This window comes from Rutidosis leptorrhynchoides, chromosome 3 (genome assembly GCF_046630445.1).
Source record: "Rutidosis leptorrhynchoides isolate AG116_Rl617_1_P2 chromosome 3, CSIRO_AGI_Rlap_v1, whole genome shotgun sequence".
NCBI classification, from domain to species: domain Eukaryota; kingdom Viridiplantae; phylum Streptophyta; class Magnoliopsida; order Asterales; family Asteraceae; genus Rutidosis; species Rutidosis leptorrhynchoides.
Genome location: NC_092335.1, coordinates 119,558,758 through 119,630,846, shown reverse-complemented (window position 1 = coordinate 119,630,846; position 72,089 = coordinate 119,558,758).

The window sequence follows — 72,089 nt, the reverse complement described above, 5'->3', positions numbered from 1 at the left end:
ATTTCAATTAATCAAGTCTTAACAAGTTTGATTGCTTAACATGTTGGAAACATTTAATCATGTAAATATCAATCTCAATTAATATATATAAACATGGAAAAGTTCGGGTCACTACAGTACCTACCCGTTAAATAAATTTCGTCCCGAAATTTTAAGCTGTTGAAGGTGTTGACGAATCTTCTAGAAATAGATGCGGGTATTTCTTCTTCATCTGATCTTCACGCTCCCAGGTGAACTCGGGTCCTCTACGAGCATTCCATCGAACCTTAACAATTGGTATCTTGTTTTGCTTAAGTCTTTTAACCTCACGATCCATTATTTCGACGGGTTCTTCGATGAATTGAAGTTTTTCGTTGATTTAGATTTCATCTAACGGAATAGTGAGATCTTCTTTAGCAAAACATTTCTTCAAATTTGAGACGTGGAAAATGTTATGTACAGCCGCGAGTTGTTGAGGTAACTCAAGTCGGTAAGCTACTGGTCCGACACGATCAATAATCTTGAATGGTCCAATATACCTTCGATTTAATTTCCCTCGTTTACCAAATCGAACAATGCCTTTCCAAGGTGCAACTTTAAGCATGACCATCTCTCCAATTTAAAATTCTATATCTTTTCTTTTAATGGCAGCGTAGCTCTTTTGTCGACTTTGGGCGGTTTTCAACCGTTGTTGAATTTGGATGATCTTCTCGGTAGTTTCTTGTATAATCTCCGGACTCGTAATCTGTCTATCCCCCACTTCACTCCAACAAATCGGAGACCTGCACTTTCTACCATAAAGTGCTTCAAACGGCGCCATCTCAATGCTTGAATGGTAGTTGTTGTTGTAGGAAAATTCTACTAACGGTAGATGTCGATCCCAATTGTTTCCGAAATCAATAACACATGCTCGTAGCATGTCTTCAAGCGTTTGTATCGTCCTTTCGCTCTGCCCATCAGTTTGTGGATGATAGGCAGTACTCATGTCTAGACGAGTTCCTAATGCTTGCTGTAATGTCTGCCAGAATCTTGAAATAAATCTGCCATCCCTATCAGAGATAATAGAGATTGGTATTCCATGTCTGGAGACGACTTCCTTCAAATACAGTCGTGCTAACTTCTCCATCTTATCATCTTCTCTTATTGGCAGGAAGTGTGCTGATTTGGTGAGATGATCAACTATTACCCAAATAGTATCAAAACCACTTGCAGTCCTTGGCAATTTAGTGATGAAATCCATGGTAATGTTTTCCCATTTCCATTCCGGGATTTCGGGTTGTTGAAGTCGACCTGATGGTTTCTGATGCTCAGCTTTGACCTTAGAACACGTCAAACATTCTCCTACGTATTTAGCAACATCGGCTTTCATACCCGGCCACCAAAAATGTTTCTTGAGATCCTTGTACATCTTCCCCGTTCCAGGATGTATTGAGTATCTGGTTTTATGAGCTTCTCTAAGTACCATTTCTCTCATATCTCCAAATTTTGGTACCCAAATCCTTTCAGCCCTATACCGGGTTCCGTCTTCCCGAATATTAAGATGCTTCTCCGATCCTTTGGGTATTTCATCCTTTAAATTTCCCTCTTTTAAAACTCCGTGTTGCGCCTCCTTTATTTGAGTAGTAAGGTTATTATGAATCATTATATTCATAGATTTTACTCGAATGGGTTCTCTATCCTTCCTGCTCAAGGCATCGGCTACCACATTTGCCTTCCCCGGGTGGTAACGAATCTCAAAATCGTAATCATTCAATAATTCAATCCACCTACGCTGACTCATATTCAGTTGTTTCTGATTAAATATGTGTTGAAGACTTTTGTGGTCGGTATATATAATACTTTTGACCCCAGATAAGTAGTGCCTCCAAGTCTTTAATGCAAAAACAACAGCGCCTAATTCCAAATCATGCGTCGTATAATTTTGTTCGTGAATCTTCAATTGTCTAGACGCATAAGCAATCACCTTCGTTCGTTGCATTAATACACAACCAAGACCTTGCTTTGATGCGTCACAATAAATCACAAAATCATCATTCCCTTCAGGCAATGACAATATAGGTGCCGTAGTTAGCTTTTTCTTCAATAACTGAAACGCTTTCTCTTGTTCATCATTCCATTCAAATTTCTTCCCTTTATGCGTTAATGCAGTCAAGGGTTTTGCTATTCTGGAAAAGTCTTGGATGAACCTTCTGTAGTAACCAGCTAGTCCTAAAAACTGGCGTATGTGTTTCGGAGTTTTCGGGGTTTCCCACTTTTCAACAGTTTCTATCTTTGCCGGATCCACCTTAATACCTTCTTTGTTCACTATGTGACCGAGGAATTGAACTTCTTCCAACCAAAATGCACACTTTGAAAACTTAGCGTACAATTCTTCCTTCCTCAATACTTCTAACACCTTTCTCAAATATTCACCGTGTTCTTGGTCATTCTTTGAGTAAATAAGTATGTCATCAATAAAAACAATGACAAACTTGTCAAGGTATGGTCCACACACTCGGTTCATATGGTCCATGAACACAGCTGGTGCATTAGTTAAACCAAACGGCATGACCATAAACTCGTAATGACCGTAACGTGTTCTGAAAGCAGTCTTTGGAATATCATCTTCTTTCACCCGCATTTGATGATACCCGGAACGTAAGTCAATCTTTGAATAAACAGACAAGCCTTGTAGTTGATCAAATAAGTCGTCGATTCTCGGTAGTGGGTAGCGGTTCTTGATGGTAAGTTTGTTCAACTCTCGGTAGTCGATACACAACCTGAATGTACCATCTTTCTTCTTGACAAACAAAACAGGAGCTCCCCACGGTGATGTGCTTGGTCGAATGAAACCACGCTCTAAAAGTTCTTGTAATTGGCTTTGCAGTTCTTTCATCTCGCTGGGTGCGAGTCTGTAAGGAGCACGAGCTATTGGTGCAGCTCCTGGTACAAGATCTATTTGAAATTCAACTGATCGATGTGGGGGTAATCCCGGTAATTCTTTCGGAAATACATCGGGAAATTCTTTTGCAATGGGAACATCATTGATGCTCTTTTCTTCAGTTTGTACTTTCTCGACGTGTGCTAGAACAGCATAGCAACCTTTTCTTATTAGTTTTTGTGCCTTCAAATTACTAATAAGATGTAGCTTCGTGTTGCCCTTTTCTCCGTACACCATTAAGGGTTTTCCTTTTTCTCGTATAATGCGAATTGCATTTTTGTAACAAACGATCTCTGCTTTCACTTCTTTCAACTAGTCCATACCGATTATCACATCAAAACTCCCTAACTCTACTAGTATCAAATCAATCTTAAATGTTTCGCTAACCAGTTTAATTTCTCGATTCCGACATATATTATCTGCTGAAATTAATTTACCATTTGCTAATTCGAGTAAAAATTTACTATCCAAAGGCGTCAATGGACAACTTAATTTAGCACAAAAATCTCTACTCATATAGCTTCTATCCGCACCCGAATCAAATAAAACGTAAGCAGATTTATTGTCAATAAGAAACGTACCCGTAACAAGCTCCGGGTCTTCTTGTGCCTCTGCCGCATTAATATTGAAAACTCTTCCGCGGCCTTGTCCATTCGTGTTCTCCTGGTTCGGGCAATTTCTAATAATGTGGCCCGGTTTTCCACATTTATAACAAACTACATTGGCATAACTTGCTCCGACACTACTTGCTCCGCCATTACTCGTTCTGACACCATTTGTTCCTTTCGTTCTATTAACCCCTGGTCTGTAGACCTCACACTTCGCCGCGCTATGACCATTTCTTTTACACTTGTTGCAAAATTTGGTGCAGAACCCCGAGTGATACTTTTCACACCTTTGGCATAGCTGCTTCTGATTGTTGTTGTTGTTGCAGTTATTATTGTTGTTGGGATGATTGTTGTAGTTGCTGTTGTTGTTGTTGTTGTTGTTGTTGTTGTTGTTGTTGTTGTTGTATTGGTGATTCTTATCACCGTTTTCCTCCCACTTTCTTTTCACTTGCTTCACATTGGCCTCTTCAGCAGTCTGTTCTTTAATTCTTTCTTCAATCTGGTTCACTAGTTTGTGAGCCATTCTACATGCCTGTTGTATGGAGGCGAGCTCGTGTGAACTTATATCTTCTTGGATTCTTTCCGGTAATCCTTTCACAAACGCGTCGATCTTCTCTTCCTCATCTTCGAATGCTCTCGGACACAATAGGCACAATTCTGTGAATCATCTTTCGTACGTGGTAATATCAAATCCTTGGGTTCGTAACCCTCTAAGTTCTGTCTTGAGCTTATTGACCTCGGTTCTGGGACGGTACTTCTCGTTCATCAAGTGCTTGAATGCTGACCACGATAGTGCGTACGCATCATCTTGTCCCACTTGCTCTAGATAGGTATTCCACCATGTTAACGCAGAACCTGTGAAGGTATGCGTAGCGTACTTCACTTTGTCCTCTTCAGTACACTTACTTATGGCAAACACCGATTCGACCTTCTCGGTCCACCGTTTCAATCCGATCGGTCCTTCGGTTCCATCAAATTGCAAAGGTTTGCAGGCAGTAAATTCTTTGTAGGTGCATCCTACACGATTTCCTGTACTGCTAGATCCAAGGCTATTGTTGGTATGTAGCGCAGCCTGTACTGCGGCTATGTTTGAAGCTAGAAAAGTACAGAATTCCTCTTCATTCATATTCACGGTGTGTCTAGTAGTCAGTGCCATTTCCTTCAAAATAGTCAAATGGAACAAGTTAATCATACAGAATATTAAGAGTAGTTAATAGTATTTCGTAGCATAATATGAACTCATTTATAAAAGCTTTTTCTTCATATTAGCGTTTTATAAGTTTAAATTCGGGTAGTACCTACCCGTTAAGTTCATACTTAGTAGCTAATATACAATTCAACTACTACAATTCTATATGAAAAACTGATTATAATAATATTTCGCGTTCAAACTTTTATACAATATTTTACAAACTTACAATACCGCTTATTTTACATATAGCATGAAATATAGCACACAATAAATTTGATACAAGATGGTTGTGAAGATAATTCTAGCTAGTACACAAGTCGTTCAGCAAAGGCAATAAAGACACGTAATTCATACGTCCAGAAACAAGTCATGCATTCTGGTTTTACTAGGATTACTTCCCATCCTTGGTCTTGTGGAACATAACCGTTATGGCCGTTGATAAGACAGCGTGTTGTAACATCGTCAAAGGGGCGAGGGTTACGTAATGTCCAACAGTCCCGTAACAATCTAAAAACCTCATTTCTTACCCCAATTACCGACTCCGTCACTTGTGGGAACGTTTTGTTTAATAGTTGTAGCCCGATGTTCTTGTTCTCACTTTGGTGAGAAGCGAACATTACTAATCCGTAAGCATAACATGCTTCTTTATGTTGCATGTTAGCCGCTTTTTCTAAATCACGAAGTCCAATATTCGGATATATTGAGTCAAAATAATTTCTTAACCCATTGCGTAAAATAGTATTTGGGTTCCCCGCAATATATGCGTCAAAGTAAACACATCGTAACTTATGGATTTCCCAATGTGATATCCCCCATCTTTCGAACGAAAGCCTTTTATAAACCAAGGCATTCTTGGAACGTTCTTCGAATGTCTTACAAACTGATCTCGCCTTAAATAGTTGTGTCGAAGAATTCTGACCGACTCTAGACAAGATTTCATCAATCATGTCTCCGGGTAGGTCTCTTAAAATATTGGGTTGTCTATCCATTTTGTGTTTTTATACTGTAAAATAGACAAGAGTTAGATTCATAAAAAAAATACTTATTAATACAAGCAATTTTTACATATATCATAAAGCATAAGCACACTATATTACATATATTACACCACACGAATACAACTATCTTATTCCGACTCGCTTGTTTCTTCTTCTTCGGTTTTGGTTCGTTTTGCCAAGTTTCTAGGGATATATGATGTTCCCCTAATACGAGCCGTAATTTTCCACATTGGTTTAGAAAAACCTGGTGGTTTAGAGGTTCCCGGGTCATTGTTACAACTTAAGGACTTCGGGGGTTGACGATACATATAAAGTTCATCGGGGTTGGAATTAGATTTCTCTATTTTTATGCCCTTTCCCTTATTATTTTCTTTTGCCTTTTTAAATTCAGTTGGGGTAATTTCTATAACATCATCGGAATTCTCGTCGGAATCCGATTCATCGGAGAATTGGTAATCCTCCCAATATTTTGCTTCCTTGGCGGAAACACCATTGACCATAATTAACCTTGGTCGGTTGGTTGAGGATTTTCTTTTACTTAACCGCTTTATTATTTCCCCCACCGGTTCTATTTCTTCATCCGGTTCCTCCTCTTCCGGTTCTGATTCTTCTTCCGGTTCCGACTCTTCTTCCTGTTCCTCTTCGGGAACTTGTGAATCAGTCCACGAATCATTCCAATTTACATTTGACTCTTCATTATTATTAGGTGAGTCAATGGGACTTGTTCTAGAGGTAGACATCTATCACATAATATCAAACGCGTTAAGAGATTAATATATCACATAATATTCACATGTTAAAAATATATAGTTTCCAACAAAATTTGTTAAGCAATCATTTTTCAAGTAAACACGGTCGAAGTCCAGACTCACTAATGCATCCTAACAAACTCGATAAGACACACTAATGCAAATTTTCTGGTTCTCTAAGACCAACGCTCTGATACCAACTGAAATGTCCCGTTCTTATTGATTAAAAACGTTCCATATTAATTGATTTCGTTGCGAGGTTTTGACCTCTATATGAGACGTTTTTCAAAGACTGCATTCATTTTAAAACAAACCATAACCTTTATTTCATCAATAAAGGTTTAAAAAGCTTTACGTAGATTATCAAATAATGATAATCTAAAATATCCTGTTTACACACGACCATTATATAATGGTTTACAATACAAATATGTTACAACAAAATAAGTTTCTTGAATGCAGTTTTTACACAATATCATACAAGCATGGACTCCAAATCTCGTCCTTATTTAAGTATGTGACAGCGGAAGCTCTTAATAATCACCTGAGAATAAACATGCTTAAAACGTCAACAAAAATGTTGGTGAGTTATAGGTTTAACCTATATATATCAAATCATAATAATAGACCACAAGATTTCATATTTCAATACACATCCCATACATAGAGATAAAAATCATTCATATGGTGAATACCTGGTAACCAACATTAACAAGATGCATATATAAGAATATCCCCATCATTCCGGGACACCTTTCGGATATGATATAAATTTCGAAGTACTAAAGCATCCGGTACTTTGGATGGGGCTTGTTGGGCCCGATAGATCTATCTTTAGGATTCGCGTCAATTAGGGTGTCTGTTCCCTAATTCTTATATTACCAGACTTAATAAAAAGGGGCATATTCGATTTCGATAATTCAACCATAGAATGTAGTTTCACGTACTTGTGTCTATTTTGTAAATCATTTATAAAACCTGCATGTATTCTCATCCCAAAAATATTAGATTTTAAAAGTGAGACTATAACTCACTTTCACATATTTTTACTTCGTCGGGAAGTAAGACTTGGCCACTGGTTGATTCACGAACCTATAACAATATATACATATATATCAAAGTATGTTCAAAATATATTTACAACACTTTTAATATATTTTGATGTTTTAAGTTGATTAAGTCAGCTGTCCTCGTTAGTAACCTACAACTAGTTGTCCACAGTTAGATGTACAGAAATAAATCGATAAATATTATCTTGAATCAATCCACGACCCAGTGTATACGTATCTCAGTATTGATCACAACTCAAACTATATATATTTTGGAATCAACCTCAACCCTGTATAGCTAACTCCAATATTCACATATAGAGTGTCTATGGTTGTTCCGAAATATATATAGATGTGTTGACATGATAGGTCGAAACATTGTATACGTGTCTATGGTATCTCAAGATTACATAATATACAATATAAGTTGATTAAGTTATGGTTGGAATAGATTTGTTACCAATTTTCACGTAGCTAAAATGAGAAAAATTATCCAATCTTGTTTTACCCATAACTTCTTCATTTTAAATCCGTTTTGAGTGAATCAAATTGCTATGGTTTCATATTGAACCCTATTTTATGAATATAAACAGAAAAGGTATAGGTTTATAGTCGGAAAAATAAGTTACAAGTCGTTTTTGTAAAGGTAGTCATTTCAGTCGAAAGAACGACGTCTAGATGACCATTTTAGAAAACATACTTCCACTTTGAGTTTAACCATAATTTTTGGATATAGTTTCATGTTCATAATAAAAATCATTTTCTCAGAATAACAACTTTTAAATCAAATTTTATCATAGTTTTTAATTAACTAACCCAAAACAGCCCGCGGTGTTACTACGACGGCGTAAATCCGGTTTTACGGTGTTTTTCGTGTTTCCAGGTTTTAAATCATTAAGTTAGCATATCATATAGATATAGAACATGTTTTTAGTTTATTTTAAAAGTCAAGTTAGAAGGATTAACTTTTGTTTGCGAACAAGTTTAGAATTAACTAAACTATGTTCTAGTGATTACAAGTTTAAAACTTCGAATAAGATAGCTTTATATGTATGAATCGAATGATGTTATGAACATCATTACTACCTTAAGTTCCTTGGATAAACCTACTGGAAAAGAAAAAAATGGATCTAGCTTCAATGGATCCTTGGATGGCTCGAAGTTCTTGAAGCAGAATCATGACACGAAAACAAGTTCAAGTAAGATCATCACTTGAAATAAGATTGTTATAGTTATAGAAATTGAACCAAAGTTTGAATATGATTATTACCTTGTATTAGAATGATAACCTACTGTAAGAAACAAAGATTTCTTGAGGTTGGATGATCACCTTACAAGATTGGAAGTGAGCTAGCAAACTTGAAAGTATTCTTGATTTTATGAAACTAGAACTTTTGGAATTTATGAAGAACACTTAGAACTTGAAGATAGAACTTGAGAGAGATCAATTAGATGAAGAAAATTGAAGAATGAAAGTGTTTGTAGGTGTTTTTGGTCGTTGGTGTATGGATTAGATATAAAGGATATGTTATTTTGTTTTCATGTAAATAAGTCATGAATGATTACTCATATTTTTGTAATTTTATGAGATATTTCATGCTAGTTGCCAAATGATGGTTCCAACATGTGTTAGGTGACTCACATGGGCTGCTAAGAGCTGATAATTGGAGTGTATATACCAATAGTACATACATCTAAAAGGTGTGTATTGTACGAGTACGAATACGGGTGCATACGAGTAGAATTGTTGATGAAACTGAACGAGGATGTAATTGTAAGCATTTTTGTTAAGTAGAAGTATTTTGATAAGTGTCTTGAAGTCTTTCAAAAGTGTATGAATACATATTAAAACACTACATGTATATACATTTTAATTGAGTCGTTAAGTCATCGTTAGTCGTTACATGTAAATGTTGTTTTGAAACCTTTAGGTTAACGATCTTGTTAAATGTTGTTAACCCAATGTTTATAATATCAAAAGAGAGTTTAAATTATTATATTATCATGATATTATGATGTACGAATATCTCTTAATATGATATATATACATTAAATGTCGTTACAACGATAATCGTTACATATATGTCTCGTTTCAAAATCATTAAGTTAGTAGTCTTGTTTTTACATATGTAGTTCATTGTTAATATAATTAATGATATGTTTACTTATCATAATATCATGTTAACTATATATATAACCATATATATGTCATCATATAGTTTTTACAAGTTTTAACGTTCGTGAATCACCGGTCAACTTGGGTGGTCAATTGTCTATATGAAACCTATTTCAATTAATCAAGTCTTAACAAGTTTGATTGCTTAACATGTTGGAAACATTTAATCATGTAAATATCAATCTCAATTAATATATATAAACATGGAAAAGTTCGGGTCACTACAAATGGCATGATAAAAGAATCAGAAGTTCAAAAGAATTTAAAGAAGGAGACAGAGTTCTTCTTTTCAATTCACGATTCAAGCTCTTTCCTGGAAAATTGAAATCAAGATGGTCTGGACCATTCATAGTCAAAAGAGTTTTCCCATACGGAACGATAGAATTAATAAATTCAAATGGGATTGAATTTAAAGTTAATGGTCACAGAGTTAAACATTACATACATGGTCCGATGGAAATCGACAACGAAGTTAATCACAATTTCGACACAACAGCTAACTAAGTGTGGGGAGAATCAAGTCTTTAAAGGATAATATGTATTTCTGTTAGAGTTAGATTGTCTGTTTTCGTGTAGTTCTCGAAAATGGAACCCGAATGGTCTTTCCCTAGCAGACCCTAAAGAACTAGTCTTCTCCCCCCATTCTGAATTTTTATTTTTTTAGGTTTTTACAAAATGAAGACTGCCTGTGAACTAAACCATGGTCTAATGCTACACGCTTTGATCACTAAAAGAAATAATGACATACTACCAAGTGAAATAGTATCAGTAATCAGAGAAAGAATGGACGGAGTTAGAAAAGAATCCAGATGCGAAGATAATAAGTTACAATTTGGTAAAGGAAAATCAAAATCCGCAGCGAAAAGAAGAGCACGACACCTAGAAAGATGTCACAAATGCGGAAAATGGTCACATGGAGGTAAATGTTCAAATAATCAAACCTATTCAAATACCGAATTTGTTACTTTATGCAGAGACAGACCGTTCATATGTTTAGAAGAAAAGACACTGAATGCTCGAGGTTACGCCTATGTAGCCATGGAAAACCAATTAAACCGACTATCTTATGAATGGGATAGATCATATAACTAAGAAATCTATTTCACAGGTATGTCTGTACAGTTTTTATTTTTATTTTTATTTTTAACCTTTTGATAATAAACGCTAATTTGTTCGCTAAAAAGTATTAAATTGGTATTGAATAAAATTAGGTTTGGCGACCGAAATTATTGATATCATTCAAAAATTTATTACATCACTGCGAAATTTAACGTTTATTCTTAAGGTATAAATATCTTTAATCAATCAACCCAAAATATTTCAAAAATTCGTCATGAGTTAAATTAGGTCTTGGAACCGAAATTACTTTACCGAAAAGAGGGGCGCATATTTTTGATAATATTTGATTGATTAAAGTGGGATAAAAAGCCAAAAAGATTTTTAATTTTATTTTTACCATGTTTTTAAAATTAATATTTAAATCTTAAATTAATATTGTAAACTTTGTAAAAACAATATATTTAAAATTGTAAATATTTGAAAAATTAATATAAGTTTGGTATGAATTTATAATATGAATTTTTAAATTAAGATTGGTGTGAATTTTTTTTTTATTTTTAAAATATGAATTTTTAATTTTATGCATTTCAAATTTTAAGTTTGGTGTGAATTTTTAATATTAATTTTGAATTTTATATTTAAGTTGTGTGAATTTAAAAACAAAAATTTACTTTATCTCATTAAGTTAAAAATATGATTTTTAAAATTCGTCGTAAGTTGAAGACTAGGTCTTTGAACCGAAATTGCTTTACCCAAGGGAGGGACGAGAACTTTTATTATCATTATTTTTAATCTTATTGAATTAAAGTATGCCAAAAACATTAAAAAACCCAAAAATCTTAGCTTTTAAAACAATCGCTACAAAAAGACAAATTTTAAAATTTTGTCGAGGGACGGACTAGGACATCGATCCGAAACAACCTCGTCCTAAATAACAAGGGAAACAAAATTTTAAAAATTAAGTACTTAATTGTTTTATAAGTTAATGATTATAAAAAAAAAAAAAAAATTAGCAAACTCCGCGACTCGCGGAGTTTGAAGGGTATTTCACCGCGAGTCGCGGAGGGACCAAAACCCAGAAAAAAAATAAAACGTAAAAAAACAGATCAGTTCACTCCCCACAAAAACATACTGCGAAGAACAGCTGCGAAAACACACGAAAAAACCCGAGAAAAAACCCTCAAAATCACAATTTTTAACCGTTAATCACCAAATCTTTTACTAAAATCATGTTGAGAAGGATGCTATCTAGGAATTACTCAAGAAAAACGGTAAATTTCTACACCTAAACACCATTTAATCCGAAATTTGGTGTTCTTGAGCCATTTTTTTCCCAATTTGATTTTGATGCTTTTTAGTGTAATTAGGCTTAAATTGTTTATGTATTATGCTTGTATAACCTAGATTGATGCTGTTTAACATGATTAGAAGCCTTAAACTTCAAATTTTGAGTAATCTAGGGTTTGTGTTCTTGAGCAAATTTGGGGCTTTTTTATATAAACAGGTTATGGCCGATTTTTGTCATGAATTGTTGCTAAATTAAGTAGTGTAACATGTTTAGGTAGTTAAATGATCCAAACTTTGAGCCTAAACATGATTTTGAGAATTAAAGTGGACTTTTTCAAAGTCTAAAATTCATGAACTTGATTTTTGAAAGATAATGCCATTTGAAACTTGTTTAATTGCTAGTAATGATTATTTTGACATGTTATTTGAGTTGAATGCTTATGAACTTGGCGAACATTTTCGTATATGCTTATTTGAAAAAGTGTAGATTTGATGAAAATATGAAAATAAGCTTAAGTTTGATATAAATTGATCATGTCATTATAATTATTTTGATTGATGATTTTGCTGACACTAATGCATATTTGGATGCACAAAAATTGTGTTTGATGTGTTTTGCAGACTGAAAGGGGTGAATCTTCATCCCAAGCCCGCAATGCTCCTGCTGAGAATGCGGAACAACAGGAGGTGGATAACTACTACAAGCAGGATATACCTCATCCAGTCATGACCTTTTCTGATATGCACTTGGAAGAGTTGCACCCGAACCTGAGATTTGACAGACTTTGGATAGATTATCCAAAATATCAAAGGGGTTTGCATACTCTTCATTCCAAGGTTGTTGAGGTACCGAGGGTCATAGAATGGGGACCCTTAGAAGCTGTAGAATTGACCGGGCCAATAAGGGAATTACTTGTACAGAGGTATGGTAATTCTTCTTTTAATGAATGGGTACGTTTATTCACCATGCGTAGACCTGTATATAAAGTATGGTGTGAAGAATTGTTATGTAGTATAGAGTTGAATGATCGGGTAGCTAGTTTAACCGATCGTTCTTTTATTAGATTTTTGTTAGGCGGTTCGATGCGCCACATGTCTTTACTGGACATGGCTCAGGCTTTACGTATATATACGCCTGAGGAGTTAGCATCTGCCGATTGTAGAGGGTTGATACTAAACGGTAGAAAGATAGATGAAAATTTTGATACACACGGTGTGTGGAGTCAAATGACAAGCCATCACCGTTTCAAAAGGGGGAAATTACTCTTATTTGGATATAGATAGAGCCGAATTAAGAGTGATTCATAGGTTTTTAGCTAATTCGATTACACAAAGGGGTAAGAACAAGGAAAAAGTAAATGAACAGGATTTGTTTTACCATATGTGTATACGAGACCCACAAGGCGCTGTAAGTATACCATATTGTGTGGGTTATTATTTATCAGCTATGGTTCAGGGGATGCGACCGCATAGCATAATAGGAGGTGGTATTTTTATTACTTTGATTGGTGAATATCTCGGTGTGGATATAAGTCGGGGGGGATTATTAGTAGAAGAACCAGAACCCCGCGATACTATAGGTTTAAATGTATACCATGGTGCGAAAGTTTTGAAGAGGCGAAATAACGCCGCAGTACCATACCATGGTAGACATCCACAGGTTGAGAGAAACCAACAGCAAGGTAATGTAGGAGGTGGGAATGAGATGCAAGAAATGCAAAGGTTTATAGCTTCTCAGGAATACGAAAATGCTAGACAGAGAGCATTTGAAGATTGGCAAGTTCATCAGAATCAAATCATAGCTCATTGCCAACATATAGGTAGAAACTATATTCCTACACCGAAACCCATCTTCCCTCCCTGGTCTATAGAGATGCAGCCACCATATCCTACGTATAACCCTGCCGAAGCATTCTATAGCACCTATGGTTATGCCTGGAACCCCTATTGGTACCAGTATCATCCCTAGTATATTTTTTTTTTTTTTGTAATTTGTAATTATTGATACGTTTAATACTTTTGTTAATATTGTAATCATTTTTATAATTATCTAACTTTTATTCTTAGATTTTAATAATTTTTGAATGTGGGGTAATATACCAAACTTCAAAAATATGTATATATGTTTGCAGTTGATCTTATGTACACAACAGGGTAAAACAACGCATTTTCAAAGACTGGCATTAAGTTCAGCAAAAGCAACTAATTTTGACGACAAGATGCAAAATATATGTGAAATAACAACAAGACGGAATGAATAAATGATGTGCACCATTTATCATTCAGCAAACAAACGCCAATATATTTGGAAACTTTGGTAAAAATTTAATCATTTTCACACTAATCACCCTCAATAATTTAAATTGTTACTGATTTCTTGCAAATGAGGGCATTGCAAGATCTTAAGTGTGGGAAGGGGTTAAATTCTTTCGGATTTTAAAATTTTTATCTTAAACACTTGGTTACCATTAAAAATACTAGTAAAGCAGTAGTTGTATTAGAATCTAGTGCTCTCTAATAAAAAAAGAACAGCCCTAGTCTTATATACTAACTACCCAATTCTAGTAAAATTTTTCAAAATTTTCAATTAAATGAACTCAAAATCATGTTTATACATATTTATGAACAATAAAACTAGGTTTTAACACCGAAATTATTGTTACCTCAGAAAGGACATAAATTGAGAAACAAACTAAAATGTTAAAATTCATTTAAAATGGAATAGAGGACGATAAAAAGGAAAATAAAAGCCAAGTGTGGGAAAATTTACCAAGTTATCTTAAACATATGTCACATATATCTGTAACAAATAACTGAAAATACTTTTGCTTTGGACTAAACTAAACTGTTTTACCCGATGAAAGAAAAGAAGAGATGGATCTACACGATGAATCAATTCCATCATTAAAAGGAAGTAAAGTCTTCCGAAAAAGAAATGCGCTTCTTGATTTAGGTCATGAAGTTGTCGTCCAGACCAGCTGTAGGTTGACGAAAAATCTAGAAAAGTCATCTCTAAAATCAGCAGGAAATCCACGGACCTCAGCATCAAACAGGGTCGCCAAGTGGTCAGATTTATCCTAACCATGAGAAGGATTTATCTCGTACAATGGGGGGCACCGTGCAAATTAGCTTGATAAGACTAATGAATCAGATCCCCAGAAAGGATAATCTCCTTAAAGATTAAAAATCAGCTTTTAAGACTGATATTACTCAATCCTTGAGATTGACCTTAAAGATTGAGAATTCAAACTCATGGAATTCAATGATATCTAAACTCGAGCTTGAACGAGAAAATATTTTGATCAAAATTACAAACCGATTTGTTTTCTGAAAACCCATTTTTAATGCGTTCATTACCATTGAACGTAAAATCCTAGGAATTCACCTGGAATTCATTAGGTCACCTGAACCAAATCGGGTGTCAACCGTAAGAACGGTGGTTGCATAGTGGTCAAAGACAGGACCTTGTGCCATACCGAAAAATTATAAGGGTGAGCTTTACTATTGCTCCTACCAAGGATAGTAATTGCGTCCGACACGTTATAGACCATAATTAAAAGCATGTCAGGGGACATTGCCTTAACAGTTGCTTGTTCAACGCTTTCCTTTACAACCGGACGGTAGTTTTCCGAAAGGTAATATACGGGACAAGTGAACTGGACGTGTTGCTTTCCAAATACAAGGTTAGCAAGTGGGTGACACAAAACCATAAGTTTTGAGCTAAAATTTTCAAAACTGAAACCCACCAAACCCACAAAAATATTTTGCAAACACCGGTAAAGGGTTATCCCGGAAAACTTATCTAGGGTAAAAACTAGATTTAATTTTCAAAAGATCAAATGCTTTCATAAAGATCCAATTTCCTTAATGGATCTAAATTTTTATAGTCATGTGGGACTGTAAACCATATCGTTACTACCATTGTTTATACCGCCATATAGAAAATCACTGATGTACAAAGTGTGAAGAATAAAGAAGTGATTCTAGTATTTCAAGACGATATTGCTTGAGGACAAGCAACGCTCAAGTGTGGGAATATTTGATAATGCTAAAAACGAACATATAATTCATAGCATTATTCCTCAAGAAAGACAAGCTTTTAGTTGCAATTGTTCTATTTACAAGTGATATTCGTTTAAATAATAAAAGGTGAAGACAAAAGACAGATTCGACGAATTGAAGACGCAAACGACAAAAAAGCTCTAAAGTACAAAAGACAATCAAAGAGGTTCCAATTATTGATAAGAAACGTCTCGAAATTACAAGAGTACAAGATTCAAAACGCAAAGTGCAAAATATAAAATTGTACGCAAGGACGTTCGAAAATCCGGAACCGGGACCAGAGTCAACTCTCAACGCTCGACGCAACGGACTAAAAATTACAAGTTAACTATGTATATAAATATAATATAATATATAATTAATTATATTAATTATATATATATTATATTTATAAATAAAAACCGTCGGCAGAGAAAGACTCCAAAGTTGTGAGCTGTAATTTCAATCTCCGCGACTCGCGGAGTTTGAAGGCAAAAATACCGCGAGTCACGGAGCCCCAATTTCAGAAAATCCCTATAAAGCTCGCGCATTCTGATCGTAATCATCATCTTTTTCTTCTTCTCCTCATACGTAAAATATATATATATATATATATATATTTATAATTTATATTTTAATTTTAATTATAATTCTAATAATAAGGGTATGTTAGCGAATGTTGTAAGGGTGTAAGTCGAAATTCTGTCCGTGTAACGCTACGCTATTTTTAATCATTGTAAGTTATGTTCAACCTTTTTACATTAATGTCTCGTAGCTAAGTTATTATTATGCTTATTTAAAACGAAGTAATCATGATGTTGGGCTAATTACTAAAATTGGGTAATTGGGCTTTGTACCATAATTGGGGTTTGGACAAAAGAACGACACTTGTGGAAATTAGACTATGGGCTATTAATGGGCTTTATATTTGTTTAACTAAATGATAGTTTGTTAATGTTAATATAAAGATTTACAATTGGGCGTCCCTATAAATTACCATATACACTCAATCGGACACGATGGGCGGGGTATTTATATGTACGAATAATCGTTCATTTAACCGGACACGGGAATGGATTAATAGCCACTAGAATAATTAAAACATGGGTGAAATTATGTACAAAGGACACTTGGTATAATTGATAACAAAATATTAAAACCTTGGGTTACACTCAGTCGACATCCTGGTGTAATTATTAAACAAAGTATTAAAATCTTGTTACAGTTTAAATCCCCAATTAGTTGGAATATTTAACTTCGGGTATAAGGATAATTTGACGAGGACACTCGCACTTTATATTTATGACTGATGGACTGTTATGGACAAAAACCAGACGGACATATTAAATAATCCAGGACAAAGGACAATTAACCCATGGGCATAAAACTAAAATCAACACGTCAAACATCATGATTACGGAAGTTTAAATAAGCATAATTCTTTTATTTCATATTTAATTTCCTTTATTTTATATTTAATTGCACTTCTAATTATCGCATTTTTATTTATTGTTATTGTATTTAATTGCACTTTTAATTATCGTACTTTTTAATTATCGCAAGTTTATTTTATCGCACTTTTATTATTCGCAATTTCATTATCGTTATTTACTTTATGCTTTAATTTAAGTCTTGTATTTATTTTTAATATTTTACATTTGGTTTTAACTGCGACTAAAGTTTTAAAATCGACAAACCGGTCATTAAACGGTAAACCCCCCCCCCCTTTATAATAATAATATTACTTATATATATATTTGTATTTTTATAAAAGTAAACTAATATAGCGTTGAGCTTTGTTTAAAAAAAAAGATTCCCTGTGGAACGAACCGGACTTACTAAAAACTACACTACTGTACGATTAGGTACACTGCCTATAAGTGTTGTAGCAAGGTTTAAGTATATCCGTTCTCTAAATAAATAAATATCTTGTGTAAAATTGTATCGTATTTAATAGTATATCCTGCTAAAATTTAATAACTATTTTATATACCCCTCGCGAAACATCACATTTGAATTAAGTATGTAAAATAAGATACCAAATAATTAAGTGTAATTTAAAATAAGCCTATATATAAATATATATGATTTTTATATAATTGATAAGGATATATATGTTGTAATTTATTAAAATGTATAAAATTTAGTATTCAATAAGTTATTATAGAATATATAATATATAACCATAAACAATAGAATTTGATATTATATTATAAGTTAAAATATAGTTGTTATATCAATACTATTATTACTTTCAATATTATTGTTAATATCAGAATGTACATTAATATCAGTATTAGTAACATTACTATTTTTAATATATATAATAAATAAATATGAAATCAGGTACATTTAATCTGTTATAATATTATTATTACTAGTGTTATTGTTATCATTATTAATATCATTAAATTTCATGATTATTGAAAAATTATTTTTATTGTAATTACTTTATTATTAGTATTATTGAAATTTTTATTATTATTATTTCTATTATTATTATTAGCTATTATTCATAACAAAAATTAAAAGTGTTATTATTAATATTAATAATTAATTTCAATTAGTACAGAATATATATAGATCAGGATAGATCCCACTTTAAGATTTTTTTTTTCTTTTCCTTTTCTTCATTTACCCTTCACCATTTTTGTTCTTGTCAAGATCGATATAAATATAAATAAATATGGATATTCATATAATATACAGTTAAATATTTATTTAGATATACATATATATATAACAACAATTATAATATGAATACATATATAAAAAGACACAAAAAATTTGCATCCTGTTGTCCATCGCTGTCCAGCTATATGTGAATTGATTTTCTATCTTCAATCACGATATCAAACACTAATTAACATCCAAATTCTGTTAGGGGTCAGCCTCACTTTTTATTTTTATTTTTATCTTCGTATGAATCGAATATCTAGTGTCGAGAAATCCCAGCTACAAAACAAGAGATTAGCTTGATGATATTGTTTAAATCGTTCATTCCTTCACTATCGTTATCAATTGTAACATATTACCACTCGTCACACCTCATTGCTACTACAACCGACACCAAAACACCACTACTAGTTGAACACCACCACTTAACTCCCATCATGAACCATTATGTGCTGCTACTATTTCCTTTACACTATCAATCAAAATCCACCATCACAACCCTTGTTTTGTCAATTGTTGTCACGCCATGATCGAAAGGTTCGGCCAAGGACACCATCATCTCAAACCCAAACCACCACTAGACCCTCACTACTTTACACGATCACCCTCAAACCGCTAAACAACCCTCACCTCTTGAAACCCATATTTTTTCTGTCATGGTTTCATGTTGCTGCTACACTAAAACATCATGTTTCCTTCGATTACCACGCCCACACCCGTCACCATAAACCTCCATTAAGCTACGATTGTTACGCTGTTTTGCTATTAAATTGCTACAACTGCAGCTGTTTTTCTGTTGCAAAGATCATCATGAACTACCTCCTGCAATACCATTCATGTCTCTGTATAAACGGGCTGCAAACAACCCTTCCTGCTGCAGCACGTTTTCGTCTATATTTTGTGTTAGCAACGATATCAATATAATGTGGAAAATGGTAAATAGTCTATAATATATAAGAAATGGTCAGAAGAAGATTTCCAACGTATGCAAGTGGGTCGAACATGTTGATAGTTTAAAACTCTGCCAACTTGGAGATAATTAAAGAAAAAGAACGCGGTTTATATAATTCAAGTGGGAAAATTAGATGCAAGTGGTGGCCGACCAAAAGTAATTTTAGGGACATTCTTTCATGTTATTTTATAAGGTAAACATGATGGTATGGGGACTAGTCGATGACACAAGCATTTCTTTGTATTTTTCTGTATTGATCGAAAGGAGATGATAATAATTTTTATACGAGTATGTTAGATGATACAAAATAACGATGAGCATGGTATAATGATATAGTTGCTTCGGTAAACAAACATTTGAAACTAGATAGATTGGTTATTTTTCTTTTTGGCCCTGATGAATAATGTTAAAAGCATGATAATATCGTTGATGATCATAATGAAGAGATGATGTTATTATATGATGATGATTATGAAAACAATTAAGTATGGATATGATGATGATATGAATTATAAGATTTTAATTCGGTATTAAAAGAGAAAATAGTAAATGGAGCAGATGGTTAAGGGTGTGGGTGTTAAGCGATCGTCACGGGTTCGAGTCCGGTGCATGGCAATTCCTTTTAAAAGCTTATTTTGAAGGTAGTTTTATTATTATTATTATTATTATTATTATTATTATTATTATTATTATTATTATTATTATTATTATTATTATTATTATTATTATTATTATTATTATTATTATTATTATTATTATTATAAGTATCATTATTATTAATATTATACCTATTATTAATATTATAACAAATAAATATTAATTATATAAAAATATATACTATATATAACATAACTATATTAGTATTTTTATAATAAATAATAATTTATCTAAAGTAAATATATCTGACTAAATTATTAATGAAACCTATAAATTATTAAATTTAAATACAATAATTATATCACTAAGAATAATACATAAATTTGTTCGATTTCAATTATATGTGTTAATGTGTAAATAAATGATATAGGTTCGTGAATCCGAGGTCAACCCTGCATTGTTCTGTATCGTCGTATGAATATTTTTACTACAAAATATCGTAATGTGAGTTTCATTTGCCTTTTTACCCTTTATATTTTTGGGCTGAGAATACATGCGCAATTTTTATAAATGTTTTACGAAATAGACACAAGTAATCGAAACTACATTATATGGTTGAATGATCGAAGCCGAATATGCCCCTTTTTGCTTGGTAATCTAAGAATTAGGGAACATCACTAATTTTGAGAATTAGTGCACGCCTAATTGACGCGAATCCTAAAGATAGATCTATTGGGCCTAACGAACCCCATCCAAAGTACCGGATGCTTTAGTACTTCGATGTTGTTTATATCATGTCTGAAAGATTTACTGGAATGATAGGGGATATTCTTATATGCATCTTGTTAATGTCGGTTACCAGGTGTTCACCATATAAATGATTATTTTGTCTCTATGCATGGGACGTATTTTTATGAGAAATGGAAATGAAAATCTTGTGGTCTATTAAAATGATGAAAATGATGATAAATTAATGAACTCACCAACCTTTTGGTTGACACTTTAAAGCATGTTTATTCTCAGGTATGAAAGAAATCTTCCGCTGTGCATTTGCTCATTTTAGAGATATTACTTGGAGTCATTCATGACATATTTCAAAAGACGTTGCATTCGAGTCATCGAGTTCATCAAGATTATTACAAATCAATTATAGTTGTATATATTATGGAATAGTATGCATGTCGTCAACTTTCGATGTAATGAAAGTTTGTCTTTTAAAAACGAATGCAATGTTTGTAAAATGTATCATATAGAGGTCAAGTACCTCGCGATGTACCCAAATGTAATGTATTCGTCCAGATGGATTAGGACGGGTCATTTTAGTTGGTATCAGAGTGGTGGTCTTAGCGAACCAGGTCTTGCATTTGTGTGTCTAACTGATAGTTGTTTAGATACATTAGTGAGTCTGGACTTCGACCGTGTCTGCATGTCAAATGTTTTGCTTATCATTTAGTGTCGAAAATTATTTGCTTATCATCCTTAAAGTCTAGACACGTCTTACTGCCTCTATTGCATAGACAGTGTATAGATATATTCATATCTTAGCGTATCTGTTATTGTTACCTTTGCCTGACAGCTTCCGTAGATTCCTCCGTAACTTATGGGATTTTAGTATTATATATGTATATGTAAATTATGTATTTCAGGGTACTAATCTACATCCTATAATCTATTTCTTATCAAAAATCCTTCATGTGATCGTACGAGATGAATCCCTCAACCAGTTCGAGTCCCTCGAATTCCGATAGCTATTCCGACAGTTATTCCGACAGCTATTCCGACATGGAATTCCACTCGAACTCTAAAAGCAGTGTGACTGAAATGAATCAACCAATCAGCCATCATCAATTCATTTTATGGGTTCGTAGTCGACTTAATCAATGGAGACGCGCAGAAGGCGATCTCTTCCACTAACCGAATTCACCTCTTGATGAAGAACCTGAAGCACTTACCGGCGAACATGTTTGTAACACCATTTTCACCCTCATTTCCCAAATATATCGCCACGACTATATCATAACTCAGATTCTAAACCTTATTCATTTTCCCGTTCTTACCGACAATCATCTCGAGGTAATAAGTCAACGAACTATGCGCCCGAGTTGTAGCCTTGAAAAATATGGTGCAAAACGTACTAGCTTCAGCAACATCAACGGCACCAACAGTACCACCAACATCAATACCAGTACCACCAACAACCCAACTTTAACATCTCACATCTCAACATCTCATTCTGTACCTCGCGTATAATCATCATTCTACATGACGTTCTACATCATTTATCTTCGTTCGACATGGAGATCATGTAATCTCTAATGTTTTAGAGATTATATATTCTTGTCTTAACGGTAAATCAGATGAGTTAATATCATATTAACTCATTAAATCCATGATTACATCTGAGGAAAATATATATGTAAGTATATTTTCATAAAGATTGTAACTAAAAATTCTTTTGTACAAACTATTAATGGTGAAAATATTTTAACGGGTAGGTAATACCTGAGGAATATTTAGATTTCACATTAATAAGTTACACTGTACATTCTTCGAATCTGATTCAATAGTCATTTACTATCGTACTTACAACCACAGAAGTACGAATCCGCACATCACAGAATAACCATTTTCATTCAATTTCATATTTGGATATTAACCGATCAGTATCCAACAAGTGGCATAATGAAGAAAATATTGGACAAAATAAAATTTGTTAGAAACAAACAAATTAACTATGAAAAAAAAATTTGTTAAGAATCCACGCTAACTGTTCCTAGCTAACTGATTACATTTTTATTTATTGCAATTTATTTATCGCAATTTATATTCTCGCAATTTTATTTATCGTCATTTAATTTCTATTATTTATTTTACGCATTTTAAATATCGGTACACGTATACAAGGTTTTGACATATCATATCGACGTATCTATATATATTATTTGGAATAACCATAGACACTCTATATGCTGTAATGATCGAGTTCGCTATACAGGGTTGAGGTTGATTCTACAATAATATATATACTTTGAGTTGTGATCGAGTCTGAGACATGTACTGTGAAGACCGGTCCTAATCCATCCAGACGAAATCCATATCGATTATAAACGATTCACAACGGTTGATTACATCGCGAGGTACTTGACCTCTATATGATACATTTTACAAACATTACATTCGTTTTGAAAAGACAATCTTTCATTACATCTAAAGTTGACGACATGTATACCATTTCATAACATATCTTACTATAATTGATTTAATAATAATCTTGATGAACTCAACGACTCGAATGCAACCTCTTTTGAAATATGTCATGAATGACTCCAATTAATATCTCTAAAATGAGCAAAAGCACAGCAGAAGATTTCTTTCGTACCTGAGAATAAACATGCTTTAAAGTGTCAACCAAAAGGTTGGTGAGTTCATTAGTTTAACATAAATAATCCTTTCATAATTTTAATAGACCACAAGATTTCATATTTCCATTTCTCATAAACATACGTCCCATGCATAGAGACAAAAATATCATTCATATGGATTGAACACCTGGTAACCGACATTCACAATTTGTATATAAGAATATCCCCATCATTCCGGGATCCTCCTTCGGACATGATATAAATTTCGAAGTACTAAAGCATCCGGTACTTTGGATGGGGCTTGTTGGGCCCGATAGATCTATCTTTAGAGTTCGCGTCAATTAGGGTGTCTGTTCCCTAATTCTTAGATTACCAGACTTAATAAGGGCATATTCGATTAGATAATCCAACCATGGAATGTAGTTTCGATTAGTTGTGTCTATTTCGTAAAGCATTTATAAAAGCAGCGCATGTATTCTCAGCCCAAAAATATAAAGGGTAAAAAGGCAAATGAAACTCACGCATATAAATATTGAAAAATAGTTATTAAAACATTGCATGTATTCTCATCCCAAAAATATATATAAAAAGGGAAATAATGAAACTCACCTAATGTATTTTGTAGTAAAAATACATAGGACGACATTGAACAAGTATAGGGTTGGCCTCGGATTCACGAATCTATATCATGTATATATATTAACACATATCACATTTAATCGACTAAGTTTATTTATATTATATAATGTATTAAGATTAATATCTTTATATATATAGGATTATATTAAGATATGTTTTTATATAACTACTACTTTATTTGGTAAAATAGTATTTATAATCGAAAGTTGTAATATTTTTATAAAAATAAGGATACTAATAATAATAATAATAAATAATTTTAGCGTTAGTAAAAAAAATGATTTTAATAATATATAAAAATCTTGATAATGATAATATTAATAATAATAATAATAATAATAATAATAATAATAATAATAATAATAATAATAATAATAATAATAATAATAATAATAATAATTTTACTAATAATGTTAATCTTAGTAAGATGATAATTTTTAATTAATAATAATGATAATAATAATAATAATAATAATAATAATAATAATAATAATAATAATAATAATAATAATAATAATAATAATAATAATAATAATAATAATAATAATAATAATAATAATAATAATAATTGAAATAAAAATAAAATGTATACCCTTTTCTAAAAAAAAATTGCCATCGACAAGACTCGAACCCGCGACCTCTCGTTCCCCAACATTCCCTTCTAACCATCTCGCCATATCCATTTTTCTAAGTTATAGGGTATCCCAAATGTATATAACCCATTCTATCTGATTTTATTTCTTCTCCTCATTCGAACACAATTACTAATCAAAGCTACGAATAGTAATACTTTTAAAGGCCCATGTATGACTCGGCCCAACAGCAGGTTTTCGGCCCAACACAGAAACTGGCAGCCCAACACATCTGTTGTTAATTTTTTTTTTAAAAATGCCATGGCCGGGGATTGAACCCACGACCTCTTGTTCAATAACCACTCGTCCAACCATCTCTCCATCTGTTTCCATCTGATTACTGTAATACTTTAAAACGTTTTAACCCAACTATACTTGTTGTCTTTTCTTTAATCTTACAGAACCAAATAACATCATCATTTATCATCCCACCTCATATTATTATTATAATTCTAGTGTAATCATCATCATCTCGTGACATCGCATCATCATCGTAATTAAATATATATGTGTTCGTTTGTTATCGTTGACAGGAACATCAACAACAACGAAAAAAATAACGATGTGTTTGTGATTTGTGGCCCAACCCGATAACAAGAAAATCCATAACGAATCGTAAACAACTTATGGGATTCGGTATCTGTTTCTTTATTGGTCTCCATATGATATTCAACCAAAAAGATTCCAACCACTTTACAGCTCATTACCAAACCATAGAACATTGTGGGTCATGAACGTTTATTAATTCCCACTTGTGTATCTTTTGATAAAGTGATATTCCCTATATCTATATCGATAATTAATAAACTGAAAACATAAACTATCTTGTCTTCTTTAATAATATCATCATTATTCTTACACCTTCTTCGTTGAATGGTAGCAGCAGTAACAACAACAAGGCGGTCTGTGATGGTGATTTGGGTGTCCGGCCAAAAACAGAAAAACAGAAATCGTAGCTGTAGTAGCAGTGAAGAGGGAAAAGAAATAGAGGTGACGGGTGGAGGTGTTTGGTGTTCATGATGGTGGTGTTTTCGAATGAAAGTAGAGAGAGAATAGATCAAAGAAGAGAGAGAGAGGTGATCACAGGTGGTGATGGGTATTCGATTGCAAGATCATAAACCGAAGCATATGATAATGGTAGTTCTCGATTGATTGTAACAGCGAGCAGCAAAATAGAAATAAAAATAAATGGGTTTTTGTGGTGTTGGATGGTAATGAGATGATATCGAACAAAACAGGAATATGGTGGTTGTTTAATGGTGATGGAGTGAGTTGTGGTGGCGATTTGGTATATGGTTCTTGGTCTAGTTTCAACCTCAACAAATGGATTTTCTTATGGGTTGAGGTGGTTCAAAAGTGGCGAGTGATGGTAGTTCTTCAAACGAGAAAAGAAAAAAAAAATTGGTGTTTCGTGGTTGTACATGGGGAAGTGGTTGATGGAGGTTTGAGGTGGTTTCCGATGACCATCAAGGTGATGGAGGTTAGATGGCATCGGGTTGCAGAGATAACTTGAGGATATGTAGTATGTATGTAATTGTATCCATATATGTATACGTAGGTGTAAAAGATATATATATAATACTTAATATATCATATCATAATAATTCATGCCATATGATTGATACAGAAAGAAAAAGGCAAAGGCAACAATATCTCAATCAATATCTCGAGTTCACGAACTCAGTCAATTCAATAAGTGGAGCACAGTAATTCAAATTGTGTTTCAATTAGTTCGGATGAAATACATTTAGACAAGTGGATGTTTGACTTGATGTTTAATAATTGTATCAATCATGCAATGCATATATCTATCTATATCTACATAATATTGATAACAATTTATTCATATCGAATTTCATATATATATATATACTATATATTAAACTAATCTATTAATAATACAGATATCAAAATTGATAATGAAAGTAATATAATAACATTAATATAACAATTATATTCAACTTGTAATTAAATTTAATATAATAATATTACATATGTCCTCTTTAAGATATATATATACATAACAACATATTTTGAGCTTTTAGTTTATATCTTACAACAATATAATAATAATTATCCATAGGATTTATATTTGAATTGTCAATATTTATATATTTTATATTTATTACTATATACATACAATATCAGCTATGTATAAAAAGTCCTATATACATATTTAGAATCAGCTTAATTATTTTATATCTTATTTTACATATTTAACTTTAATGTTTATATTATATTTTATTCTTTCCAATTTATTATTATATATATACATACATTTATATTTACATATTAATTTACACTCAATCGTTCGTGAATCGTCGAGAATCGTTAAAGGTTTAAATTATTACATAAACAAAGTTCAAAAGTTTTTGAGACTCAACATTACAGACTTTGCTTATCGTATCGAAATCAAATAAGATTCAGGTTTAAATTTGGTCGGAATTTCCCGGGTTATCACAGTACCTACCCGTTAAAGAAATTTCGTCCCGAAATTTGAGTGAGGTCGTCATGGTTAACAATAAATATGTTTCCCTGATGAATATGAGCTGATAAATAGAATTTTATCATTATTGAATAATATAGATAAAATAATTCGATTATTCGAAGAGCACGAATGAAACTATCATGAGAGAGGTCCCAACGGGCATCGTCCACCTTCGCCCAAAAACTTGCCCAAATTTTTAGCCGTTAGTAAAATAAAAAAAATTTCCAACGGCTATCCCAACGGTCACTTTTACACTATATAAACACCAACCATATACTTCCTTTTATACACTCAAACGTATATTTCTTTTATATTTCCACCTTTCACAAAATCAAAATCAAACACTCCCAAACTGCAAAATGTTAACACTTCCCCCAATGATTGTTTCATTCGATGTTCATTACGGAGGTGATTTTCGAAATCAAATGAAGGAATATAAGTGGGGTAACATTATTTCGTTCGAAGGTATCGACATTTGTGATGTTGGTTTACAAGACTTGCTATCCTTTCTGAAGGAAAAAGTTCCGTGTGAATTCACGTCTGTGTTCTTTTATAAAGACGATTATGATGCGGATTGTAGGGCAAGTTTTCTGTGTACCGATGATCAATGGTACTTTATAAAAGATACCATTGAAGATCGCGGTAAACGCATTTCTTTGTATGCGGTTCTTGAAGATGAAGAGACGTTGGGTTATCGTTACCTCGATGAATCAGCAGAAGCAGAAGTTGAGGCATCAAGAGAAATACCGATGTCTCCAGAGTACCTCACGGATGGTGAAATCATTGGTGAACGCTACTTTGCAGATGACAATTGACGACGACGAGTAGTTTGATTGTAATCTTTTAATTTTTAATTATCGTGATGTTTTAATTTTTTTTTTAATTATTGTAATTTCAGTGTTGTTGTCGAGTTTTATATCTTCCTTTATGTTTCGGAGCTCTTCGTCTTTTTAATCTCCTCTCGATCTCTAGTAAAATGAGTAATGGTCTAGAATTTGTAAGTATGGAGTTTCGAATGAATTTAATGTTATAATCAAGAAATAACGTGATAGCACGATTTGATTCGTCAAATTACCAGAATCATTGAGAATAGAGTTATCAAGAATATACTTTCTTGATATATTCAGAAGTTAATTAGAATGAAAGAGTTATGTAACATGACACATGATGGTGGTATGATCTACTGTGAACCATCATGTCCCATTAGAACTCAGCATGACTTACTGTAATATAACCACATTGATCAAGTGTCATTATATTATACTAACTTATGCATCAGTTCCCAACATTACTTCAATAACATTCATATTTTAAGCTCGAAAGTTTACAGAATATAGAAACTAACAGTTTCTATATGATGTAACACTGATAGCACGAAGAGATAAATGATTTCAGATAGTATTAGTTATAAAAATATTTTCAGAAATATCGAGGATATTTATAATGAAAGATACGATAATATCTTTGAATATCTAATATCAGAGGATGATGGAGACTATTGTCCGCAAGGGTTTAGAGTAATGAGCAAATTATTCGCTAAAGACTTCAGCAGACATTGAATCATTTAGATTCTTTGAAGTCAACTTATTCTTTGTAATTTGTCCACGGTTTTCTTCCTAGTTTCGCATAATCTTCTTTTCGGTACTAAATTTTCTATTGAATGTTTCCAATATAATGATACAAAGAAAGCACAAGAAGGTATATAATTTCGAACGAGAATATTTATGAAAATATCCTCAGAAATATCGAAGATATTGATGATGATATTTTGGAATTTCTAAGTTCGATGGTTGATGGAGAAAGATTTTCCGCAAGATTTTAACATGACTTCGGAGCAAGATATTCTCTAAAGATTTCAACGGATCTAGAATTATCTAGATTCTTTGAATATATGGTACGGTCCTTGTATTTGTCCTCGGTCTCCTTCGTGGTTAGCTCAATCCGTTTTCCAGTTCCAACTTTTTTTTGAGCTTTTCCAACATACTATTCTTTATCATCAAACTTTCGATGATTATGATCGTTTACGGTTGTCTATGGTTTCTGCTGCTTCATTCAGCTTTTTCAACATTCAGAGTATTGATTTTGTGACTGAGTGATTTTCAGAATTCCAGAAGGAGAGATCATAATTCTAAGAGATAAATGTCATACATATAACTGTTGATATAGATATGCTGTGTGTTTTCAAAGTACTGATTGTTGATTCCCTGTAATTGGTATGGCAGTTCTCGTTACAAGATACGGATGAGTATATGATAGGGTTTCAATGAATAAATATAATGATTTGTCAGAGAGATTTAAGCCAAGAAGTAACGAGGTTGCTGGTATGTATGTTGGTAATATGGTGGAATATAAAAGAATTCTCCGGTATCAAAAGGGTAATCGTATATATCAGGATTATAGTAAGGCTAGTTCGAATGAAAAGTCGAAGTTGACTTGTTGGAGCTGTGACAAAATTGGCTACCTTGAAAAGGGATCGCAAAGTTATTTTTTGTTCATAAATGCCAAAGGATCTGACGCGGCTACGTGTTAAATTTTTACTCAATTGCCGAGAGTTTCTCAGGTGCATAACTATATGCATAAATCTTTCCTTCCTTAGATGAAGTGCGGTTGATTCATCCTATCGATTGAGGTGTTTTCAAGAATCATGAAAGGTTTGAACGTAGAATGTAATCGTGAAGATACAAATGAGGTTTAAGACGGAATCAAGTGGCAAACTTGAAGAATTGTTTAGTTTCATATGTTATAATCAATATTTTAATTCATTTTAATTGTCAAATGTTATTAGTCCACAGTCGATAGTCCACAGTCGACAGTCCAATAATTCATATATAGTTTAATATAATATGTGAATTAATTAATACGTGTCGTGACCCATATACGTCTCAGACTCGATCACAACTCAAAGTATATATATATTATTATAGAATCAACCTCAACCCTGTATAGAGAACTCGATCATTACTGTATATAGAGTGTCTATGGTGGTTCCAAATAATATATATAGATGCGTCGATATGATATGTCAAAACCTTGTATACGTGTCCCGATATTTAAAGTGCGTAAAATAAATAACAGAAATTAAATAACGATTAATAAAGTGCGTAAAGTAAATAACAGAAATTAAATGACGATAAATAAAATTACGAGAATGTAAATTGCGATAATTAAATTGCGATAATTAAATTTTGATAATTAAAATGTAATACGGAATTAACAGTTAGCTAGGAACAGTTAGCTATGATTTTGTTAGCGTGGTTTCTTAACAAAATTTAATATTTTTAATTAGTCTGTTTCTAATCAATTTTTATTATGTCCATTATTTCCTCATTATGCCACTTGTTGGATTCTGATAGGTCAAAATCCAAATATGAAATTGAATTTGAATGAAAATAGTTATTCTTTGGTGAACGGATACGTATCTCGGTGGTTGTAAATAGGATAGTAAATGATCGTTGAATCAAATTCGAAAAATGTACGGTGTAACTTATTAATGTGAAATCTAAATATTCCTCGGGTATTACCTACCCGTTAAAATATTTTCACCTTTAACAGTTTGTAGAAAAGGATTTTTAATTACAATCTTCATGAAAATATATATACATATATATTTTCTTCAGATGTAATCATGGATTTAATGAGTCAATATGATATTAAACTCATTTGATTTACCATTAGAACAAGAATATATATAATTTCTAAAACATTAGAGTTTACATAATTATCATGTCGAACGAAGATAAATGATATAGAACGTCATGTAGAACGATGATTATACTCGAGGTACAGAATGAGATGTCGAAACTGGTGATGCGGATGTTGTTGTTGGTGGTACTAGTGATGTTGGTGCTAAGGTTGGTAATGTTACTGGTGTTGGTGATACTGCTGGTGCTTGCAAATTGTGTACCGTGCTCTCTAAAGTTAACGCTCGAGCTCGGAGTTCTTTAACTTCTTCTACTAACCCTGGTTGGTTATCAGTGTGAGGTAGCGATCGAATATCTTCTCTAGTTCCGTTAATGGTAGTCTCAAGATGGAAAATTCTGGCAAAAAGGGTATAAACATTGTTGCGAACAGGTTCGCCGGTGAGCGGGTCGAGTACTCCAAGGTTAGGGGGTAGATTCGATTCATGATATGGAGTACCTTCTTCCCTTCTCCATAGGGTGAGTATGTCGCGAACCCACCCCCATTTTCTCCAGTAATCACGATAGTTGATTGATTGGTGTGCTCCTGTCATGCTGTCTTCGGAGTCAGCGGAACTTGGTCGATTGGTAGAGGCCATATTACGCGATCTCAGGAAAGATTTGTGATATGAAGAGTTTAGTGACAGTAATTGATAGTTGGATGATATTCTCAATGCATAATTTACATAGATATATATAGTACCAGGATCCCTTAAATTAAGGAGAAATTTACGAGAGATATCAGGCAAGGTCTACAGTAACAGATACGCTAAGATATGAATTGTCAGATACGCTAAGATATGAATTGTCAGATACGCTAAGATATGAATTTTGTCTATACACTATTCATGTAGTCAATGCAGTAAAACATGTCTAGACTAAGAATAATGAGCATGTAATTTCCTAAGGATGATAAGCAGATGATTTCCGACAAAAACGATAAGCAAAACTTTTGACATGCAGAAACGGTCGAAGTCCAGACTCACTAATGCATCTTAATGACTATCAGTTAGACACACTAATGCAAGACCCGGTTCACTAAGACCACCGCTCTGATACCAACTGTGAAGACCCGTCCTAATCCATCCGGACGAAATCCATATCGATTATAAACGATTCATCAACAGTTGATTACATCGCGAGGTACTTGACCTCTATATGATACATTTTACAAACATTGCATTCGTTTTGAAAAGACAATCTTTCATTACATCTAAAGTTGACGACATGTATACCATTTCATAACATATCTTACTATAATTGATTTAATAATAATCTTGATGAACTCAACGACTCGAATGCAACGTCTTTTGAAATATGTCATGAATGACTCCCTAAAATGAGCAAAAGCACAGCGGAAGATTTCTTTCGTACCTGAGAATAAACATGCTTTGAAGTATCAACCAAAAGGTTGGTGAGTTCATTAGTTTAACATAAATAATCCTTTCATAATTTTAATAGACCACAAGATTTCATATTTCCATTTCTCATAAACATACGTCCCATGCATAGAGACAAAAATATCATTCATATGGATTGAACACCTGGTAACCGACATTCACAATTTGTATATAAGAATATCCCCATCATTCCGGGATCCTCCTTCGGACATGATATAAATTTCGAAGTACTAAAGCATCTGGTACTTTGGATGGGGCTTGTTGGGCCCGATAGATCTATCTTTAGAGTTCGCGTCAATTAGGGTGTCTGTTCCCTAATTCTTAGATTACCAGACTTAATAAGGGCATATTCGATTAGATAATCCAACCATAGAATGTAGTTTCGATTACTTGTATCTATTTCGTAAAGAATTTATAAAAGCAGTGCATGTATTCTCAGCCCAAAAATATAAAGGGTAAAAAGACAAATGAAACTCACGCATATAAATATTGAAAAATAGTTATTAAAACATTGCATGTATTCTCAGCCCAAAAATATATATAAAAAGGGAAATAATGAAACTCACCTAATGTATTTTATAGTAAAAATACATATGACGACATTGAACAAGTATAGGGTTGGCCTCGGATTCACGAATCTATATCATGTATATATATTAACATATATCACATTTAATCGACTAAGTTTATTTATATTATATAATGTATTAAGATTAATATCTTTATATATATAGGATTATATTAAGATATGTTTTTATATAACTACTACTTTATTTGGTAAAATAGTATTTATAATCAAAAGTTGTAATATTTTTATAAAAATAAGGATACTAATAATAATAATAATAAATAATTTTAGCGTTAGTAAAAAAAAATGATGATAATAATATATAAAAATCTTGATAATGATAATATTAATAATAATAATAATAATAATAATAATAATAATAATAATAATAATAATAATAATAATAATAATAATAATAATTTTACTAATAATGTTAATCTTAGTAAGATGATAATTTTTAATTAATAATAATGATAATAATAATAATAATAATAATAATAATAATAATAATAATAATAATAATAATAATAATAATAATAATAATAATAATAATAATAATAATAATAATAATAATAATAATAATAATAATAATAATAGTAGTAGTAATAATTGAAATAAAAATAAAATGTATACCCTTTTCTAAAAAAAAATTGCCATCGACAAGACTCGAACCCGCGACCTCTCGTTCCCCAACATTCCCTTCTAACCATCTCGCCATATCCATTTTTCTAAATTATAGGGTATCCCAAATGTATATAACCCATTCTATCTGATTTTATTTCTTCTCCTCATTCGAACACAATTACTAATCAAAGCTACGAATAGTAATACTTTTAAAGGCCCATGTATGACTCGGCCCAACAGCAGGTTTTCGGCCCAACACAGAAACTGGCAGCCCAACACATCTGTTGTTAATTTTTTTTTTAAAAATGCCATGGCCGAGGATTGAACCCACGACCTCTCGTTCAATAACCACTCGTCCAACCATCTCTCCATCTGTTTCCATCTGATTACTCTAATACTTTAAAACGTTTTAACACAACTATACTTGTTGTCTTTTCTTTAATCTTACAGAACCAAATAACATCATCATTTATCATCCCACCTCATATTATTATTATAACTCTAGTGTAATCATCATCATCTCGTGACATCGCATCATCATCGTAATTAAATATATATGTGTTCGTTTGTTATCGTTGACAGGAACATCAACAACAACGAAAAAAATAACGATGTGTTTGTGATTTGTGGCCCAACCCGATAACAAGAAAATCCATAACGAATCGTAAACAACTTATGGGATTCGGTATCTGTTTCTTTATTGGTCTCCATATGATATTCAACCAAAAAGAATCCAACCACTTTACAGCTCATTACCAAACCATAGAACATTGTGGGTCATGAACGTTTATTAATTCCCACTTGTGTATCTTTTGATAAAGTGATATTCCCTATATCTATATCGATAATTAATAAACTGAAAACATAAACTATCTTGTCTTCTTTAATAATATCATCATTATTCTTACACCTTCTTCGTTGAATGGTAGTAGCAGTAACAACAACAAGGCGGTCTGTGATGGTGATTTGGGAGTCCGGACAAAAACAGAAAAACAGAAATCGTAGCTGTAGTAGCAGTGAAGAGGGAAAAGAAATAGAGGTGACGGGTGGAGGTGTTTGGTGTTCATGATGGTGGTGTTTTCGAATGAAATTAGAGAGAGAATAGATCAAAGAAGAGAGATAGAGGTGATCACAGGTGGTGATGGGTATTCGATTGCAAGATCATAAACCGAAGCATATGATAATGGTAGTTCTCGATTGATTGTAACAGCGAGCAGCAAAATAGAAATAAAAATAAATGGGTTTTCGTGGTGTTGGATGGTAATGAGATGATATCGAACAAAACAGGAATATGGTGGTTGTTTAATGGTGATGGAGTGAGTTGTGGTGGCAATTTGGTATATGGTTCTTGGTCTAGTTTCAACCTCAACAAATGGATTTTCTTATGGGTTGAGGTGGTTCAAAAGTGGCGAGTGATGGTAGTTCTTCAAACGAGAAAAGAAAAAAAAATTGGTGTTTCGTGGTTGTACATGGGGAAGTGGTTGATGGAGGTTTGAGGTGGTTTCCGATGACCATCAAGGTGATGGAGGTTAGATGGCATCGGGTTGCAGAGATAACTTGAGGATATGTAGTATGTATGTAATTGTATCCATATATGTATACGTAGGTGTAAAAGATATATATATATATATAATACTTAATATATCATATCATAATAATTCATGCCATATGATTGATACAGAAAGAAAAAGGCAAAGGCAACAGTATCTCAATCAATATCTCGAGTTCACGAACTCAGTCAATTCAATAAGTGGAGCACAGTAATTCAAATTGTGTTTCAATTAGTTCCCGGATGAAATACATTTAGACAAGTGGATGTTTGACTTGATGTTTAATAATTGTATCAATCATACAATGCATATATCTATCTATATCTACATAATATTGATAACAATTTATTCATATCGAATTTCATATATATATATATATATACTATGTATTAAACTAATCTATTAATAATACAGATATCAAAATTGATAATGAAAGTAATATAATAACATTAATATAACAATTATATTCCACTTGTAATTAAATTTAATATAATAATATTACATATGTCCTCTTTAAGATATATATATACATAACAACATATTTTGAGCTTTTAGTTTATATCTTACAACAATATAATAATAATTATCCATAGGATTTATATTTGAATTGTCAATATTTATATATTTTATATTTATTACTATATACATACAATATCAGCTATGTATAAAAAGTCCTATATACATATTTAGAATCAGCTTAATTATTTTATATCTTATTTTACATATTTAACTTTAATGTTTATATTATATTTTATTCTTTCCAATTTATTATTATATATATACATACATTTATATTTACATATTAATTTACACCCAATCGTTCGTGAATCGTCGGGAATCGTTAAAGGTTAAAATTATTACATAAACAAAGTTCAAAAGTTTTTGAGACTCAACATTACAGACTTTGCTTATCGTATCGAAATCAAATAAGATTCAGGTTTAAATTTGGTCGGAATTTCCCGGGTCATCACATGTACACGGGTCACGATACGTATTAATTAATTCGAATATTATATATGAATTATTGAATTGCTAATTGTGGACTAATAACTGTGGACTACCAACATTGGACAATTAAAATGAATTAAAATATTGATTATAACATATGAAACTAAACAATTCTTCAAGGTTGCCACTTGATTTCATCCTAAACCTCATTTGTATCTCGACGATTACAATCTGTGTTAAAACCTTTCATGATTCTTGAAAACACCACAATCGAAAGGATGAACCAACCGCACTTCATCTACGGAAGAAAAGATTGATACATATAGTTATGCACCTGAAAACACTAGGAACCTTAGTAAACGTTTAACACGTATCTGTGCTAATTCCTTTAGTGTTATTATTACCCAAAATAACTTGGTAATTCCTTTCAAAATAGCCAATTTTGTCACAGCTACAGCAAGTCAACTTCGACTTTTCGTTCGAAACAACCATATTATAACCTTGATATATATGTGTGCTCTTTTATTGTTACCGGGGAACCTTTTATATTCCACCATATTACCATCAGCGTTTAATCATCTAAAAACACAATTCTCTTAAAACCACCTCGGAATGATAACCGACGATTCAGATATGGCTGCATTAAATGCGGATGAAACAGTAAAATTGTAGATGGCTTAAATGGCCAAGAGTTTGATAATAAAGAATGGAGTGTTGGGAACGCTCGATAGAAAATTTGGTACTGAAAAACGGATTGAGCTAATCGTGAAGGAGACCAAGGACAAACCCTATATTCAAAGAATCCAGGTAATTCTGGATCCGATGAAATATTTAGAGAATATCTTGCTCAGAAGTCATGTTAACCTTCGAACTTAGAAATTCCAAAATATCATCACAAATACCTTTGATATTTCTGAGGATATTTTCATAAATATTCTTGTCCGAAATTATCTACCTTTTCGTGTTTTCCGTATTTCATTATATTAGAAATTTCTGAAAAATCTAAGTATAAATTATGAATGAATTGTGGAGAAGTGTTGGGAATTGAAGCATGAGTTAGTATAATATAATGGCGCTTGGCCAACGTGATTATATTACAGTAAGTCATGCTGAGTTTCTAATGGGACATGATGATTCACAGATCTTAACGTCATCATGTGGCATGTTACATAACTCTTTCATTCTACTTAACTTCTGAACATATCGAGAAAATATATTCTTGATAGTTCTATTCTCAGTGATTCTAATAATTTGACAAATCAAATCGTGCTATTACGTTCTTTCTTGATTAGAACATTAAGTTCATTCGAAACTCCATACTTACGAATTCTGGACCGTTACTCGTTTTACTAGAGGTCGAGAAGAGAAGATAAAGACAAAGAGCTCTGAAACATAAGGGAAGATATAAAACCCGACAACAACACAGAAATCACAAACAGTGTACATTAATACGAATAGAAATATAAAGACACGGGAGTATGATAAACACAATAACCCCAAGGTAATAGTAGAAGTGAATAGATTCCTCCGGCGGTAAATGGAAAAGAAGAATGACAGATACGATAGTTAGGAAAATATTAAGAATCAGAATTGGATGGAGCATTTCCACAATATTTTGGAAGTAGGAATAGAGGAAGAAAGTATAGGAACGGTGAAAATAATGGAACGGAAGAGTTTAATTTATAATGGAAATATCAGACATAGCAATCGAGGCAGATCATCGCATTTAATTGAAGAGATCTTAATCTCCTTATTCACCGAAGAATCAGATCTAACTCAGATTTCAAAGATTTCTTTAAATCCCTTGAATTTCGGAATTCAACCATGACTGGTCAAAAGTTATGATGAAACTTGTCTCTCTCATTTCACTATTTTGTGATAACTTCACTCGTACTTTTCACATAATCGAGTTGTATTATCCATATCATTCAATGACGATAAAACTCTATTTATCAACTCATATTCGTCATGAAAACATTTTTATTGTTAGCCATGACCACCTCACTCAAATTTCGGGACGAAATTTCTTTACCGGGTAGGTACTGTGACGACCCAGAAATTTCCGATAAAATTTAAACTTAATCTTTATATGATTTCGACACGATAAGCAAAGTCTATAATGTTGAAGTCTCAAAAACTTTGAACTGTGATCGTGTATACATTTGACCTTTGACTACTCTCGAAGATTCACGAACAATTGTTTGCAAATAAATACGTATATATAAATGTAAGTATATGTATATTAACTTGAAATTATAAAATATAATTTAAGCATTTGAATTAAGTATGTAAAATAAGATACCAAATAATTAAGTGTAATTTAAAATAAGCCTATATATAAATATATATGATTTTTATATAATTGATAAGGATATATATATTGTAATATATTAAAATGTATTAAAATGTATAAAATTTAGTATTCAATAAGTTATTATAGAATATATAATATATAACCATAAACAATAGAATTTGATATTATATTACAATTTAAAATATAGTTGTTATATTAATACTATTATTACTTTCAATATTATTGTTAATATCAGAATGTACATTAATATCAGTATTAGTAACATTACTATTTTTAATATATATAATACATAAATATGAAATCAGGTACATTTAATCTGTTATAATATTATTATTACTAGTGTTATTGTTATCATTATTAATATCATTAAATTTCATGATTATTGAAAAATTATTTTTATTGTAATTACTTTATTATTAGTATTATTGAAATTTTTATTAGTATTATTTCTATTATTATTATTAGCATTTTTATTATTCATAACAAAAATTAAAAGTGTTATTATTAATATTAATAATTACTTTTAATTAGTATAGAATATATATAGATCAGGATAGATCCCACTTTAAGATTTTTTTTTTCTTTTCCTTTTCTTCATTTACCCTACACCATTTTTGTTCTTGTCAAGATCGATATAAATATAAATAAATATGGATATTCATATAATATACAGTTAAATATTTATTTAGATATACATATATATATAACAACAATTATAATATGAATACATATATAAAAAGATACAGAAAATTTGCATCCTGTTGTCCATCGCTGTCCAGCTATATGTGAATTGATTTTCTATCTTCAATCACGATATCAAACACTAATTAACATCCAAATTCTGTTAGGGGTCAGCCTCACTTTTTATTTTTATTTTTATCTTCGTACGAATCGAATATCTAGTGTCGAGAAATCCCAGCTACAAACAAGAGAATAGCTCGATGATATTGTTTAAATCATTCATTCCTTCACTATCGTTATCAATTGTAACAGATTACCACTCGTCACACCTCATTGCTACTACAACCGACACCAAAACACCACTACTAGTTGAACACCACCACTTAACTCCCATCATGAACCATTATGTGCTGCTACTATTTCCTTTACACTATCAATCAAAATCCACCATCACAACCCTTGTTTTGTCAATTTTTGTCACGCCATGATCGAAAGGTTCGGCCAAGGACACCATCATCTCAAACCCAAACCACCACTAGACCCTCACTACTTTACACGATCACCCTTAAACCGCTAAACAACCCTCACCTCTTGAAACCCATATTTTTTTTTCTGTCATGGTTTCATGTTGCTACTACACTAAAACTTCATGTTTCCTTCGATTACCACACCCACACCCGTCATCATAAACCTCCATTAAGCTACGATTGTTACGCTGTTTTGTTATTAAATTGCTACAACTGCAGCTATTTTTCTGTTGCAAAAATCATCATGAACCACCTCCTGCAATACCATTCATGTCTCTGTATAAACGGGCTGCAAACAACCCTTCCAGCTGCAGCACGTTTTCGTCTATATTTTATGTTAGCAACGATATCAATATAATGTGGAAAATGGTAAATAGTCTGTAATATATAAGAAATGGTCAGAAGAAGATTTCCAACGTATGCAAGTGGGTCGAACATGTTGATAGTTTAAAACTCTGCCAACTTGGAGATAATTAAAGAAAAAGAACACGGTTTATATAATTCAAGTGGGAAAATTAGATGCAAGTGGTGGCCGACCAAAAGTAATTTTAGGGACATTCTTTCATGTTATTTTATAAGGTAAACATGATGGTATGGGGACTAGTTGATGACACAAGCATTTCTTTGTATTTTTCTGTATTGATCGAAAGGAGATGATAATAATGTTTATACGAGTATGTTAGATGATACAAAATAACGATGAGCATGGTATAATGATATAGTTACTTCGGTAAACAAACATTTGAAACTAGATAGATTGGTTATTCTTCTTTTTGGGCCGGATGAATAATGTTAAAAGCATGATAATATCGTTGATGATCATAATGAAGAGATGATGTTATTAGATGATGATGATGATTATGAAAACAATTAAGTATGGATATGATGATGATATGAATTATAAGATTTTAATTCGGTATTAAAAGAGAAAATAGTAAATGGAGCAGATGGTTAAGGGTGTGGGTGTTAAGCAATCGTCACGGGTTCGAGTCCGGTGCATGGCAATTCCTTTTAAATGCTTATTTTGAAGGTAGTTTTATTATTATTATTATTATTATTATTATTATTATTATTATTATTATTATTATTATTATTATTATTATTATTATTATTATTATTATTATTTTTATTATTATTATTATTATTATAAGTATCATTATTATTAATATTATACCTATTATTAATATTATAACAAATAAATATTAATTATATAAAAATATATACTATACATATAACATAACTATATTAGTATTTTTATAATAAATAATAATTTATCTAAAGTAAATATATCTGACTAAATTATTAATGAAACCTATAAATTATTAAATTTAAATACAATAATTATATCACTAAGAATAATACATAAATTTGTTCGATTTCAATTATATGTGTTAATGTGTAAATAAATGATATAGGTTCGTGAATCCGAGGTCAACCCTGCATTGTTCAGTATCGTATGAATATTTTTACTACAAAATATCGTAATGTGAGTTTCATTTGCCTTTTTACCCTTTATATTTTTGGGCTGAGAATACATGCGCAATTTTTATAAATGTTTTACGAAATAGACACAAGTAATCGAAACTACATTATATGGTTGAATGATCGAAGCCGAATATGCCCCTTTTTGCTTGGTAACCTAAGAATTAGGGAACATCACTAATTTTGAGAATTAGTGCACGCCTAATTGACGTGAATCCTAAAGATAGATCTATTGGGCCTAACGAACCCCATCCAAAGTACCGGATGCTTTAGTACTTCGATGTTGTTTATATCATGTCCGAAAGATTTACCGGAATGATAGGGGATATTCTTATATGCATCTTGTTAATGTCGGTTACCAGGTGTTCACCATATAAATGATTATTTTGTCTCTATGCATGGGACGTATTTTTATGAGAAATGAAAATGAAAATCTTGTGGTCTATTAAAATGATGAAAATGATGATAAACTAATGAACTCACCAACCTTTTGGTTGACACTTTAAAGCATGTTTATTCTCAGGTATGAAAGAAATCTTCCGCTGTGCATTTGCTCATTTTAGAGATATTACTTGGAGTCATTCATGACAAATTTCAAAAGACGTTGCATTCGAGTCGTCGAGTTCATCAAGATTATTACTAAGTCAATTATAGTTGTATATATTATGGAATAGTATGCATGTCATCAACTTTCGATGTAATGAAAGTTTGTCTTTTAAAAACGAATGCAATGTTTGTAAAATGTATCATATAGAGGTCAAGTACCTCGCGATGTACCCAAATGTAATGTATTCATCCAGATGGATTAGGACAGGTCATTTCATTTTGTCTACAACGGTTACACATATTTTGTAACTCTTGTAGCTAGCTGGTGGAGTTTCAAATCCATCTTTTGTCAACAATGGTTGTAAATCTTTTGTAAGTCCTGTAACTAGCTGTAAACAAAATGGTTATGTAACTCCTCTAACTATCTATAAATACTAGGTGTAAACGCAATGGTTGCCATCTTTTGCAATAATCTATAAGCAAAAAACTGATTGAAACATAAATACAGCGTAGCAGCGAAGCGCTACCGGAGCTACATCTAGTTTTCAGTTATTTGCCATTGAGCTATTACTTAAATGTTCAAAAAGTTCACAAGAACTAATAAGGCAGCACATATATGAGGGAATGATTAGTCTTGGGTTATAGCTATGGAATATATTACACTTAATTTATGTTTGGTGTTAGAATTGTAAATACTAAAGTATTAGGGGGTAGACTGTAACTTTATTATTAGGTTGTTACACTTCGTTAATCACTGTTAGAGGTGGTTATATAGTGGTTAGATAGAGTTTAGCAGTTAATTGATCTTAATTGTAATCTTTCATTTTCTCCGATTCATGTAATGATCTTTGTTCAATACTAAAATTGTTCGATTTATTCTTCCGCTTTCATATGGTATCAGAGCTATGGACTGATCATATTCATAATCTCGATTGTTGATTACTCCGTATTTCATTGATCGATTGTCAAATTGATCAAATTTTGTTCAAATTAGGGTTTGATATTTCGTGTTTCTGTTTGTTTTATCACCAATTTCTTGATTATGAAAGGATCCGTTCATATACATTATAAACGATTCCCAATAGTTGATTACATTGCGAGGTATTTGACCTCTATATGATACATTTTACAAACATTGCGTTCGTTTTTTAAAAGACAAACTTTCTTTACATCGAAAATTGACAGGCATGCATACCATTTCATAATATCCACTATCCAACTATAAATTGATTTAATAATAATCTTTGATGAACTCAATGACTCGAATGCAATGTTCTTTGAAATATGCTATGAAAGACTCCAAGTAATATCTTTAAAATGAGCAAATGCACAGCGGAAGATTTCTTTAACACCTGAGAATAAACATGCTTTCAAGTGTCAACCAAAAAGGTTGGTGAGTTCATTAGTTTAACATAAATAATCATTTCCATCATTTTAATAGACCACAAGATTTCATATTTCCATTTCTCATAAACATATGTCCCATGCATAGAGACAAAAATATCATTCATATGGATTGAACACCTGGTAACCGACATTAACAATATGCATATAAGAATATCCCCTATCATTCCGGGATCCTCCTTCGGACATGATATAAATTTCGAAGTACTAAAGCATCCGGTACTTTGGATGGGGTTTGTTAGGCCCAATAGATCTATCTTTAGGATTCGCGTCAATTAGGGTGTCTGTTCCCTAATTCTTAGATTACCAGACTTAATAAAAAGGGGCATATTCGATTTCGATAATTCAACCATAGAATGTAGTTTCGATCACTTGTGTCTATTTCGTAAAGCATTTATAAAAACAGCGCATGTATTCTCAGTCCTAAAATATATATTGCAAAAGCATTTAAAAAGCTAGCAAATGAAACTCACCATACTGTATTTCGTAGTAAAAATACATATAACGTCATTGAACAAGTGCGAGGTTGGCCTCGGATTCACGAACCTAAATTAATTATATATATTTATGTGTTGGTCAATATTTGTCTAACAAATTAGGTCAAGTCATAGTGTACCACAATCCTAATGTTCGAGACTAATATGCAAAAGTCAACAAAAGTAAATTTGACTCAAAATAATTTCCAAAAATCTATACATGATTAATATATAGTTTAAATATCGTTGTTTTATATTTTTAAATATTTTTAAAAGATTTATTAGAGTAAATAATATAATTTATTTATTAATAAATAAAATTTTATATTAAATTTATATAATATAATATACTTTTATATATATTAAGTAATAAAATTTATAGGGTTCATTTAATATCATAAAGATAATATGATAGGTATTATTAAAGTAAGTTATTACACGTAGTAAAATATATTTGTATCACATATTTATTTGATAAAATAATATCTATAATGATAGTAAGTAAAAGTTGTATTATTTTGTAATAATAATTATTATTATAAAAATATCAATATTTATAATTACTAAGATGACATTATGATAAAACTATAATTCTAATTATGATAACTTTAATATTTACGATAATTTTTAATATTATCTTTAAAATAATAATTCTATTTAAAATAATAATAATAATCATATTTTATAGTAACAATGACATTTCTATTAAAATGATAATTTTTGTTAAAATGATAGTTTTAATACTAACGATACTTTTAATAATAATAGTAATGATAAAAATAATAAGAACGATAATTTTATCTAAATCAATATCTTATAATATTTTAATTTCATCATGACCCTCTTACTCATTATTTCCTAATCGTTTCGTTTAATAGCTTTTAATCATCTTTTATATCGTGTTCATAATAATGATAATAATAGTAATCAAAATAGTTAGGTGTTACAAATATTTGTTTTAATTACACTAATATTAATAATGATAGTTACTATAACATTATTAACGATAATACTAATAATTATAATTATCTTAATGATAATATAGTAATAATAATAATAACAATAACAATAACCATTTTTAAATAAAGATATATATATTAATAATAATAATGATAATAATAATAATAATAATAATAATAATAATAATAATAATAATAATAATAATAATAATAATTGGATAATAATAATAATACTAATTATAACTTTAACGATAATAACGATAGTAATAATAAAAAAAATAATTTTTAATGATAAATCCCTTTTATTGATAAAGATAATTATAATGAAAATAATAAGATAAAACTAGAACGACGATAAAAATGACGATAATAATAATCATTTTTAATAAAAATATCGAAAATTCAATTGATTATAAATTCTAATCCGTTCATCGAAACCATTCGACATCTAAAGGAAAAGTCCTTAATTTTTCGCTAGCTTTCCAAGGACATGCATATCTTATACCTTATCTCAACCGCAAGTGTAACTAATTCAATATTCAACCTAACCTGTCTAAGGGCAATATCAAAAGTACAAGCATGCATAATCCTAAATACTCGAGCACTAGTCAGGAATACACTATTAGTATGTAAAAGTTAAATTATGAGTACTCACATATCAATATTGAGATTCAATATTGCAGGAAAGGTACGTAGACGCAACGAAAATGATAAACACTATATTGACCTCACGAGCATACCCATGAACCATACTCAATCACCTCCATAGCTATAACCCATAATTTCCTTAATCCTATCCTACTCGAAAAATAATTTCGAAATCACTCGGACAGTACTCCGTCGTAATATTTTATGTATACTAATAATATCTTGAAATAATACGGAGTAAATATATATATGTAAATCGATTGAGAGAGTTTAGAGAAAAATATTTTCAAGTTTCTATGAAATAATGAAACCTATTGAATTCTATTTATAATAGATTTTTGAATTATTAAAGTGAATTATTAAAGTATGAATTATTAAAGTGAATTATTAAAGTATGAATGATTAAAGTGAATTATTAAAGTATGAATTATTAAAGTGAATTATTAAAGTATGAATTATTAAAGTGAATTATTAAAGTTAAAGTAAAGGTAAAGTTTAAGTATAGTAAAAGTATAAAACTATGTATGTATAATACGCGTATAAATATATATAATATTAATTTAAATCGTTATATATATTTAATAAAATAAAATATAAATATCGTTATCTTTATCATACTAGTTAAGTAATGAGTTGTCAAAAGTGGTTCTAGATATTTATAAAAGTTATATACGTTATAATAATAAAGTTCTTTTTAAACTGAAAACGTTTTTGTACGTTTGAAACTAAATAGATCAATCGAGTCTTTATGACATTCAATCTTCCACTATCCTTTGTCTAGTTCTCAATGATTGACAATTTGTTCTTATTTATAAATCACTTTAAAATTTTCCGAATATTGTTAAAATGGAAAGATTTCTTAAATCAACGTGGGCCTTTCAACAGAGACTTGTAATCATAATTCAATATATCTGATAATTCAATCATTTGATCTTATCTTCTAATTCCATTGATAAACATTTTGAAACAGATACAATCATATAAAGTTTTTAATCTAATATTTTGTTTACGTTTCAAGTTATAATATATATACACATATACATATATAATCATATTCGTTTAATGGTTCGTGAATCGTTGGAACTTGGTCGAGGTTGAATGAATGTATGAACATAGTTTAAAATTCTTGCAATTTAACTTAACAAATATTGCTTATCGTGTCGGAAACATATAAAGATTAAAGTTTAAATTTGGTTGGAAATTTCCGGGTTGTCACAGTACCTACCCGTTAAAGAAATTTCGTCCCAAAATTTGAGTGGAAAGGTCGTGAATGATAATAAGTGTGTTTTCATGATGCATACGGGCTGAAAATTAGAGTTTTATCATCAGCGAATAATTTGGATAAACAATCCATTTATATGAAGAGTACGAATGAAGCTAACATAGAAGAGTGAAATGAGTAAGTGTAGATTCATCTTATCATTTGACATAGATATGATTGATTCCCAGATTTCAAGGGATTTGAAGAAAATCTTCTTAATAGGATTTGACTCTCTGGTAATCAAGGGAATTAGGATCCGCTTTAAATGCGATCGTCCATTTTAATTGTTCTGTCGGAGATTTTCTTATAAATTCACCTCCTTCATTTCCTTACAACTCACACCTTCTATTGATGCATTTTATGCATGTCCCTAGACATCTACCCACGTCCATTGCAGGTACAACAGTTTACAGGCCACCATGATTGCTCGTTATTATCCTATCCGTGTTTGTATGTGGTTACAGGAACTGCAGGAACGAGATTTAGATGTTTGACTATGTTAGACTTAGTCAGACGTACGGGTGAAGCCTCACTAGTGAAATGTCCCGTTCTTATTGATTAAAAACATTCCATATTAATTGATTTCGTTGCGAGGTTTTGACCTCTATATGAGACGTTTTTCAAAGACTGCATTCATTTTAAAATAAACCATAACCTTTATTTCATCAATAAAGGTTTAAAAAGCTTTACGTAGATTTTCAAATAATGATAATCTAAAATATCCTGTTTACACACGAACATTACATAATGGTTTACAATACAAATATGTTACAACAAAATAAGTTTCTTGAATGCAGTTTTTACACAATATCATACAAGCATGGACTCCAAATCTCGTCCTTATTTAAGTATGCGACAGCGGAAGCTCTTAATAATCACCTGAGAATAAACATGCTTAAAACGTCAACAAAAACGTTGGTGAGTTATAGGTTTAACCTATATATATCAAATCATAATAATAGACCACAAGATTTCATATTTCAATACACATCCCATACATAGAGATAAAAATCATTCATATGGTGAACACCTGGTAACCGACATTAACAAGATGCATATATAAGAATATCCCCATCATTCCGGGACACCCTTCGGATATGATATAAATTTCGAAGTACTAAAGCATCCGGTACATTGGATGGGGTTTGTTAGGCCCAATAGATCTATCTTTAGGATTCGCGTCAATTAGGGTGTCTGTTCCCTAATTCTTAGATTACCAGACTTAATAAAAAGGGCATATTCGATTTCGATAATTCAACCATAGAATGTAGTTTCACGTACTTGTGTCTATTTTGTAAATTATTTATAAAACTTGCATGTATTCTCATCCCAAAAATATTAGATTTTAAAAGTGAGACTATAACTCACTTTCACAGATTTTTACTTCGTCGGAAAGTAAGACTTGGCCACTGGTTGATTCACGAACCTATAACAATATATACATATATATCAAAGTATGTTCAAAATATATTTACAACACTTTTAATATATTTTGATGTTTTAAGTTTATTAAGTCAGCTGTCCTCGTTAGTAACCTACAACTAGTTGTCCACAGTTAGATGTACAGAAATAAATCGATAAATATTATCTTGAATCAATCCACGACCCAGTGTATACGTATCTCAGTATTGATCACAACTCAAACTATATATATTTTGGAATCAACCTCAACCCTGTATAGATAACTCCAACATTCACATATAGAGTGTCTATGGTTGTTCCGAAATATATATAGATGTGTCGACATGATAGGTCGAAACATTGTATACGTGTCTATGGTATCTCAAGATTACATAATATACAATACAAGTTGATTAAGTTATGGTTGGAATAGATTTGTTACCAATTTTCACGTAGCTAAAATGAGAAAAATTATCCAATCTTGTTTTACCCATAACTTCTTCATTTTAAATCCGTTTTGAGTGAATCAAATTACTATGGTTTCATATTGAACTCTATTTTATGAATCTAAATAGAAAAAGTATAGGTTTATAGTCGGAAAAATAAGTTACAAGTCGTTTTTGTAAAGGTAGTTATTTCAGTCGAAAGAACGACGTCTAGATGACCATTTTAGAAAACATACTTCCACTTTGAGTTTAACCATAATTTTTGGATATAGTTTCATGTTCATAATAAAAATCATTTTCTCAGAATAACAACTTTTAAATCAAAGTTTATCATAGTTTTTAATTAACTAACCCAAAACAGCCCGCGGTGTTACTATGACGGCGTAAATCCGGTTTTACGGTGTTTTTCGTGTTTCCAGGTTTTAAATCATTAAGTTAGCATATCATATAGATATAGAACATGTGTTTAGTTGATTTTAAAAGTCAATTTAGAAGGATTAACTTTTGTTTGCGAACAAGTTTAGAATTAACTAAACTATGTTCTAGTGATTACAAGTTTAAACCTTCGAATAAGATAGCTTTATATGTATGAATCGAATGATGTTATGAACATCATTACTACCTTAAGTTCCTTGGATAAACTTACTGGAAAATAGAAAAATTGATCTAGCTTCAACGGATCCTTGGATGGCTCGAAGTTCTTGAAGCAGAATCATGACACGAAAACAAGTTCAAGTAAGATCATCACTTGAAATAAGATTGTTATAGTTATAGAAATTGAACCAAAGTTTGAATATGATTATTACCTTGTATTAGAATGATAACCTACTATAGGAAACAAAGATTTCTTGAGGTTGGATGATCACCTTACAAGATTGGAAGTGAGCTAGCAAACTTGAAAGTATTCTTGATTTTATGTAACTAGAACTTGTAAAATATATGAAGAACACTTAGAACTTGAAGATAGAACTTGAGAGAGATCAATTAGATGAAGAAAATTGAAGAATGAAAGTGTTTGTAGGTGTTTTTGGTCGTTGGTGTATGGATTAGATATAAAGGATATGTAATTTTGTTTTCATGTAAATAAGTCATGAATGATTACTCATATTTTTGTAATTTTATGAGATATTTCATGCTAGTTGCCAAATGATGGTTCCCACATGTGTTAGGTGACTCACATGGGCTGCTAAGAGCTTATCATTGGAGTGTATATACCAATAGTACATACATCTAAAAGCTGTGTATTGTACGAGTATGAATACGGGTGCATATGAGTAGAATTGTTGATGAAACTGAACGAGGATGTAATTGTAAGCATTTTTGTTAAGTAGAAGTATTTTGATAAGTGTATTGAAGTCTTTCAAAAGTGTATGAATACATATTAAAACACTACATGTATATACATTTTAACTTAGTCGTTAAGTCATCATTAGTCGTTACATGTAAATGTTGTTTTGAAACCTTTAGGTTAACGATCTTGTTGAATGTTGTTAACCCATTGTTTATTATAACAAATGAGATGTTAAATTGTTATATTATCATGATATTATGATATATAATATATCTCAGTATGATGTATATACAGTTAAATGTCGTTACAACGATAATCGTTACATATATGTCTCGTTTCGAAATCATTAAGTTAGTAGTCTTATTTTTACATATGTATTTCATTGTTAATACACTTAATAATATATTTACTTATCATTTAAAATAATTAACCAAGTGTATCAATATCTTAATATGATTCATATGTACCTAGTAAGAAGTTGTTATAACGATAATCGTTATATATATCGTTTTCAAGTTTCTTAAATTAATAGTCTCATTTTTATGTATATAACTCATTGTTAAAATATCTAATGAGATACATACTTATAATAAAAACATGTTAACTATATATATATAACCATATATATGTCATCGTATAGTTTTTACAAGTTTTAACGTTCGTGAATCACCGGTCAACTTGGGTGGTCAATTGTCTATATGAAACATATTTCAATTAATCAAGTCTTAACAAGTTTGATTGCTTAACATGTTGGAAACATTTAATCATGTAAATATCAATCTCAATTAATATATATAAACATGGAAAAGTTTGGGTCACTACAGTACCTACCCGTTAAATAAATTTCGTCCCGAAATTTTAAGCTGTTGAAGGTGTTGACGAATCTTCTGGAAATAGATGCGGGTATTTCTTCTTCATCTGATCTTCACGCTCCCAGGTGAACTCGGGTCCTCTACGAGCATTCCATCGAACCTTAACAATTGGTGTCTTGTTTTGCTTAAGTCTTTTAACCTCACGATCCATTATTTCGACGGGTTCTTCGATGAATTGAAGTTTTTCGTTGATTTGGATTTCATCTAACGGAATAGTGAGATCTTCTTTAGCAAAACATTTCTTCAAATTCGAGATGTGGAAAGTGTTATGTACAGCCGTGAGTTGTTGAGGTAACTCAAGTCGGTAAGCTACTGGTCCGACACGATCAATAATCTTGAATGGTCCAATATACCTTGGATTTAATTTTCCTCGTTTACCAAATCGAACAACACCTTTCCAAGGTGCAACTTTAAGCATGACCATCTCTCCAATTTCAAATTCTATATCTTTTCTTTTAATGTCAGCGTAGCTCTTTTGTCGACTTTGGGCGGTTTTCAACCGTTGTTGAATTTGGATGATCTTCTCGGTAGTTTCTTGTATAATCTCCGGACCCGTAATCTGTCTATCCCCCACTTCACTCCAACAAATCGGAGACCTGCACTTTCTACCATAAAGTGCTTCAAACGGCGCCATCTCAATGCTTGAATGGTAGCTGTTGTTGTAGGAAAATTCTGCTAACGGTAGATGTCGATCCCAACTGTTTCCGAAATCAATAACACATGCTCGTAGCATGTCTTCAAGCGTTTATATCGTCCTTTCGCTCTGCCCATCAGTTTGTGGATGATAGGCAGTACTCATGTCTAGACGAGTTCCTAATGCTTGCTGTAATGTCTGCCAGAATCTTGAAATAAATCTGCCATCCCTATCAGAGATAATAGAGATTGGTATTCCATGTCTGGAGACGACTTCCTTCAAATACAGTCGTGCTAACTTCTCCATCTTATCATCTTCTCTTATTGGCAGGAAGTGTGCTGATTTGGTGAGACGATCAACTATTACCCAAATAGTATCAAAACCACTTGCAGTCCTTGGCAATTTAGTGATGAAATCCATGGTAATGTTTTCCCATTTCCATTCCAGGATTTCGGGTTGTTGAAGTAGACCTGATGATTTCTGATGCTCAGCTTTGACCTTAGAACACGTCAAACATTCTCCTACGTATTTAGCAACATCGGCTTTCATACCCGGCCACCAAAAATGTTTCTTGAGATCCTTGTACATCTTCCCCGTTCCAGGATGTATTGAGTATCGGGTTTTATGAGCTTCTCTAAGTACCATTTCTCTCATATCTCCAAATTTTGGTACCCAAATCCTTTTAGCCCTATACCGGGTTTCGTCTTCCCGAATATTAAGATGCTTCTCCGATCCTTTGGGTATTTCATCCTTTAAATTTCCCTCTTTTAAAACTCCTTGTTGCGCCTCCTTTATTTGAGTAGTAAGGTTATTATGAATCATTATATTCATAGATTTTACTCGAATGGGTTCTCTGTCCTTCCTGCTCAAGGCATCGGCTACCACATTTGCCTTCCCCGGGTGGTAACGAATCTCAAAGTCGTAATCATTCAATAATTCAATCCACCTACGCTGCCTCATATTCAGTTGTTTCTGATTAAATATGTGTTGAAGACTTTTGTGGTCGGTATATATAATACTTTTGACCCCATATAAGTAGTGCCTCCAAGTCTTTAATGCAAAAACAACCGCGCCTAATTCCAAATCATGCGTCGTATAATTTTGCTCGTGAATCTTCAATTGTCTAGAGGCATAAGCAATCACCTTCGTTCATTGCATTAATACACAACCGAGACCTTGCTTTGATGCGTCACAATAAATCACAAAATCATCATTCCCTTCAGGCAATGACAATATAGGTGCCGTAGTTAGCTTTTTCTTCAATAACTGAAACGCTTTCTCTTGTTCATCCTTCCATTCAAATTTCTTCCCTTTATGCGTTAATGCAGTCAAGGGGTTTGCTATTCTGGAAAAGTCTTGGATGAACCTTCTGTAGTAACCAGCTAGTCCTAAAAACTGGCGTATGTGTTTCGGAGTTTTCGGGGTTTCCCACTTTTCAACAGTTTCTATCTTTGCCGGATCCACCTTAATACCTTCTTTGTTCACTATGTGACCGAGGAATTGAACTTCTTCCAACCAAAATGCACACTTTGAAAACTTAGCGTACAATTCTTCCTTCCTCAATACTTCTAACACCTTTCTCAAATGTTCACCGTGTTCTTGGTCATTCTTTGAGTAAATAAGTATGTCATCAATGAAAACAATGACAAACTTGTCAAGGTATGGTCCACACACTCGGTTCATAAGGTCCATGAACACAGCTGGTGCATTAGTTAAACCAAACGGCATGACCATAAACTCGTAATGACCGTAACGTGTTCTGAAAGTAGTCTTTGGAATATCATCTTCTTTCACCCGCATTTGATGATACCCGGAACGTAAGTCAATCTTTGAATAAACAGACGAGCCTTGTAGTTGATCAAATAAGTCGTCGATTCTCGGTAGTGGGTAGCGGTTCTTGATGGTAAGTTTGTTCAACTCTCGGTAGTCGATACACAACCTGAATGTACCATCTTTCTTCTTGACAAACAAAACAGAAGCTCCCCACGGTGATGTGCTTGGTCGAATGAAACCACGCTCTAAAAGTTCTTGTAATTGGCTTTGCAGTTCTTTCATCTCGCTGGGTGCAAGTCTGTAAGGAGCACGAGCTATTGGTGCAGCTCCTGGTACAAGATCTATTTGAAATTCAACGGATCGATGTGGGGGTAATCCCGGTAATTCATTCGGAAATACATCGGGAAATTCTTTTGCAATGGGAACATCATTGATGCTCTTTTCTTCGGTTTGTACTTTCTCAACGTGTGCTAGAATAGCATAGCAACCTTTTCTTATTAGTTTTTGTGCCTTCAAATTACTAATAAGATGTAGCTTCGTGTTGCCCTTTTCTCCGTACACCATTAAGGGTTTTCCTTTTTCTCGTATAATGCGAATTGCATTTTTGTAACAAACGATCTCTGCTTTCACTTCTTTCAACCAGTCCATACCGATTATCACATCAAAACTCCCTAACTCTACTGGTATCAAATCAATCTTAAATGTTTCGCTAACCAGTTTAATTTCTCGATTCCGACATATATTATCTGCTGAAATTAATTTACCATTTGCTAATTCGAGTAAAAATTTACTATCCAAAGGCATCAATGGACAACTTAATTTAGCACAAAAATCTCTACTCATATAGCTTCTATCCGCACCCGAATCAAATAAAACGTAAGCAGATTTATTGTCAATAAGAAACGTACCCGTAACAAGCTCCGGGTCTTCCTGTGCCTCTGCCGCATTAATATTGAAAACTCTTCCGCGGCCTTGTCCATTCGTGTTCTCCTGGTTCGGGCAATTTCTAATAATGTGGCCCGGTTTTCCACATTTATAACAAACTACATTGGCATAACTTGCTCCGACACAACTTGCTCCGCCATTACTCATTCCGACACCATTTGTTCCTTTCGTTCTATTAACCCCTGGTCCGTAGACCTCACACTTCGCCGCGCTATGACCATTTCTTTTACACTTGTTGCAAAATTTGGTGCAGAACCCCGAGTGATACTTTTCACACCTTTGGCATAGCTGCTTCTGATTGTTGTTGTTGTTGCGGTTATTATTGTTGTTGGGATGATTGTTGTAGTTGCTGTTGTTGTTGTTGTTGTTGTTGTTGGGCCATTTGTTGTAGTTGCGATTGATGTTGCGATTGTTGGGATAATTGTTGCGATTATTGTTGTAATTGCTGTTGTTGTTGTATTGGTGATTTTTATCACCGTTTTCCTCCCACTTTCTTTTGATTTGCTTCACATTGGCCTCTTCAGCAGTCTGTTCTTTAATTCTTTCTTCAATCTGGTTCACTAGTTTGTGAGCCATTCTACATGCCTGTTGTATGGAGGCGGGCTCGTGTGAACTTATATCTTCTTGGATTCTTTCCGGTAATCCTTTCACAAACGCGTCGATCTTCTCTTCCTCATCTTCGAATGCTCCCGGACACAATAGGCACAATTCTGTGAATCGTCTTTCGTACGTGGTAATATCAAATCCTTGGGTTCGTAACCCTCTAAGTTCTGTCTTGAGCTTATTAACCTCTGTTCTGGGACGGTACTTCTCGTTCATCAAGTGCTTGAATGCTGACCACGGTAGTGCGTACGAATCGTCTTGTCCCACTTGCTCTAGATAGGTATTCCACCATGTTAACGCGGAACCTATGAAGGTATGCGTAGCGTACTTCACTTTGTCCTCTTCAGTACACTTACTTATGGCAAACACCGATTCGACCTTCTCGGTCCACCGTTTCAATCCGATCGGTCCTTCGGTTCCATCAAATTCCAAAGGTTTGCAGGCAGTGAATTCTTTGTAGGTGCATCCTACATGATTTCCTGTACTGCTAGATCCAAGGTTATTGTTGGTATGTAGCGCAGCCTGTACTGCGGCTATGTTTGAAGCTAGAAAAGTACGGAATTCCTCTTCATTCATATTCACGGTGTGTCGAGTAGTCGGTGCCATTTCCTTCAAAATAGTCAAATTGAACAAGTTAATCATACAGAATATTAAGAGTAGTTAATAGTATTTCGTAGCATAATATGAACTCATTTATAAAAGCTTTTTCTTCATATTAGCGTTTTATAAGTTTAAATTCGGGTAGTACCTACCCGTTAAGTTCATACTTAGTAGCTAATATACAATTCAACTACTACAATTCTATATGAAAAACTGATTATAATAATATTTCGCGTTCAAACTTTTACACAATATTTTACAAACTTACAATACCGATTATTTTACATATAGCATGAAATACAGCACACAATAAATTTGATACAAGATGGTTGTGAAGATACTTCTAGCTAGTACACAAGTCGTTCAGCAAAGGCTATAAAGACACGTAATTCATACGTCCAGAAACAAGTCATGCATTCTGGTTTTACTAGGATTACTTCTCATCCTTGGTCTTGTGGAACATAACCGTTATGGCTGTTGATAAGACAGCGTGTTGTAACGTCGTCAAAGGGACGAGGGTTACGTAATGTCCAACAGTCCCATAACAATCTAAAAACCTCATTTCTTACCCCAATTACCGACTCCATCACTTGTGGGAACGTTTTGTTTAATAGTTGTAGCCCGATGTTCTTGTTCTCACTTTGGTGAGAAGCGAACATTACTAATCCGTAAGCATAACATGCTTCTTTATGTTGCATGTTAGCCGCTTTTTCTAAATCACGAAGTCCAATATTCGGATATATTGAGTCAAAATAATTTCTTAGCCCATTGCGTAAAATAGCATTTGGGTTCCCCGCAATATATGCGTCAAAGTAAACACATCGTAACTTATGGATTTCCCAATGTGATATCCCCCATCTTTCAAACGAAAGTCTCTTATAAACCAAGACATTCTTGGAACGTTCTTCGAATGTCTTACAAACTGATCTCGCCTTAAATAGTTGTGCCGAGGAATTCTGGCCGACTCTAGACAAGATTTCATCAATCATGTCTCCGGGTAGGTCTCTTAAAATATTGGGTTGTCTATCCATTTTGTGTTTTTAAACTGTAAAATAGACAAGAGTTAGATTCATAAAAAATACTTATTAATACAAGCAATTTTTACATATATCATAAAGCATAAGAACACTATATTACATATATTACACCACACGAATACAACTATCTTATTCCGACTCGCTCGTTTCTTCTTCTTCGGTTTTGGTTCGTTTTGCCAAGTTTCTAGGGATATATGATGTTCCCCTAATACTAACTGTCGTTTTCCACAACGGTTTAGAAAAACCTGGTGGTTTAGAGGTTCCCGGGTCATTGTTACAACTTAAGGACTTCGGGGGTTGACGATACATATAAAGTTCATCGGGGTTGGAATTAGATTTCTCTATTTTTATGCCCTTTCCCTTATTATTTTTTTTTGCCTTTTTAAATTCAGTTGGGGTAATTTCTATAACATCATCGGAATTCTCGTCGGAATCCGATTCATCGGAGAATTGGTAAGCCTCCCAATATTTTGCTTCCTTGGCGGAAACACCATCGACCATAATTAACCTTGGTCGGTTGGTTGATGATTTTCTTTTACTTAACCGTTTTATTATTTCCCCCACCGGTTCTACTTCTTCATCCGGTTCCGATTCTTCTTCCGGTTCCGATTCTTCTTCCGGTTCCGACTCTTCTTCCGGTTCCTCTTCGGGAACTTGTGAATCAGTCAACGAATCATTCCAATTTACATTTGACTCTTCATTATTATTAGGTGAGTCAATGGGACTTGTTCTAGAGGTAGACATGTATCACATAATATCAAACGCGTTAAGAGATTAATATATCACATAATATTCACATGTTAAAAATATATAGTTTCCAAACAAATTTGTTAAGTAATCATTTTTCAAGTAAACACGGTCGAAGTCCAGACTCACTAATGCATCCTAACAAACTCGATAAGACACACTAATGCAAAATTCTGGTTCTCTAAGACCAACGCTCTGATACCAACTGAAATGTCCCGTTCTTATTGATTAAAAACGTTCCATATTAATTGATTTCGTTGCGAGGTTTTGACCTCTATATGAGACGTTTTTCAAAGACTGCATTCATTTTAAAACAAACCATAACCTTTATTTCATCAATAAAGGTTTAAAAAGCTTTACGTAGATTATCAAATAATGATAATCTAAAATATCCTGTTTACACACGAACATTACATAATGGTTTACAATACAAATATGTTACAACAAAATAAGTTTCTTGAATGCAGTTTTTACACAATATCATACAAGCATGGACTCCAAATCTCGTCCTTATTTAAGTATGCGACAGCGGAAGCTCTTAATAATCACCTGAGAATAAACATGCTTAAAACGTCAACAAAAATGTTGGCGAGTTATAGGTTTAACCTATATATATCAAATCATAATAATAGACCACAAGATTTCATATTTCAATACACATCCCATACATAGAGATAAAAATCATTCATATGGTGAACACCTGGTAACCGACATTAACAAGATGCATATATAAGAATATCCCCATCATTCCGGGACACCCTTCGGATATGATATAAATTTCGAAGTACTAAAGCATCTGGTACATTGGATGGGGTTTGTTAGGCCCAATAGATCTATCTTTAGGATTCACGTCAATTAGGGTGTCTGTTTCCTAATTCTTAGATTACCAGACTTAATAAAAAGGGGCATATTCGATTTCGATAATTCAACCATAGAATGTAGTTTCACGTACTTGTGTCTATTTTGTAAATTATTTATAAAACCTGCATGTATTCTCATCCCAAAAATATTAGATTTTAAAAGTGGGACTATAACTCACTTTCACAGATTTTTACTTCGTCGGGAAGTAAGACTTGGCCACTGGTTGATTCACGAACCTATAACAATATATACATATATATCAAAGTATGTTCAAAATATATTTACAACACTTTTAATATATTTTGATGTTTTAAGTTTATTAAGTCAGCTGTCCTCGTTAGTAACCTACAACTAGTTGTCCACAGTTAGATGTACAGAAATAAATCGATAAATATTATCTTGAATCAATCCACGACCCAGTGTATACGTATCTCAGTATTGATCACAACTCAAACTATATATATTTTGGAATCAACCTCAACCCTGTATAGCTAACTCCAACATTCACATATAGAGTGTCTATGGTTGTTCCGAAATATATATAGATGTGTCGACATGATAGGTCGAAACATTGTATACGTGTCTATGGTATCTCAAGATTACATAATATACAATACAAGTTGATTAAGTTATGGTTGGAATAGATTTGTTACCAATTTTCACGTAGCTAAAATGAGAAAAATTATCCAATCTTGTTTTACCCATAACTTCTTCATTTTAAATCCGTTTTGAGTGAATCAAATTGCTATGGTTTCATATTGAACTCTATTTTATGAATCTAAACAGAAAAAGTATAGGTTTATAGTCGGAAAAATAAGTTACAAGTCGTTTTTGTAAAGGTAGTCATTTCAGTCGAAAGAACGACGTCTAGATGACCATTTTAGAAAACATACTTCCACTTTGAGTTTAACCATAATTTTTGGATATAGTTTCATGTTCATAATAAAAATCATTTTCTCAGAATAACAACTTTTAAATCAAAGTTTATCATAGTTTTTAATTAACTAACCCAAAACAGCCCGGGGTGTTACTACGACGGCGTAAATCCGGTTTTACGGTGTTTTTCGTGTTTCCAGGTTTTAAATCATTAAGTTAGCATATCATATAGATATAGAACATGTGTTTAGTTGATTTTAAAAGTCAAGTTAGAAGGATTAACTTTTGTTTGCGAACAAGTTTAGAATTAACTAAACTATGTTCTAGTGATTACAAGTTTAAACCTTCGAATAAGATAGCTTTATATGTATGAATCGAATGATGTTATGAACATCATTACTACCTTAAGTTCCTTGGATAAACCTACTGGAAAAGAGAAAAATTGATCTAGCTTCAACGGATCCTTGGATGGCTCGAAGTTCTTGAAGCAGAATCATGACACGAAAACAAGTTCAAGTAAGATCATCACTTGAAATAAGATTGTTATAGTTATAGAAATTGAACCAAAGTTTGAATATGATTATTACCTTGTATTAGAATGATAACCTACTGTAAGAAACAAAGATTTCTTGAGGTTGTATGATCACCTTACAAGATTGGAAGTGAGCTAGCAAACTTGAAAGTATTCTTGATTTTATGTAACTAGAACTTGTAAAATATATGAAGAACACTTAGAACTTGAAGATAGAACTTGAGAGAGATCAATTAGATGAAGAAAATTGAAGAATGAAAGTGTTTGTAGGTGTTTTTGGTCGTTGGTGTATGGATTAGATATAAAGGATATGTAATTTTGTTTTCATGTAAATAAGTCATGAATGATTACTCATATTTTTGTAATTTTATGAGATATTTCATTCTAGTTGCCAAATGATGGTTCCCACATGTGTTAGGTGACTCACATGGGCTGCTAAGAGCTGATCATTGGAGTGCATATACCAATAGTACATACATCTAAAAGCTGTGTATTGTACGAGTACGAATACGGGTGCATACGAGTAGAATTGTTGATGAAACTGAACAAGGATGTAATTGTAAGCATTTTTGTTAAGTAGAAGTATTTTGATAAGTGTATTGAAGTCTTTCAAAAGTGTATGAATACATATTAAAACACTACATGTATATACATTTTAACTGAGTCGTTAAGTCATCGTTAGTCGTTACATGTAAATGTTGTTTTGAAACCTTTAGGTTAACGATCTTGTTGAATGTTATTAAACCATTGTTTATTATAACAAATGAGATGTTAAATTGTTATATTATCATGATATTATGATATATAATATATCTCAGTATGATGTATATACAGTTAAATGTCGTTACAACGATAATCGTTACATATATGTCTCGTTTCGAAATCATTAAGTTAGTAGTCTTATTTTTACATATGTATTTCATTGTTAATACACTTAATAATATATTTACTTATCATTTAACATAATTAACCAAGTGTATCAATATCTTAATATGATTCATATGTACCTAGTAAGACGTTGTTATAACGATAATCGTTATATATATCGTTTTCGAGTTTCTTAAATTAATAGTCTCATTTTTATGTATATAACTCATTGTTAAAATACCTAATGAGATACATACTTATAATAAAAACATGTTAACTATATATATAACCATATATATGTCATCGTATAGTTTTTACAAGTTTTAACGTTCGTGAATCACCGGTCAACTTGGGTGGTCAATTGTCTATATGAAACATATTTCAATTAATCAAGTCTTAACAAGTTTGATTGCTTAACATGTTGGAAACATTTAATCATGTAAATATCAATCTCAATTAATATATATAAACATGGAAAAGTTCAGGTCACTACAACTAGTACAGCTGACAGGCTCATACGCATGGTTGATGCTGAGCTAAGTCACAATTACAACCTAAATGAGAAGACACGAGTGAGTGATCACCCGTACAGCTGATGAAGCCAACTCGTACGTGTGATGAATGAATCGTATGGGTGAGTCAACAGCAGAGGTATATAAAGTCTTATGTTCTTCATTTTAGGCCAAGCCTCTCATTTGTTACACACACTCAGATCTAGTGAGCTCCTCCGATTCTCTCTCAGTCCAAATCACCCAGGTGGTGAATAATAGCTCTAGGTGTTGATCTAATCACACTTGATTTAGTTGTGGTTTGACTAAATTAATCAAAAAAAAAAACTTAACCTATTCACTAGAGGGTTTGATTCACTTATTCCGCCATTGTGTGAGTTAAATCTGTTGATTTCTAAGTTCCTAGTCATGCTTCATCACCTTCTATTCTTTCCCCCTCAACTCATATTTTAAAGTATTCATCAATATGCTCCATCCAGTTCTGATTCTCGATATACTTCTAACTTTCATATCGGTCATTCTTCTTTTTCATCTACCGCCGGAAGAATCTATTTACTTCTACTATACTCTTGGGTTTATAGTGTTTCTAGTTCTCCCGTATCTTTATATTGCTATATGCATTGATATATATGGTTTATAATTTCTGGTTTGTCGTTGGGCTTTATATGTTCCCTTATATTTCAAAGTCTCTGCTTCTGTCTTCTATAATCATTATCATTCACAGTTAATGCTCTCTTTTATTTGCTACAATTTATACCCCAATTTCTATTTCGGAGTTTTGTCCTTTCGTTTCTTCTTCTTGCGATTAAGCACCGCTTGTAATGGTCCAGAATTCACAGATATGAATTTCGGAATGAACATTGTTAATGTTCTAGGAAGGAAATTGTGATGGCACGATCTTGACTTGTCAAATTACTAGAATACCTTGGAAAAGGCCGAATCATCAAGAAATATTTTCTTGATATTTTAGAGGTTAAATAGAATACAAGAGTCGTATAACATGGCACATGATGATATTATGATCTGTGAATCATCATGTTCCATTTAGAAACTCAGCATAACTTACTGTAATATAATCACATTGATCAAGTGTCATTATATTATACTAATTCATGCTTCAGTTCCCAACACTACTTCAAAATATTCCTATTTTAAACTTGAATGTTTCATAATTTAGAAACTAAAATAGTTTCTTTTATGATGTAATACAGATAGCGCGAAGAGGTAAATGATTTCAAATAAGAAAAATTAAGAAAATATCTTCAGAAATATGGAGGATATTTATAATGAAAGATATGATGATATTTTAGAATTTCTAATATCAAAGGATGATGAAGAATATTGTCCGCAGGGGTTTAGAGTCAGGAGCAAGGTATTCGTTAATGACTTCGGCATGTACTGAATCATTTGGATCCTTTGAAGTCAGGTTCAGTCTTTGTAATTTGTCCACAGCCTCCTTCCTACTTTGCTCAATCCGTTTTCCAGTTCCAAAACTTCTCTTTTTCTACGCTTTGCCAGCACACTTCACAATTCGTAGTTCGGAGTGTTTTTCAGAAACTTCACATTCAAATTAAGTCCAGAAGATAGACGTTATATATACACATATAACTGTTGGCGTAGACATGCTGCGAGATTTCAAAATACTGATTGCTAATTCCCAATGATTCGTATGGCAATTCTCATTACAAGATGCGAATGAGTAAATGATGGGGTTTCAATGAATAATTATAATGACTTTTTGGAGAGGCTAAAGTCAAAGGGTAATGAAGTTGTTGGTACATCTGCTAATAATGTGGTGGAATGTAAAAGGTTCCCTGGTAACGATGGTGTATATCTCAAGGTTATAATAAGGTTAGTCTGACTGAAAATTCGAAGTTGACTTGCTGGAGCTGTGACAAAACTGGCTACTTTGAATAGGAGTCGCAAAGTTATTTTTGCTAATAAATGCCAAAGAATCTGACGCGGATACTTTGTTTAAACTTTTACTTTGGTTTCAAGAGTTTTTCGGGTACATAACTGTGGGTAACATGTGGTTGGATCATCATCTCGATTGCTCATCATTCGAAGTGTCTTCAGAAATTTTCGAAGGGTTTGAACACAGATTGTAATCGTTAACATACATTTGATATTCTAACACAGTTTTGAAGTCAAAATATAGGTTGTGAAAGATGTAAGGATCTAAGAGTGATGATTTTGGTCGTATCTCAAGTTGAATTTTGAGATTTCAAAATCAGAATATGTAATTAAATTTTGAATGAGTATGGTTGTTTTGATTTCTATAAAATAATGTATATTGTTGTGAAAGTAGTGAGTATAATGGATGATTTGCTGAATCAGATTCGAAGAATGTAACATATTAATTGTGAATTTATATATCTCTCAGGTATTACCTACCCGTTAAAAAAAATTCACAATTAATATTTTGTACAAAAGAATTTTATTACAGTCTTTATGAAAATATATATATGTATATTTTCTTTAGATGTAACATAGATTTAATGAGTTAATGTTAAATTAAACTCATTTGATTTACGGTTGAAACTAGAATTGAATATTCCCTAAAGGCTTTAAAAAGTACATAACTTTTACGCAGTATTTCTTTAATGACATTGAAATTATGAATCAATACTTCATTATTTGTTGATGTATGATGTTCGGTTCGTGGAATTCTTGTGAATTTCGCAAAGTACGAATGATGTTATCTGAAAAGTTTCGGGTACATCGATGATGAAAGTGTAAAATCAAATATATACTTGATTTATTATGTATTGGAATTTGTTGAATTGCGACAGAGATTGTAGTTAACGCTGGTTAAGTTGCGGCCGAAGGACGTACATTATTGCATATTTGTAATATGAATTAACCGAGTAGTTAAGATTCACACACAATAGTTTAGCACGGAAAGATTTATTTCAATATATATATATATATATATATATATATATATATATATATATATATATATATATATATATATATATATATATATATATATATATATATATATATATATAATTTCTTCTGAGGGAATGAATTAATTCTTCATAACTCGTTGATACAATATACACGTTATTGATTCGTAATGATATCTACAGTGATTCTTGAACTGACGGAGTTTGTGATGTTATCGGTGTTGTTGATTTGGATGTTGACTGTACTGACGTTGCTGGTAACGTTGACGGTACTGTTGATGCTGTTGGTAAAGCAAGTTTAGCTTGTTAATCACACACCATTTTTGTCAGGGTTTCTACTCTTCCTTCTATCATTTTGGTTCACTTAACTGATTTATGGTTAGGGCTAGATTAGATAATCTCTAAGACTTTAGAGATTACATAATCGCCGCGAAATGTTTCTCCAATGAAGTTATGAATTAATACTTCGTCAGTTATTGTTGTTGGTACTCCTTGGTATCTATGGTGCGTATGACGTTGATGCTCGTGGGACAGATTGTGAAGTTGAGGTTTACGAAGCGGTTGTGGTTGGAGGTGGTAATGGTACTGTTGGCGTTGATGATGGTGGTACTAGTTATACTGCTGATGCTGCTGCTGGTGTTTGTAATCTCTGCACCATATTCTCCAAAGCCACTACCCGAGCGCGAAGCTCGTTGACTTCTTCTATTACACCGGGGTGATTGTCGGTTCGGACCAGCGGATAAATAAAATCGAAATTTGATGTAATATATAATCGTGATGAGATACTCTGGAAATGAGCGAGAAAATGGTGTTTCGGACAAGTTCGCCGGTAAGTGCTTCAGGTTCTTCATCAAGAGGGCAATGTGGTGGATGGAAGGGATCACCTTCTTCTTGTCTCCAATGATTGAGGAGGCTACGAACCCATCCCCAATTCATCCAGAATAGGTGATGACTGATTGGTTGATCTATTCCGGTCACACTGCTTTCGGAGCTTGAATGGGATTCCATTTCAGAATCTGAGTGACTTGAACTGATGACGAATTCCATTTCGTACGATTGGATAAAGGATTTTTTTTTCGATATGAAATAATTTTGGCTAACGGATGGTATTCTAATTACATAGAATATATATATATATATATATATATATATATATATATATATATATATAGATCAAAAGATTTCGTAGATTACGGAGGACTTTGCGGGATATGTTAGGCAAAGTTTAAAGTAACAGATACGATAAGATATGATTTAGCAGATATGCTAAGATATAAATTTTTGTCTATACACTATTCATGCAACCAATGCAGCAAGACGTGTCTTAGAATAAAAATGATAAGCAGGTAATTTCCTGAGGATGATAAGTAGTTAATTTTCGACACAAAATGATAAGCAAAACTTTTGACATGCAGACACGGTCGAAGTCCAGACTCACTAATGCATCCTATCGACTTATCAGTTAGGCACACTAATGCAGACCTGGTTCGCTAAGACCACCGCTCTGATACCAACTGAAAGGACCCGTTCATATACATTATAAACGATTCCCAATAGTTGATTACATTGCGAGGTATTTGACCTCTATATTATACATTTTACAAACATTGCATTCGTTTTTTAAAAGACAAACTTTCTTTACATCGAAAATTGACAGGCATGCATACCATTTCATAATATCCACTATCCAACTATAAATTAATTTAATAATAATCTTTGATGAACTCAATGACTCGAATGCAATGTTCTTCGAAATATGCTATGAAAGACTCCAAGTAATATCTTTAAAATGAGCAAATGCACAGCGGAAGATTTCTTTAACACCTGAGAATAAACATGCTTTCAAGTGTCAACCAAAAAGGTTGGTGAGTTCATTAGTTTAAAATAAATAATCATTTCTATCATTTTAATAGACCACAAGATTTCATATTTCCATTTCTCATAAACATACGTCCCATGCATAGAGACAAACATATCATTCATATGGATTGAACACCTGGTAACCGACATTAACAATATGCATATAAGAATATCCCCTATCATTCCGGGATCCTCCATGATATAAATTTCGAAGTACTAAAGCATCTGGTACTTTGGATGGGGTTTGTTAGGCCCAATAGATCTATCTTTAGGATTCGCGTCAATTAGGGTGTCTGTTCCCTAATTCTTAGATTACCAGACTTAATAAAAAGGGGCATATTCGATTTCGATAATTCAACCATAGAATGTAGTTTCGATCACTTGTGTCTATTTCGTAAAGCATTTATAAAAGCAGCGCATGTATTCTCAGTCCCAAAATATATATTGCAAAAGTATTTAAAAAGGGAGCAAATGAAACTCACCATACTGTATTTCGTAGTAAAAATACATATAACGTCATTGAACAAGTGCAAGGTTGGCCTCAGATTCACGAACCTAAATTAATTATATATATTTATGTGTTGGTCAATATTTGTCTAACAAATTAGGTCAAGTCATAGTGTACCACAATCCTAATGTTCGAGACTAATATGCAAAAGTCAACAAAAGTAAATTTGACTCAAAATAATTTCTAAAAATCTATACATGATTAATATATAGTTTAAATATCGTCGTTTTATATTTTAAATATTTTTAAAAGATTTATTAGAGTAAATAATATAATTTATTTATTAATAAATAAAATTTTATATTAAATTTATATAATATAATATACTTTTATATATATTAAGTAATAAAATTTATAGGGTTCATTTAATATCATAAAGATAATATGATAGGTATTATTAAAGTAAGTTATTACACGTAGTAAAATATGTTTGTATCACATATTTATTTGATAAAATAATATCTATAATGATAGTAAGTAAAAGTTGTATTATTTTGTAATAATAATTATTATTATAAAAATATCAATATTTATAATTACTAAGATGACATTATGATAAAACGATAATTCTAATTATGATAACTTTAATATTTTCGATAATTTTTAATATTATCTTTAAAATAATAATTCTATTTAAAATAATAATAATAATGATATTTTTTAGTAACAATGACATTTCTATTAAAATGATAATTTTTGTTAAAATGATAGTTTTAATACTAACGATACTTTTAATAATAATAGTAATGATAAAAATAATAAGAACGATAATTTTATCTAAATCAATATCTTATAATATTTTAATTTCATCATGATACTCATACTCATTATTTCCTAATCATTTCGTTTAATAGCTTTTAATCGTCTTTTATATCGTATTCATAATAATGATAATAATAGTAATCAAAATAATTAGGTGTTACAAATATTTGTTTTAATTACACTAATATTAATAATGATAGTTACTATAACATTATTAACGATAATACTAATAATTATCTTAATGATAATATAGTAATAATAATAATAACAATAACAATAACCATTTTTAAATAATGATATATATATTAATAATGATAATGATAATAATACTAATAATAATAATAATAATAATAATAATAATAATAATAATAATAATAATAATAATAATAATAATAATAATAATAATAATAATAATAATAATAATAATAATAATAATAATAATAATAATTGGATAATAATAATAATACTAATTATAACTTTAACGATAATAACGATAGTAATAATAAAAAAATAACAATTTTTAATGATAAATCCCTTTTATTGATAAAGATTATAATAATGATAATAATAAGATAAAACTAGAACAACGATAAAAACGACGATAATAATAATCATTTTTAATAAAAATATCGAAAATTTAATTGATTATAACTTCTAATCCGTTCATCGAAACCATTCGATATCTAAAGGAAAAGTCCTTAATTTTTCGCTAGCTTTCCAAGGACATGCATATCTTATACCTTATCTCAATCGCAAGTGTAACTAATTCAATATTCAACTTAACCTGTCTAAGGGCAATATCAAAAGTACAAGCATGCATAATCCTAAATACTCGAGCACTAGTCAGTGATACACTATTAGTATGTAAAAGTTAAATTATGAGTACTCACATATCAATATTGAGATTCAATATTGTAGGAAAGGTACGTAGATGCAACGGAAATGATAAACACTATATTGACCTCACGAGCATACCCATGAACTATACTCAATCACCTCCATAGCTATAACCCATAATTTCCTTAATCTTATCCTACTCGAAAAACAATTTCGAAATCACTCGGACAGCACTCCGTCGTAATATTTTATGTATACTAATAATATCTTAAAATAATACGGAGTAAATATATATATGTAAATCGATTGAGAGAGTTTAGAGAAAAATATTTTCAAGTTTCTATGAAATAATGAAACCTATTGAATTCTATTTATAATAGATTTTTGAATTATTAAAGTGAATTATTAAAGTATGAATTATTAAAGTGAATTATTAAAGTATGAATTATTAAAGTGAATTATTAAAGTATGAATTATTAAAGTGAATTATTAAAGTTAAAGTAAAGGTAAAGTTTAAGTATAGTAAAAGTATAAAACTATGTACGTATAATACGCGTATAAATATATATAATATTAATTTAAATCATTATATATATTTAATAAAATAAAATATAAATATCGTTATCTTTATCATACTAGTTAAGTAATGAGTTGTCAAAAGTGGTTCTAGATATTTATAAAAGTTATATACGTTTTAATAATAAAGTTCTTTTTAAACTGAAAACGTTTTTGTACGTTTGAAACTAAATAGATCAATCGAGTCTTTATGAGATTCAATCTTCTACTATCCTTTGTTTAGTTCTCAATGATTGACAATTTGTTCTTATTTATAAATCACTTTACCATTTTCCGAATATTGTTAAAATGGAAAGATTTCTCAAATCAACGTGGGCCTTTCAACAGAGACTTGTAATCATAATTCAATATATCTGATAATTCAATCATTTGATCTTATCTTCTAATTCCATTGATAAACATTTTGAAACAGATACAATCATATAAAGTATTTAATCTAATATTTTGTTTACGTTTCAAGTTATAATATATATACACATACACATATATAATCATATTCGTTTAATGGTTCGTGAATCGTTGGAACTTGGTCGAGGTTGAATGAATGTATGAACATAGTTTAAAATTCTTGCAATTTAACTTAACAAATATTGCTTATCGTGTCGGAAACATATAAAGATTAAAGTTTAAATTTGGTTGGAAATTTCCGGGTTGTCACAGATTAGGTCCTTTGTATAACCTAATTCGATGGTGAATCCAAGACCATAAGTTGTTCAAACTTCGACAGATACAAATATGATGAATTCGATTCATGATCCGCTGTATATAGCTGGTTCAGATCATCCAAGGATGATACTAACTAATACTCCATTCAATGGAAGCAACTTTTTAGGATGGAGAAGAACAATCAAAATGGTGCTTGGTGCGAAGTTAAAATTAGGGTTTATAGATGGTTCAAGCCCTAAACCTGCTGTCACTGATGAATCTTATCAAAAATGGATAAGGTGTGACTATATGGTAACATACTGGATCCTTAATTCAATGGTGACTGATTTGTCTGAAGCTTTCTTGTACACTCAATCTGCTTATGAACTTTGGAAAGAAATAGCATAGCGATGTGGCCAGAGTAATGATCCACTAGTGTATTAACTGGAAAGAGAATTGAGCAATGTGACACAAGGTAATCTCATCATTGCTTCATACTTCAATAAGATGACAAGATATTGGGATGAAATGCGTAATTTGAATGGAATTCCTACTTGTTCTTATGGTAAAATGAGGGAATGTACTTATGGAATTGCTGATAAGTTTTTGAAAATTGGAAATCGTTCCAAACTTATGCAATTCTTGATGAAATTGAATGATGATTTTGAGTCTGTCAGAAGTCAGATCCTATCTATGGATCCCCTACCAACTGTTAACAAGGCCTACTACATTGTTCAACAAGTTGAAAAGCAAAAACAGGTAACTAGTCTTGTAGTGGAGCCTGTTGCCTTTTATGCAAACAATAATAGGTCAACTCATAGTAGAGAGCACAGGAATGGGAGGGGATTAGATAAGAGGTACTGTACCTTTTGCAGAGAAGAAGATCATCTAGAGGAGTAATGCTTTGAAAAGGTAGGGTATCCAGATTGGTATAAAGGAAAAAGAAACAAGAAAAAAGTTGTTAAAGGAGTTGCTGCACAGGTAATGGTTTTTGACAATTATATGGTCAATGATACACCCTTTGACATGGTTGGAACGAATGAAGTGAATACTGAGGCTAAGACTGAATTAGATCAGAGACTTGTTGCTGCTATATGCCAGGAGATGATGAAGATGTTTCAATCCAAAGGCAATTCTGACAAAACCACTGGAATGAATCATTCAGGTACTACATTTTGTTCTTATGCATATGCTTTATCATGTCTTGAAAAATTGCCTCATAATGCCATGGCATACAACTGGATTGTTGATACAGGAGCATCTGATCACATGTCTCCACACTTACATCTTTTCAAATCAATCAATACTTTACCTAATCCCATTAAAATAACTCTTCCTGATGGCACTTATAAGTTTGTCAAAACCATAGGTCAAATACCTATAAATACCAATCTTACCTTGATGAATGTTTTCTATGTACCAGAATTCAAACTTAACCTTCTTTCTGTTGGTAAATTACTTAGAACACAGAAGTTAATGGCCATATTCTTATGTGATTCATTTTTGTTCCAGGACCTTTTAACTAAAAAGGTTGTGGTAGCTGGAAAAGGATACAAGAACCTTTACAATTCAAAGCTAATCATGTTTTTGTTAATGCTCCTTCTGTTTCTGTACCTTTATCTTCTGTGTCTTCAGTAAATAAGGTTGTTGCATCAACCAGTTGTAAAGATGTGGATTTAATTCATGCTAAACTTGGTCATTCCTCTATTTCAAAATTGAAAAATTTGTCTACTTGTAAACATATTTGTGAATCAAATTTCTTTTGTGATACATGTGCATTAGCTAAAACTCATAGATTACCTTTACAAAGAAGCAATATCTCAACTCAATTTCCTTTTGAATTAATACATGTGGACTTATGGTGTAACAACCCAACCCGTTATCCAACCGCAAACTAAAAAAAAAAAAAAAATTTTACTCACGAGGGTGCGCGGCGCGCAGCCCCTTGTGTACGCGGCGCGCACAAGGTCTGACAGCCCGCTGTCCAAAATGTCCAATTTTCGTTTAAAGATCTCCCACTTCCCGACACTTTTAGACGAAACGCTTTTCACAACACATTATAATAAGTAAAACTAACACGTTTCAATGATAAAACAAGTTTTACGAAATCGGGCCCACATATGCCGAATTACGAGTTTCGTACAAAATATAAGTTTCGACCACATTAGTTTAAATTCCAAACTACACTTTGAGCATGGTGTTTGGGGGTTGAACTACGTAAATCTTGGTCAAACTTCAAAAGCTAAACGTCCCAAAAAGCGTCTCCTATCAACACAAAGTGGGATCACTAGTCCGAACAAATACCCTTTCCCTTGTCCATGCCGGTGCCTATAAAAAGGTAAACAACGAGAGGGTAAGCAAAACGCTTAGTGAATGCAATAGTTATACACATACATATATAATATACCTACTTGCAAACACTTACACACATACCGCATATATGTTAGCAACATATTTAGCATACCATCTCAAGTACGAAGCTAAAAATCTCCAATACCACAACTAGCATAAACAATAGCATATAATCGACATAATACAATATGCTACAATACAACACACAACCATGGTTAACCATACTCACGTCATGGTTCTACCGGCTCTTTGGTTCACACCATACGCATCGGTTATGACGCTACCGGCTCTTTGGTTCACATCACAACCCGAGTCATACTCGCGCTAAGTGCTACCGGCTCTTTGGTTCACACTACTACACACGTACTACGATGCTACCGGCTCTTTGGTTCACATCATAGCACAATCGCACATACTATGGCACTACCGGCTATAGCATACAAATAAATACATTATATATATTTGCAAATAATTATTCCACTCACCTTGTATTCAAAGCGAAGGTAAGCCAACAAACTCTTCAACCGTCAACAAAATCACCTATAATATTAATATAAAATCAACACTTATCTAAATGGGACTCTTAACCCGTCCAAGTAGACACCTCGTGCAAATGTTCACCCTTTTGCACTCATAATGCCAATCATAGGCCTAACTCGCCAATAACCACTAAAACTAGTGACCATGGCATTAAATCACCCAACTACACACCACTAGGTCATTCAAAACTCGTTTAACCCATATCGAGGTCAACACACCCATTTGGGTTATCCACAACCCAAATAACACCCATTTACAAAAACAACAAAGTGTGCTAGTGATTAACTATCATTTAAGACTCATAACCACCAATTAACATTTTAAAACCCTAGGTTAGTTACTATTGAGTCCTCTTTACCCAATCTTACCCAAGAACACCCAAAATCACCAAATATGGGTTTTATGTTCACCATTTACCCAAACCCTAACCCTTATATAAATCAAAGTAAGGAAATCAAAGTTAGAACATACCACCACAACCAAAACGTAGCTAAAGGCTAGATGAACAACTTTAATACTTGAGCTTTAACCCGAATCAAGCTTCTTCCTCCTTGATTTGAGCTTTCTCTCTCTCAAAGGGTTTCTCTCTCTAAAATTGAAGTGGAATTGAAGATGGCATTGGTGGTTGTGTTGA